General features: G+C 34.7%; 9 protein-coding genes and 1 non-coding gene across 14 annotated transcripts; 3 read left to right on the top strand and 7 right to left on the bottom strand.

Annotated features, from left to right (window-relative positions):
* Positions 1-7140: 7140 nt before the first annotated feature.
* LOC125206314 (protein FANTASTIC FOUR 4-like) lies at positions 7141-7815 on the bottom strand. The gene has a single exon (XM_048105587.1). The coding sequence runs from the start codon at positions 7813-7815 to the stop codon at positions 7141-7143; it is 675 nt and encodes a 224-aa protein (XP_047961544.1).
* A 3282-nt stretch (positions 7816-11097) lies between these two features.
* Positions 11098-13810, top strand: LOC125204535. Its single transcript, XM_048103221.1, has 5 exons — positions 11098-11237; positions 12353-12721; positions 12791-12868; positions 12955-13026; positions 13399-13810. The coding sequence occupies exons 1-5, from the start codon at positions 11181-11183 to the stop codon at positions 13615-13617; spliced, it is 795 nt and encodes a 264-aa protein (XP_047959178.1). The 5' UTR covers positions 11098-11180; the 3' UTR covers positions 13618-13810.
* Positions 13811-13969: 159 nt separating this feature from the next.
* Positions 13970-14041, bottom strand: TRNAH-GUG. The gene has a single exon. It is a non-coding gene; the product is annotated as a tRNA-His (tRNA).
* Positions 14042-15536: 1495 nt separating this feature from the next.
* Positions 15537-17536, top strand: LOC125207104 (cyclin-U4-1-like). The gene is made up of 3 exons (XM_048106319.1): positions 15537-15813; positions 16494-16945; positions 17037-17536. Exons 2-3 carry the CDS (start codon positions 16545-16547, stop codon positions 17290-17292), a joined length of 657 nt encoding a protein of 218 aa, XP_047962276.1. The 5' UTR covers positions 15537-15813; positions 16494-16544; the 3' UTR covers positions 17293-17536.
* A 107-nt stretch (positions 17537-17643) lies between these two features.
* LOC125207105 (chaperone protein DnaJ-like) lies at positions 17644-19448 on the bottom strand. 2 transcript variants are annotated; one of them, XM_048106320.1, is made up of 5 exons: positions 19246-19448; positions 19090-19167; positions 18935-19010; positions 18131-18204; positions 17644-18063 (listed from the first exon to the last, which is right to left on the bottom strand). In XM_048106320.1, exons 1-5 carry the CDS (start codon positions 19342-19344, stop codon positions 17977-17979), a joined length of 414 nt encoding a protein of 137 aa, XP_047962277.1. In that variant the 5' UTR covers positions 19345-19448; the 3' UTR covers positions 17644-17976. The 2 variants fall into 2 exon arrangements, with proteins under 2 accessions (XP_047962277.1, XP_047962278.1); XM_048106321.1 differs by having other exon boundaries at positions 17644-18048; positions 19246-19445.
* Positions 19449-20079: 631 nt separating this feature from the next.
* Positions 20080-23795, bottom strand: LOC125203428 (DAR GTPase 3, chloroplastic). The gene is made up of 9 exons (XM_048101765.1): positions 23619-23795; positions 23044-23187; positions 22811-22927; positions 22172-22315; positions 21997-22083; positions 21234-21349; positions 20778-20959; positions 20538-20595; positions 20080-20361 (listed from the first exon to the last, which is right to left on the bottom strand). The coding sequence occupies exons 1-9, from the start codon at positions 23757-23759 to the stop codon at positions 20238-20240; spliced, it is 1113 nt and encodes a 370-aa protein (XP_047957722.1). The 5' UTR covers positions 23760-23795; the 3' UTR covers positions 20080-20237.
* Positions 23796-25935: 2140 nt separating this feature from the next.
* Positions 25936-29439, top strand: LOC125204697. Of its 2 annotated transcripts, none has more exons than XM_048103405.1 (9): positions 25936-26500; positions 26575-26721; positions 26806-26895; positions 26986-27063; positions 27163-27252; positions 27355-27579; positions 28071-28549; positions 28628-28959; positions 29023-29439. In XM_048103405.1, the coding sequence occupies exons 1-9, from the start codon at positions 25975-25977 to the stop codon at positions 29291-29293; spliced, it is 2238 nt and encodes a 745-aa protein (XP_047959362.1). In that variant the 5' UTR covers positions 25936-25974; the 3' UTR covers positions 29294-29439. The 2 variants fall into 2 exon arrangements, with proteins under 2 accessions (XP_047959362.1, XP_047959363.1); XM_048103406.1 differs by having other exon boundaries at positions 28071-28542; positions 29023-29164.
* Positions 29440-29522: 83 nt separating this feature from the next.
* Positions 29523-37043, bottom strand: LOC125204698 (ARM REPEAT PROTEIN INTERACTING WITH ABF2-like). 3 transcript variants are annotated; one of them, XM_048103407.1, is made up of 19 exons: positions 36708-37043; positions 36206-36369; positions 35114-35286; positions 34920-35040; positions 34769-34843; positions 34584-34678; positions 33514-33589; positions 33278-33385; positions 32501-32629; positions 32301-32369; positions 32130-32189; positions 31669-31792; positions 31399-31538; positions 31057-31120; positions 30897-30976; positions 30316-30380; positions 30092-30209; positions 29876-30000; positions 29523-29795 (listed from the first exon to the last, which is right to left on the bottom strand). In XM_048103407.1, the coding sequence occupies exons 1-19, from the start codon at positions 37000-37002 to the stop codon at positions 29702-29704; spliced, it is 2175 nt and encodes a 724-aa protein (XP_047959364.1). In that variant the 5' UTR covers positions 37003-37043; the 3' UTR covers positions 29523-29701. The 3 variants fall into 3 exon arrangements, with proteins under 3 accessions (XP_047959364.1, XP_047959365.1, XP_047959366.1); XM_048103408.1 differs by lacking the exons at positions 29523-29795; positions 29876-30000 and adding an exon at positions 30455-30489; XM_048103409.1 differs by lacking the exons at positions 29523-29795; positions 29876-30000; positions 30092-30209 and having other exon boundaries at positions 30325-30479.
* An 11274-nt stretch (positions 37044-48317) lies between these two features.
* On the bottom strand, positions 48318-48936 carry LOC125206313. The gene is made up of 2 exons (XM_048105586.1): positions 48834-48936; positions 48318-48691 (listed from the first exon to the last, which is right to left on the bottom strand). Exons 1-2 carry the CDS (start codon positions 48934-48936, stop codon positions 48318-48320), a joined length of 477 nt encoding a protein of 158 aa, XP_047961543.1.
* LOC125204315 lies at positions 48798-50018 on the bottom strand. Its single transcript, XM_048102926.1, has 3 exons — positions 49937-50018; positions 49135-49678; positions 48798-49058 (listed from the first exon to the last, which is right to left on the bottom strand). Exons 2-3 carry the CDS (start codon positions 49602-49604, stop codon positions 49025-49027), a joined length of 504 nt encoding a protein of 167 aa, XP_047958883.1. The 5' UTR covers positions 49605-49678; positions 49937-50018; the 3' UTR covers positions 48798-49024.
* Between the last annotated feature and the right edge of the window lie 11408 nt (positions 50019-61426).

Genomic DNA, 61426 nt, shown 5'->3' with positions numbered 1-61426 from the left:
TGAAACTATCATTTTATCAAGGGCAATTATCATTTTATCAACTATCATTTTATAATATGAAACTATCATTTTATCCCATGAAACTAACATTTTATCTTCTGAAACTATCATTTTATCAAGGGCAATTATCATTTTATCAACTATGATTTTATAATCTGAAACTATCATTTTATCCCATGAAACTATCATTTTATCAAGGGCAATTATCATTTTATCAACTATCATTTTATAATCTGAAACTATCATTTTATCCCATGAAATTATCATTTTATCTTCTGAAACTATCATTTTATCAATGGCAATTATCATTTTATCTTCTGAAACTATCATTTTCTAAATTTCAATGAGTTCAAAAAAGCAGAGAGGGCATAACTTGTCACTTAAGTAGAACAAAACACTATTCACAAAGTATCATTTTATCATTTTCAGAAACTATCATTTTATGCACCCAAAGTATCATTTTATCAAGCAAAAGCACAATTTCTACATTTAAACAGATCATCCAAACACATAGCAACACACACACACAGCAAAACACACATAAACAAAGCAAAACACACACACAAACACAGAAAAACACACACCAGCAGCACACACAGCAAAATGTAAATCTAAATATATAGATTGTTCTCAATATTGTTATGCATGAATGATATTGTATAAATATAAGAAATATCTACACTAAAAAACTACAGAATCTAAAAAAATCGAGAAAATCTCCAGCAAAATGATAAATCGAGCAAAATCAAAAGTGAAATAAGTAATAAACTTCATCCAACCTTTCTTCGATGATGCTTGATCGTTTTCCTTCGACATTTTCCAGAATCGGATGATTTTTCCTTCGATTCGAAGGCTTTGAAACATGATTCAGAGGGTTTGATTGTGTGAGAAATTGATGCAGGGTTTGAGTCAAGTTTCCTTCTTTCCCACCAAATTTTAAAACAAAATGACAATTTTGCCCTTAATATGTCCGAAAATGATAGTTTTATTTGATAAAATGATAGTTTTGTTAGATTAAATCTAGACCACATATTTTAAAAATGTGTGGTGGAGATTTAGTTATAGGGTTATCACATAAATTGGGGTTATCATTATAATGCACCCCTATATATATATATATATATATATATATATATATAGAAGTGCACTATGGTGCCACATAGGATAACACCTTACCACCAATATAGTCCGTCAGATCTCATCTATGGACGACTAGGATTAAGTTTCGTGAAAAAACACGGGTTTGCAGTCTACTGTATTAGATATTGCGAGTCTATTGCATTAGATATTGCGGTCGTGGTAAAGCTGCAATATGTTGTGGTAAGACTGCAATATTCAATGAACAGCACTGCAATCTGGTAACGTAAAATTAAAAATTTTCTATTTTACCCCTCCGTGTTTTTACACGTGGCAACATGACAAGCACACGATTTTCAGATTCAGTGGCCTAAAATGGTGTTATGGTGTTAGAATAAAGAGGGTTGTTATCTTAGTACATCCCTCTATGTATATATATATATATATACGTAATATGTAAGATTTCTGGGAAAACACAACTTTGATTCGAACAATGTGTGCATCATCAAATTTGTGTAGACAGGCTATAAGCTCTAATAAACTGATAACATCTTATTGGTTCGAACTAACAAGATGTATCGACCTAAAGCACGAAGAAAAATATCATTATAGATCCATTGGTAGAACCGTTATGTTATAATCAACTGAACCTCTATAATTTACTTGCAATGAGGTGTATCTGCTATAGAATTTCAATCGAATGAACACAAATAAATTTCCTTTCTCACAATATTTAGGAATTTGTTTTTTGAATTCCTTTTATTGGAAATTTTAGGATAATATATTTGGTATGGTAGATAACTCATCTAGGAATAGAATTCTACTCTACCAAACATGCGCAACCTATAAACTAAATTGTACTCCATGTGTGATTAATAAATATAACTGGCCATGTGTGCGTGAAATCCCGATATCCTTGTCGTGAAATCTTCAGATTGAAAAAGTGCAGGATACTATACTGAAGCCAGGTCTGGGAAAGGAAATCCAACTTAGATTCGTACACACACGCGCACACTGAATCTATATTATATACATACACATGTGACATGTGAGTGTGAATATAATCATATATATATATGCCCTATTTATTTGAGCAGGATTTCGTTCTGAATATATGAGATATGCAGTCAGAAAATATTTCAATAATCATGCATGCATATTGTTGAAATGATCCAAACAACAATTTTTTGGTTAAGTGGTGAAGATACACTCGATGATAGAATTTGTGGGAGGAGATAACTGTGGGCCCTCCACCTCTAGGTTTTAATTCATTTACTTAATAAAGTTTTCAAAAAATGTGCTTGTGAAATGACTGAGAATTAATGCATAATTAGTAAAGTATAATAGGGAAAAGAATAGAAGTTAAATTAGAGTATAGTAAATACTTCCTCTATTCCATAAAGATTGTCCCACTTTGTCTGGGAACGGGTTTTAAGAAATGTAATGAAAAGTGAGTTGAAAAAGTCAGTGGAATGTGGGTCCTACTTTTATATATTAGTTTTATAATAAAATGTGAGTAGGAATGAGTTAGTGGAATATGAGGTCCACTACCAAAAATGGTAAAAAATGAAATTAGACAAACTTTGTGGGACATACTGAAATGGAAAAATGGGACAATCTTTGTGGGACGGAGGGAGTAGTGAGATCCACATTATTATTAATATTGAATGAGTTGTGATAGTGAATTATAGTGATATAAGTTATAAATAAATTAATGTATATAAATAATGAGACAGAAATGGAAAGTGCAGCATCCGAATCAGATTTAGCTAAACCAGAAAAGTCCCATATTACCATGATTCAAATTTCAAAATATGATATAACGAAACATCTTTGTATAAAATCGGTAAAGTCGATTGCGGCGTCTCAATAGTTGTGTGAATAAAATTAGTAGAACAAGTATTTTACTCCCTTCGTCCCGCTTTAGCAGTCCTAGTTACTTTTGTGCACTCGTACTCTTTTCTACATATTCTCTTTTACTTTACCAATTTTCCACTTTAACGGGTGCACAAAAATAACTGGGACTGCTAAAGCGGGACGAAGGGAGTACTAGTTATAAAATATTTTATAATTCATTCGTCCAATAAGAATAGCATATTAATGTTGGAATGATACGAATTTTAATACACAATTGGTAAAATATGAGAGAGATAGAAAAAAAATGATCGAAGTATATGAAAATGAGACACATATCACTAGTAAAAATGTTCACAAAAACAAAATATTAATTTTTGTAGGAGATACTAAAATAATAAAAAAAAAATAGTCTATGTCTATGAGATAGGAGTGAGTATGTGATAACTATTGGTATATATTTATACAAGAGAAATGTGGTTACTTCATGTTATATCAATCCATTACTATTTCATTCCACCAACATAACACACCAGATGCTATAGAATATTAGTCCACGATGAAAGATGAGATACTCGGAGTGACCATGACACAATTCACATATGGATCATCAATTAGGAAAAAGAAACGGATTAGATAGGTGACACCATAGTGGGTCATGTAAAAATTTGAATGGCTATAATCCCCAGACTTAGGAAAGGTGCAAAATGTATCCATATATATTTTATATATAGTGAGAGAGAAAGTGGTAAGTATTTGTGGAAAGCAATGAAATGCATCCAAAACCAAGTAGGAGACAAAGGTTGGAGGGTGAAGCACCACCACAAGTAATTGCTAATCCATTTCATTACCGCCGTGGCAAGATGAGTCTCACCACTCAAGATCGTCTCAAGCATCAATTCCTGTCTTTATGGGCATGACCGATGCACAAATAATACTACTAGTCAGTAGTCACTCCATTCCACGACAATTTTTTGTTGGACGCATATTTTAATAAACAATTAGTAAAACAGTAAGAGAGAAAAAATAACTATATATTATTAGTAGATAATGAGTCACACCTTATTAAAGAAAAATAGTTTTCAAAATTAGAAAGCACATACTCTTGTTATAAAATGGACTAAACAAGAAAGAGTGTCCTCTTAGGAGACCGAGGAAGTATTGATAGAGTCTACAATTCACTACTTTAAACGACTCCTAGTAATTATAAATTGAGTGAACTACAAAAATAGTCCCTGGACTATGCGTTTATCTCGCCAATGAATCCTGGACTTTAAAAATATCCCCAGACAACCCTGGACTAAGCGTTTATCTCGAAAATGGTCCTTTTTCACTGTTTCGTGACGAAAATACCCTTTTGGGGTTTGGGCAATTTGGTCTTTTTACATTTTAAATCTGATATTATTTCAATGATGTACTAAATCTGATATTATTTCAAAATTATCATTCTTCTTCCTTTTTGCCATCCTTCACTTTGTTTCTTTATTTCAATATTAGATTTAATTTTATAAAATTAAATTTTAAATTTTAATTTTTAAATATCAATAAAAAAATTTAATTATTAAAATTACTATTAAATAATATATTAATAGTTTAAATCAATATTTGATAGTGTCTAATATTTAATCAATGAGGTACGACGACACCTTAGTTTTAATCATAAATAGATCATATAACACGATTTATTCCGAAATAAATATGCATCTAATGTAAGATTAATATAATTTTCGTTTATTAATTTGAAAACAATCAAAATTAACTAGAAAATTTCAACAAAAAATCTCCTATATCAAATTTTTATTAGTATCAAATTTTTAGTCAACTTCGTAATATTTTTAGTCAAATTCTCCTATACATTTTATTTCGGAATAAATCGTGTTATATGATCTATTTATGATTAAGACTATTAAATATTGATTAAAAATTAAGGCGTCGTCGTACTTTATTGATTAAATATTAGACACTATCAAATATTGATTAAAACTATTAATTTGTTATTTAATGGTAATTTTAATAATTAAAAAAATTTACTGATATTTAAAAATTGAATTTAAAATTTAATTTTATAAAATTAAATCTAATATTGATTAAAGAAACAAAGTGAAGGATGGCAAAAGGGAAGAACAATGATAATTTTGAAATAATATCAGATTTACTACATCACTAAAATAATATCAGATTTACCAAATTGTCCAAACCCCCTAAAATCCCCCAAAAGGATATTTTCGTCACGAAACAGTGAAAAATGACCACTTTCGAGATAAACGCTTAGTGCAGGGTTGTCTGGGGATATTTTTAAAGTCCAGGGTTCATTGGCGAGATAAACGCATAGTCCAAGGACTATTTTTGCAGTTCACTATTATAAATTTAGTTTGTGAAGTATGTGGTATATTATCTAATGTGATCTTCCGTTTTTTTAAAATATCTCAGAATTATCTAACTTTTGATGTAATATTGCTGGAAATCATTTTTCACTATTTCGTGAATATTTTGCCATTCTGGTAAGAAGAACATGAAATAGTAAAAAAGTTATTTCAGCAATATTACATCAAATACTAAAGCTGAGTGAAGACCTTTTTAAAGAATGGAGACCGCGCGCATCTAATATGATCGGATGGTTAAGGGACAAATTTGTAGATTCTTAATTGGTAAAGTACAAATATGTCTCATAGGTTAAAAATACCAAGAAATAGTGGAAACTGGAAAAGGCATTACAGGACATTTAAAAAAATAGGGACCATATTTATTATTACTACATAGTTCAGAAACTAGATTTTTAGTTCTCTTTTTGAAATATTGTGTTGATTCACCTATAATGTAAAGAAAAAGAATTGGTGGTATTATAAATTTAAAAATATTACATTAAAATCAATGTGTTCACAGTAAAAGTAACTATACTCGAAAAATTTAAATGAAATTTTCGTCTTGTGCGATACAAACCTAGTGTTGCAATCATCTAGGAATATACATCTATCGTGATTCTCTTGAAAATGTTTCTATATTTTGATTTCAAATATAAAATTTAATAATTCCCATTCTATACTACCAAATTAAATCAAGGGTCTTCCTTCTTGGTTTGGTTTTTCCAAGAAAGGAAAGGGACTTTTTTCTTTCTCATTCGGAAGGCTCAGTCCCACACTCTGATGGGAACAACCTCCGCACTCCGGCGCTCCAATGAACAAGAGTTCTCCGCCTTACTCTATTTAGAATAGTGGTCGATCCCTCGGGAGGGAGTTACATTCGTAACAACATATTAAGACGTTTCCTTTTTAAGAATAATTAACTAATTCATCTCTTCTACTGCATATCTTTCTTACAATATCATCTCTTCTTCCATGGTTTTTTGATACTTTATTCTATATTTCTCATTCTTACTTTATTTTCAATAATTTAATTAATTAAGACGACTGCCTAAATTCTCATGTAAAAAATAAAAAAAACATTTCAATTAAGACGAGGAGAGGGACTGAGGGAGTACTAGATTGTGTTGTAGTACCCCCTCCTTTTCTATTGAAACATGCACACTTTTATTTTTTCATTTGTCTCCGTATTCATTTTCTAACACTATCCCACAACAAATTATAAAAGAATAGTAGTACATATTTACTCACTAAATAATAATGCCCTGAAGTGGAATTATTTTCTCCATTCACTAGACACAAACAATAGTATAGTCAATTCTTGATTCACCCATGATAGAAACATCACTAGATTTCTTAAAACTCATGTGAAAAAAATTTGTGCATGTTTTATGGGAACGAGGGAGTGTTGGATATTTCATATTTGGATGGGATTATGGTGGTGGGCATATAGTAGGCTCATATCAACAACATGTTTTTTTAGTTGGTTATACGTGTTGTCATTCTCAACTTCCAAATTCTTGTGATCATGAAAATGACGAAAAGGGAAAAAAACAAGGAAAAAGATACGAGAAAATAGATTTGACAGCCCCTAAATATAGACCTAGGCAAATTTACAATTATGGTATATGAAAATGGCTAATTTCATAAATGTACCAATTCTTTTCTTTTACTTTTACAAATTTACAACTACTATTCAATAGATACACAAAATCTGGTTGAGCGTATTATTTGCTTAACACAACAATAGTAGACTAGTAGTAGTAATAATATTATCTATTTAGTACTACTTCCAATATTTAACACTTGTAATAGGGGAACCTGAAATAAGATCTAACAATTAATTTTTTTATGTAAAGGCGACACAAAGTGGCAAACTAGTTAGGCTTTTGTTGCCACTCTCATCTCCACATTTATAATTGCGCCTAATTTTCCTTCCACTCTCTTTGTTGTTTCGTTGGTCACTACGGATGTAGTAATAATCCTTGTGCAGAAACACCCTCAGCCTCCCGTTTTCGCGCTCCACGCTGCAGGCGGATGAGGAGGCGAGGATCGTGATCACTAGCCGGCCACCTCCACGCTGAGCCTCCACTTTAACACTGGTGATAGAGGTGAGCGGTGGTGGGAAACTGCTAGTCTGTTTGGTTTTCTTGCCAATTTCCCGAGGCTTGATGTTGCTCGAATATTGTCGCTCTTGTGTGTTGTCCGAGCATATGTCGAAACTTGGATCAATGCAGCTTCCACTTTCACTCCCTAATATCTCTGTGCACATGTCCAAGCCTTTAGTGCTTAGTAAGAATATTGATGGATTTGTGGCTGTCTGTTTGAGTCCATGTGTAGTAGTAGTGTTTTTGCCATTCTGCAAGAAATCCCAGCACCCGGTGGCCTTTGTGCTGCTCATGCTGCTGTCCGGACAACCAGTGTTCTGGTTGTCCGGGTGAGCCCATGAAAACGTGGAGTATGGTTCCGGGTCCGGTTTCGACCAAGATTTTGAGATTTGGGATGTTCTCGAGATAGACGACATTTTTCGGTCGATAAAAGGAGAGTTTTGAGAAAACGGGACGAGAAGAGAGCGGGTACAGGGGAGACGCAGGGGAGATTTGCCTATTTTAAGAGGATGAAAACAGAGGATAAACAGAGATGGTGGGAAATAATTGTGGGAGGGGACGAGGGTGAATATATAGGTGCAAAAAGTGTTGGAATCTTAGTAGTAGCTTTTACTCGGCCACACATATTTTAATTAGGGGATACAACAAACAAGAAAATCCAATAAAATTATGGCCATATTTGTCGCATAAAATTCCACTAAATTGCTTGGTTTATTCTCCACAAAAATAGACATCGATACAGTCCATACCAGATTGGCTGACGAGGACAACAGTCAACAGTACAAATGAAGCCGATAATAACATATTTAGGCAGCATGTTTTTATTTAAATATTTATTTCCGTACATAACCTGAGCCCTCAAATTTTGAAAATTTATGATTGTTCCACAATATCGCATGAGGCGTTCTAAAAGTAAATGTGAAATGTAATCGTATTTATTTTATTTTTCTTTTTTCTATTTACAGCTATTTTCATTTCAATGACCAACTTTTCTTGATAGGTACTACTGACAATGGATGTCAATCGGGCCAGCCTACCGGGTTTCGGGCCAATCCTATTCGGGTTGTGGGTTAATCAGGCTGTGATTTTTTTGGGTTATAAAAGTTCAACCCTAACCCTAAAAGCTCGGGTTTCGGCTAGCCCAGTGGGCTAATCGGGTTGCTACCGATAAAATTAACGTGCGATCAATCCAATAAACAATGGTGAAAATTAGTTATATTTACAAATTGTAAAATACTTAATTATGAAAAATTTGAGATATATGCTTAAACTCAAACATAAACATGATCAAATACTAATATTTGAGATTTATGCAAAATAAAACATAAACATCAAGAATTTTTAAAGCATGTTTTAGAAATTTAAATATATTTTTAGTGAATTTGAAGTTTCTAATTTATATAGTATCTATTATTATGTTAATAAAAATTTATATATTTAATATATAAAATTAAAAATTATTTTTTTAGTAATCTATATTATAAAATAACCAATGAAGTGTTGAATTAGAGTCAATCAAATAGAACGATAGAAATTTTATCGGGTTTTCGAGCCACCCCATCGGGTTTTCGGGTCTGGCCCTAACGGGTTGCGGGTTAATCGAGTACGAGCTAATCGGACTGTGGTTTTATCGGGCTAGAACTTTTCAGCCCTAACCCTGTAAATTTGGCGGGCTATTCGGGCCGGCCCACGGATTGCGGGCTACATTGAGATCCCTACTACTGACTTATGATGGCACTGAATAGAACAGAATAGCCATCCCAATTTGATTAAGAGTGAACTACATAAATGGTATCTGATCTTTTACTTTCGCACATGAATGGTACCTGATCTTTATTTTATATCATTTTTGGTACCCAGTGACAAAAATAACCCTAGGTATCAAATATGTGATTTTTTTTTCATTGAGGATATTTTTGGAGATTTCAATTAAATGGTACCAAATATGTGATTATTTTTTCTTCCTTTCTTATTTCTCTTTTTCTTATTTAGTTCCTTATTCTTTCTTTTTTCTCATTTTCTTCTTTCTTTTTAGTATTTTATCTTCCTTTCATTTTTTCTTTTTACTCCTTAATTTATGTTTCTTCTTTCTTCTTTTTTCTCTTTTCTTCTTTTTCTTCTTTCTTTATAGTGTTTTATACATACATCTTATTGCATTATATAAATAAAAAACAAAATACCTAATTACTTTAATTATTTGAAATAATTAAATTAAATATTTTTTATTAAATTATTTTATACTCATTTTAAGGTTGAAACGCCTAACTAATAATATTCAATTTTTATATCATTGCAGTTCACAACGTTAAATTTTTATTAAGGCTATATTGATTAGTTAATAATAATAACAATAATAATAATTATTATTATTTTTATTATTACATAATATTATGTGATTCATAATTTATATAATTATACTATAATTATTTATTAATTACTATTAGTTTTTAGTATTATAATAATAATATTATAATAATAATTAAATATAATTATAACTATAATTATATTTAAGTATGTTTGAATGATATTAAAAATGAATTAATTATTAATTTATAATATCAAAATAATAATATTAATATTGATTAATAATAATAATAGTATAAAGAATTAGGAGAATGAATGAAGATGTTATAACATCACTTTTGGTGCTAATTTTATGGATGCCCAAAAAACCCTCTATGACATAAATGGGAAAATATATTTGTTTAAAGGGTATTTTGGGAATAAAATTGCATCAGGTACCAAAAATGTGATTTATAGGTACCAAAAATGATATAAAATAAAGATCAGGTACCATTTACGTGCGAAAGTGAAATGTCAGGTACTATTTATATAGTTCACTCTTTGATTAAAATAGTCGTAATAGTGGATTTTGCTACATGCTAGTACTATTCATTTATAATTTCCAAAACCAACACCAAATTTTGGTGAAAATGATTTTTTGGCAATATTGCATCAGCATTTTAAATTGAAAATTGCTTTTTTTATTATTACGGCGTTACCATAATAATAAGATTAGAATAGAAATTTTACATTACATTTAATTTTAATTAAATTTGTATTTGTACACATAGGATAATTTCATAACCAACTAGTGATACGAAATTTAAAATCTAGTTTTGTCTCAAGATCTTGGATAGGGATGACATTATTATAGAAAATATATATGGAATAAGAATCATAGCATATGTATTTAGTTTGAACATTCGAAACAAATATTCATATGTATTTATAATATTTTCAAGTAAATAATCACATATTTTTATATCAACATAATACAAATATATTGTGATATCCTAATAATATGTTATTCATGGACTTGAGAGTATTTTCGTCTAAGAAAATTTAAAAAATGAAAAGGTAGTTTAAACGATATTATATTGAAGTTAATGGGATCTGCTAGGATATTTTCAAGTGTTACTTACCAAAATTAATATATTGACAAAGTTCGTGGACCAAAATATGTTTTCGTCTATAATAATAACAGTATTAATTAGTACTTATAATTGTATAAAATTATACTCCATTAAATGAGAAATTAAAAACGATTTAAATTCGATTAGATATGATTGGATTCCAGTAATCATTCTCGTTCGAGCCAAATCGCACTGTGGGACCCCAATGGACGGCCAGGATTGAACACAGTCTTCAGTACAATTACAACGCACCGCCACTATTCGTTTATTGAGAAACTAAAACACTTGAAAAACACCAGACCTCCACCATACACAAGGGGGTGCTGTTCATTCTGCCCTAGTGTTGTGTTTCTAAGTGAAGGAGAATGGGTAGAAACAAAAAGATGGTCTCTTTCCAGTTACCTAATGATGCTGCTAAACAGGTTTAACACTTCTTTTCCCCCCTTTTCTTTCCAAACTTGTCACTTATTTTATTCTATGTTTATGCTTCATGCATCATGGTTATTAGTACTCCCTCCATTCCATAGTAATGGAGACAATTCTTTTTGGCACGCAGATTAAAAAAAATTGTGGTAGGTGAATTAAGTAAATAGAGACTATAGAGTGGAAAATGGAAAAAGGTAGAGAGATGTAGAGAGAATAAAAGTAGGTGTGGAAAAATGTGTTGACTTTTACTAAAAAGGGAAATGACTCTATTACTATGAACGTACTAAAATGGCAAAATGACTCTATTATTATAGAATGGAGGGAGTACTTGCTGAGCTATTTTTAATTGGTTAGTTCTTTTTTTTATGAACGCTGCTGTTTGTTGGTTTGAGGCTTGATGACATTCTGTCCATGTTTGGTGTTTAATTGATGGCCGAAAGTGACGGATTTGGATCCTCTGCTATGCTCAAAGCCACAGCAGGGGATGCTGTTACAAACAAGCTATTATTTTATATAAGATAAACTTATGAATAAAATATGTGTGTATTAGAGCACAACATCCCCTGCTGTGGCTTTTAGCACAGCAGGGGATCCAGATCCGAAAATGACTATTTTGTTACTTTGTGTTGGAGCATTTCTTAAGAAATAAATATTCAATGAAAGTAGAGTGAGAATAAAGTAAAACATAGAATGAAATAGGAGGGTTGTGAGAGTATATTAAATTAAGAGAGGAGTAATAAAGTAGGATAGAGTTTGAGACTAAACTAAGAGAGAGAATAAAGTAAGAGTGATGACGTGTGTTGTGTTTTTTTAAAAAATGAAATGGCCCAACTTTAATGGGACAACTATTTGATGTTTTTCATTTTTCGTTATTTCTATGTCACCATTCTTATCTCGTTGAGCGATGCAAAGTCTTTTATCAAGAAAACAAGAAATATTCAGCCAAGTAGGCACAAGAAAGCAAAAGTATGCAGTTGTTGCAAAACATGGTATTGTTGTAAATGCATGTCTGTGTGTATGAGAGAGATTGTATATCTTTGAAGTGGTGAGAGATATGGAACATTTGAAAGTTCTCAAACTAGAAGTTGAATGTATTATAATTGTATGGTAGGATAAAGCATCCAATGCTAGTTCAGAAATGAAAACCGGTGTGGAGAAACTGCATCTGCAAGCTAAGGAGGCTTTGAATGTGGAGAAGAACTCAAGGGCCGGGACTGTGGTTGTGAGACGATCAAGTCGTATTAAGAGTTTGACCCCATCTACTAATAGCCCTGAGTTGGAACATGTTCCGGAACATGTTGATCTTGTTGAAGAGGAAAAGGAACAAGAAACTGAGTTTCAGCCAGTTGGCAATCTGCTTGTTGAAGAGGAACAGGAACAAGAGGTTCAGCCAGGTAGCAATCCTCCAGAAGCGCACGGAGGAAGCCTGGAAGAGAAACTCGATTATCTTGTTGAAGCTGTAGATTATTTGAAGTTCAAGGTTGCATAAGTTTGTTTGAGCTACCAATCTCCACGAATTTCCTTTATTAATGAATCTGGTTGTTGGTAGGTTTGTAAACGAGATGCAATGGCGGTCCCTTCTCCTGATCTCAGCTACAAAAGCTTGTACCTCAGTTCACAAAAGCAGGCAATGACGGCTTATGGTTTTTTGTTTTTTGATCAATGATGATCGTATATTACTTTTGTGGAAGGCTGAATTTTCTTTTGTTGCAGATTCAGATGTTGATAGATGAACAACTTAGGCTGGTCAAGAAGCTGGAATTCGCTCGTGGAAAAATTGCAGCAGTAATCTTAAACTAAACTCTACTTTGTTTTTGTGTTTTCAAGATGTGTCTTTTGATAATATCTCATATTTATTGAAAATGTGAAACAAAATTATGAAAACAAGATCATGATTTTTTAGCTTAACTGCCTAACATCCATGGATTGTGCCTGCCATCTTTGCTATTAATATTCGATATACATGTGTTTGATGGAGGAGTCTATTTAGTTCATGTAGGAGTATTATCATCATAATATGTACAATTTGGATTTGGATTTGGATTTGGATTTATCTGTTGGTGCACTATGTCTGTTTTATCTTTAGGATTTGAATTGTTTTAGTTTGAAATAGCTTGTGAGTTGTGACTGTCTTTTTCCTTACACTGATTTTGACAGTATGAGGAGATGAAGGTTGCTGTGGGAGGTCAGAAGGAGTTTGTGCTAGTCTCCGAACTGGCAAATGCTGCAGGCGTTGCCACTGCAAGCTTATCGCCTAAAGTAGATCAAAAGAGTAGCCCATCTCCTCCGCCTGAAGCAGTTCAAAAGAGTGGCCTGCCATCTCCCAACGTTCGTAAGCAAAGTAAGCAAATTGGCCAGAAACGGGCGAGGTGTTGATGCTGCTGTTAGTCGTCGTAAGTAGGACATATCTTTGTGGTGGTGGCTTCTACCTTTATTGGGGTTAGTGTGCAAATGTTGTTTAGACTTTGTGGCTATTTTGTGGCTAGTAGAAGAGAAGAGTGACGATGAAAACTTGTAGTACTACTATAGTATTTTGCACTGTTTCCTTAAGGCTTGTTGAGTTGTTGTCCATGCCTTTCTATCCACACTATAGAGAAAATCAGAAAATGATCATTTTAGTTGGCATTAAATTAAATCACTGTCCGTTTGCTAAATTCTCTTGGCACCATTAAATAACATAAAAATGTCTGATAAAGTAGTACTTGTAATTAATTAAAAAAAATTCTAGTGTGGCTGCTGGGATTCGAGCCCAGGTCTCCACGGCCACAACGTGGAATTCTTACCACTAAACTACAGCCACTTTGTGTTCAGCGTTTCTTTATTTATCTTAATAACATTTCTAGCGGTGTACGCGTTATAATTTGTGTGATATACTCTCTAGTCCAATTCAATGAATTTTCATTTACTTTAATCGTATTGTATGGGTTACTTTGCACGATGAAATTCCAGCTATGAATTTTATATACTATTGGCTTTTATGAAATACCAAAAAACGAATATAAATATTGCACTCTGAAGACTATCTAGTCTCCTTGTCTCCTATTAATTGGTATACCATTTGATACAACACACGTTTTAAGAAATTTACTATTTCTTCCATCCCACTATAAGTGACGTGTTTCAATTTAGACGTTGTTTTACAAAAATGATAATAATAAATACTTAGAATGCATATAAAGTAAAGTAAACGAGAGAATAATGTATGTGCAACTCTCTTCTATATTATTCCCTCTCTTACTTTCTTTCACTCCACTCTATTTATTTATTATCATCTTTGTAAAATAATGATAAAAAAGAAACACATCACATATAGTAGGTCAGAGAGAGTACAAAGTGGGTGAAATAGTTAGTAAAATGCGGCTCCTACTTTTATATACCGTTAATTTTGTAATAAAATGTGAGTGAAATAAATTAGTGGAACACGAGTTACATTACCAAAAATAGTAAAAAGTAACCGTGTCAATTAATTGAGAACGAAATGAAAATTATTTTTTTGATGCTATCTAGTATGGACTCACTTCCGAAATTAATTCGTGACATTCAACCAAAAACTTAATGTCTTTAAAACAGTAATTACCCCTAAATTTATGCAGTCAAACACTAAACTACATTTTTTCATGGACAGTCTGTTATTACTCAATTATTTATTGCAGTTTCCCTGATAAACTACCATAAAGTGGCAGCTGCCGCGTAATTAACAGACCTAATTATTTTTTAAGTATTTGATTGTATTGGCATTTACTACCAAGGCATTGCCACCTCACATGATTTATCATCCCATCGACAGAAGAAGAAACCTGAAAAATTATTCTTCGATAGACAAAATATAATCAATCTCCCTTTGAGATTGTCAGAACAATTAAAATGAAGTGGAAATTTTATTTATTTATTTCATGATTTGTGTTTTAGTTAGATCATAGCTGTCCTTTTTAGAGAAGGTTAAGGAGTTAGACACACAAATCTTATTTTAATTAGTCCATTTGACGTTTGACCTCAATGTTTACTAACTAGGGTAAGCAAGTAGTCTTACTTTGTTAGTGGCTTCAACTCCTACTAATTAACTTCAGTTTTTTTAATCCAAAATGAAAAAAGTTCACCGCAAATTTAAACGCATAACATAAAAAATAGCCCAAGTGTGTAGCAAAAGAAGCCCTAAATTGGAAAAGAAAAGGATTTACCCATATACGAAAAGGGAAGGGAAAATAAATAAATAAATAAAAAAAGGAAAAGAAAGTATATAATGCGGGTCCCATGCCGCACCGCAAGCAGATAATATTTCTACCGACAATCCATAATGAATCCCACCAGGCTTCTTCTCTCTCCTCTGTCCTCTCCCGCACAAGCACACACACATCCATCAACCATGTCAATTGAGTGAGAGAAACGGAAGTTGGGGGATTTATTTCTCATGTGGAGTGAGTTGAAAGATTGCCAAAATTAGAGGTGGATATCGCATATTTCTTGCTTCTTCATTGAATGAATCTCCCTTTTTCTGTTGGATAAGCAACTGCTGCATCTGATGTTAGTGAGAAGTAGCTCTGATGACGCAATTCACACCACAACCATTTGGGGGTAAGTTTCCTTCTTTTTCATTAGGATACAACCCACATTCTTCTTCTTTCTTGTTGTAATTTGTGGGTTCCTGATTTGTTATGATTTAATTTTCGACTCAAGCACAGCTTTTGATTCTGAGTTACTATTATTTATGGAAAGGTTAGAATTTTAAAAAAGACTGCAACTTTGTGTTGGGTTTTTCTTGAATCTTGCGTTGTTGTGATTCTGAGCTGGATCTACTAATGGGATATTGGGATTCTTGCAAAATTTGATACTAGAAACTAGGTTTAGTAATGCTTAGTCCATGCATGGTAAAATCTAGTAGTATTTCGGTTTAATTGCAGAAATTGACTGTAACAAAAATGGAAAGTAGAAAATTTGAGACTAAATCTCTGTGCATATGCAGAATTTTCTTCCATTACTAAAAAAAACATAAGTTTGACTTATCTTTTGATTCATAAGAATCCGCATGTAAGATCTTGCATTCTCTTCCTGTCTTGAAATTCCATTTTGATTCACTTGAACTGGAACTAGATAGAAGCTCGACCTTTTCCTTGTTCGATTTGTTGCTACTGTATCACTTCTTTGGTTAGTGTTCTTTATTTGCTAGAAGAAATCTTTGTGTTGTGTCGTTGTAATTTGTGAAGGAAATTATATAAGTTGTTTAGTGCTTGATGTTAGTATATCACCTCTTGCAGCATTGCTTGCAAATCTTTGACATTTAAAACCGAGCATTGCTATAACTGAGGATGGGAGGTTTGTCGTTTGAACCAACAATCTTCTGCCCGCTTGATTATGTGACTCTAGGGCTCAAGGACCCCATCAAGGACTACCTGGGAAAGCCCCGGATCCTTTCACTTCTTTCAGTCATTCTGGATAAAACTGTCGACGAAAATGAGAAGATGCTTGTGACATCAGAAGCCAAAGATGTCATAACTGTTTTCCATGGTACAAGAGCGCCTTCTCTGAGCATTCAGCAATACATTGATCGCATTTTTAGGTATTCCAACTGCAGTCCTTCCTGCTTCGTTATCGCACATATATACTTGGACAGATTCATTCAACGGACAAACTTATGCCTGAATTCCCTCAACATCCACCGCCTTCTTATCACTAGTGTAATGGTGGCAGCAAAGTTCATTGATGACGCGTAAGTTCATTACACTCACTCAAGCTTGAGAAACTGTTTGACCTTTTAAGTTAAATCATTATGTAAAGTAAATGTAAAATGACTTCCACAGATTCTTCAACAACGCATATTATGCTAGAGTCGGAGGCGTCTCCACTAGAGAATTGAACAAGCTAGAGATGAAGTTTCTCTTTGGAGTGGATTTCCAGCTTCATGTTAGCGTGCAGACATTTAAGAAATATTGCTCGATCCTGAAACAGGAAGCCTCATGTGGACTCATTGAACGCTCCATCCCCATATGTGGAACGGAAGACAGCTGCACAAGCAGCAATGATGATGGCGCCCTCTGTTCTGCTTCAGTCTCTTGATGAGAAACTTGTACATGCTGATGCACATTCAGCATCGAGGAGACGAGGCTCATTCCACCTGTTAATTGCAGCCTACTGTATCTGATAAAAATGAGGGCTTGATAGTAGTTTTTGTTGGCACATAGATTTTTTCTGGGCTTCCCTTCTTTTTTTTCGTGTTGTTTGGTGGTCCCATGTATTGTATTCTTCAGTCTTGAAAGTAAAACTGGAACTACGATTCTTTAATTGATAATGTCATTTGATAGATGTTTTTAATTTTGCACATGTGAATACCTCAAGGTTAAGATAAAGAAGTCCTACTTCCAAATATCACCAGACAATGGCCAATATGATCGAGGTCGAAGATAACAATTAACAACAATCGAAGGCCGAGGTCGAAGATAACAATTAACAACAATCGAAGGCCGTAACCATTGTTCGTCATTTCATCTAGAGATAGATATGGCAAAAGGCACATGTCCTGTACTAACTACACTAAGCACTAACAAATTCCACAACTTCATCAAAAAACATATCACATGATGCCTATTTGAGGTTTCTACTCTACTCTACGCCACGCCATGGGTTGTTAAAATTGCATAAATCTGCATTCTGATCCAACCTCGTGCTTCCAGTTATGGAAAAAAAGCCTGCTGCATTCAAGAGGATCCCGGAGTCTAGCCACTGGGGAGAACAAATGTAAAATCACCACATCGAGCATTTCATACCAAGGCCGTTGCACGTGAGAATGAGGCCCTTGTAGCGATTAAGATAATCCTGCATTCCCCAAAACTAGTAATGAATGAGCATCATAAAATTCTTGAGGATTTACTATAACAAATGGATGCTGAGAGGTCACCGCTATGTTGCTGTCAAGCGTATGGAGCATGCCCATGTTGTCATATTCATGTCGCTTTACAGGATCACTCAACACTGCTCCACAAGGTTAACAAAAAAGATGTGAGATTTCAAGAACATACAGGTAGCTTTTAATAATGAAAATCAAGTCAGGTTTTAGCATATACTCCATATCTATTCTGGCTGCACAGAAAGGAACGATGCGCTCACTAGAGGTCACCACATGTCCACATTACCACATGTACACAGAATTCAGTTGCTTAGAAAACTTTATCACACTCTAAGCCATCAAGAGAATGACTACCGGTGATTGGTGAAAGTATCCACAACGGTGAAATTTTTTCCTATTGGAGCCTTTTCCAACTACTGCCAACACTGGTTATTCTTCTTCAACAGTTGTTGAAATAACCATATTTTCTTATCCAAAAAGAGTTGGAATCTACATAATGAGGAGCTTATGTGCATTGACATATTCCTAATATCGCCATTCAACTCCCAGAGTTAGTTTTGGGTCAATATTAAGTCAAGTGTTTGGTTTGTATAAACTGAGAGATTAATCAATCATGCACTTCAATAGTATAGATAAGCTCTGAAGCATGAACCCTAATTTTTGTGGTTTTCAACAAAAACTAAAGCCAACTACAAATTTGCATATTATGAAGTTCTCGCCAACCCACAAATAAAAGCTTGAGATCGAGATAGATACTACCAAAATCAGAATCCCAAATTTCCAAATACTACTACTAATAATAATGATGGTATAACTAAATTTCATTAAAATAAATAAACACATATTTGCAATTACCCTGATAAGCTTCACTGATTTCTTGAAATTTTGAAGTGGCAGTCTCCTCGCTCTTCTTTTTATCGGGATGCCATCTCTGGGAAATAAAAAAGTAAAAAGTTAATAAAATAGTACTAAAATTTACTGAAATAAGAAGAATGTAGAAAGTGAGGTACCAAGGCAAGACGGATGTAGTTGGATCGAATAGCTTCGTCGGAAGCATCATAATCCACTTCCAAAATCTTGTAATAGTCCTGCAAGGCGGGATTGCGAATTTACAAAACATTGCTTGCAAAAATCTATAGTTTGATGTAGAAGGGGGAAATTTAAACCTTTGGTTTCGAGACAAGGGAGCAGAAATCGAAATTGAAGTGAGAATTATCTTCAGGTTCTTCCTTGTGGTTAAAATCGTACGACTCTTCACACATCATTTTTCCACAAAGCACTACAAAATTGAGTTATTTCAGTTCTATCTGCGCCTGCGCCTTTTTTACAGCCGAAAACAAGGCGAAAGGAAACGGATAAAATTATGAGATGAATGAATGCGCTTTATATACATGATAAAATAAATTTAAATAAAGATAAACATTGATAAATTATACTCCTCCATAATATCCCAATATTTTAAATTAAATCAGATGAATTTACATAAATCAATTTTATTAGTAGTAGGAATATTAATTATTAATGCTCTTATTAAACTGCTTTTATTATATTTTAAAAGATTTAAAAAAATAAAAGATTATGATACATTAGCACATGATTTCCAATTTATAAATCAATTTGATCTGGATATAATCACACAAATATCTAATGAGAAAGTAATTTTTTTTTATAAATTTGGAGACATTTAATCTAAAAAAGGTTAATATTTACCTAATTATTGCTGAATAATAATATGTATCAGTTCGAATAAATTATATTCAGAAATCGAGTTTAAATATAAAAACCTAAAATTCAATTATATTGCTGCTTTAAGGATGACATGAAGATTCGATATATATTCTGATTCAAATAATCAAGTCAAGTTTAAATAGATTCCATACTTTGTTTCAATAAAACCTAAATATCGAATAACCGAAATCCGTGCCAACTGACTAACCTGAAACGGATATAGATAGGATATTAAAACAAGGATGTTGTATGTCAGCCGAATCCAGAATCCAGAATCCAAAAAATAAAATACACTACTCGATTTAAGCGAAGACAATACACCCCGAAAATGAAATTTCCACAAAATTTTAGTACAAGCTATAAATATGTTATATATACAGAAACTTCTACTCCAATCATGCTCCAAGATTACTTTTAAAAATATAATCATCTACCTTGGAGGCCTCTCCAAAGCTACCCAACCAAATTTTCCTTTCCGGAAATCCGACAAGATGCGGAATGATGCTTGGTTAGTATCCCCATTGAACAGTCGAAGAGCAAGCTTCTGTACAAAACTGCAATCAAGTCATAGGAAATCCATCAAAATACGAAGTTGCAGCAATCAATAACTACTTCTGACATAAACTATGGCAAAGGCTCTGAAAGATTGCGTGTTTTCTGCAGAAATGGCAAAGAAGCTTCCAATAACACAGAATGTGATAAGCACTAGATATCATGCAAAGCAACTTACATTCTACCAGCTCGACCATCTGTCTCCAACTTGTAGCGGTCTTGAAGAGCTTTGTTTCCTGTTTCAAACGAATAAGATGAGCAAACAGCAGATACTTCTCTTTTTTTTTAATCTAATTATGTCTGATCAAAAAAATCTTCAAGTTAATAGGTCATATTTGATGAAGAGTGATGTGAAAACGTCTCTTTCATCTAGAATCTCAGCATGTCTGTTTATGAGAAATAATTATACACGACATACCAACTTCAGGCAGCCGAGACAAAGTCTGTACAAGGATGGCTGCGACTTCAGAAACATCATAAGACCTCTCTCCAATGTCATCACATATGGCAAGTTTAACCGCAGCTGACTGATCGTCGATCCTCATTGGGATTATGCCAGGAGAATCCAGCAATTCCAAATCGTTCCCAAACCGAACCCACCTTTTATACCAAAATTAATATTAGAATCTATGTTACATATGAGGAAAAGACTGGCATTGTGCGTGTTCTATTAACTTGAAACTATTTGTACTTTATATACGATTGTGGTGATGATAGCTACCCTATTTTCTATATTAAGGAGCAGCAAATGGAGCCTGATCCTGGAATTTCATTATAGCCGTCAGGATTCTGAAACTTTACAAAAGCACATGTACTCTTTTTAATCTTTCCACAGTCTAGTTTATATAGATAACACCACAAGGATAGAACATACTTGAGCTCTCTTGTAACACCTGGTCTTGGGGCGGCAGGACACATCCGACGCTTGAGCAACCGGTTTATCAGAGATGATTTTCCAACATTTGGATAGCCCACTATTCCAGCTCGAACCTGTAAAAGAAATGCATGAACCTCGGATAGTAGTAGTAATTAATAATACATGCGTAACAGATACTATAAAAATTAAGAGTTAGAACCTTGTTTACTTATGTCTTCTTGTAACTGAATTAAATACTAGATCACATCCAACATACTAGTTAAGGAAATAGGTGAAAAGAGATGTAGTCCCTTTGCCCCAAAAATTTAGTCTGTGTTCCCTTTTCATGCATATTACAGTATTTATTAAGAAAAAAATGTAACTAATGTACTTGAAAAAGTAAATATAAAAATTAATCGTATATCCTTATTCACTCATCAAAAATAGAAATATTGTAAATTTCAAATGTTAAGGATGGTAGTTATTATGAGATGAAAGGAGCACTACAATTGAATACCTAATAATGAGCACATTATGTTCAATCATTGCCAGAGATATTACAACTAATAGGCATCAATTTCAGTGACCAATCTCAACGAGTTCATAGTTCATACACATTTACAGTTATATAATTGACTCAAACACAAGGCCAATGTAAACTCAACTCAAGACAAATTTGTCAACGAAACAAATCTAGTAATGATAGCTTGTACATTTGCTACAAGAAATTTTTTTAACAGAATGATAGCAATAGAAAATAGAATAATTATAAAAAACTCACAGGACGAGGAAGCAGTCCTCTGGATTTGCGCTTGATGTTAACTCCAACTGCCAATTCCTTTGCTAACCTAGTCAGCTTCAAGGTACCCTGATGTTCCCAAATTAAGAGTAATCATTAAAAAATGAGTTGTTGAAGTGGTATAGGTAAGCTATTTAGGTGGATGATTCAATAATACCGATCCAAACTGTCCGTTTGAGAAGACAACTTTTGTCCCCTGCCTTGCATAGTAACTAGCCCAAGCATCTCGGTCGGCTTTAGAAATCATGTCTTCTCGATTCAAAACAACAATCCTCTTCCTATTCCCCAACCATGTATCCATCTATTCACCAAAGTCTAACAAAAATGAATACCTAGCATAGAAACACAGGAAAGATACAGCAAGGCTCGAAAATCAGCCTTGAGAAGGTTTGCATTATTAATAATATTGAGGTTGTAAGTTGCTGTAATTTTATAATTTAGAGCATCCAGACAAGCTTCATTATGTTCACAATATTTTATGACCTTACATTCATCAAGTTTCTGTAAGATTAGAATGTCTTTCTTCATAAACTAAGAGACCAAATGCCACAAAAAATCATGGTACTTGGTCGTGCAAAAATGGTACAGTCATACATCTTTCATCTTCGTCTGTCATAACCATAAACATTTCCTACATTATGATTCCATTCATATTATAAGTAAACATGTAGTGGTGTGAAGACCTAACAGCAAAGACGGATAAATTTCTTCACATAGGTCTGCAAGGTTAAGAATCAGCAGAAAATATATGAAGTAGCCTGGATTCCAAGACACAATAAATCACGGAGATCTTAACCTGCGGATGGCTGGTGGAAATTGGAATCCTAGCATCTCGGACTTCTATCACAACATCCATCAATTTCAGCTGGACCTTGAGTTCTTTTTCTGTTTTCGCAATGTGACCAGGATACCACTATGATTTCCAACAGTATTACGAACACAAAAAAATAAATTTCAGCCTCAGTAGATGCCACGAGAATCAAGCATAGTTGCCAAAGATTGGTTGTTAAGACCACACCTTATTCCTACCTGAACTGGACGTAACACTTTTGTCCAGTGATAAAGGTCTCGTTCTAATTCTGCCCAGTTAAATTCTTCAGAATCAACATCCAAAGTGCTACTGAGCTTTGAGCTGTCCATTCCATTCCAGCCCAAATTTCTTCCACCAACAATCTGCAGGCATCTTCTGCTCTAAGTGATATATATTTCAACAAAATAGATCCATATAACATTTTAAAGGACAATCCATTCGTCAATTGCATATTGCTAAGTTATATGACAGTTGAGGGGGAAAATACTAAGTTGAGATGGAAAATCCCTAAAACCTAACAGTTCAGACGACATAAACGACTGAGAGAGAGAAAAAAAAATGAATGCATGTACATATTATTGAACAGTTTAGTAATTTAACTTACTGCGTAGCATATCGCAGCTACACGATTTTATTCAATAAAATCAACAGTGAAAAAAGGCTCCGAATTTACTATTAAAAGATTCGAGAGATAATTCAGATAGAACACTGGCCAAATCAATGCATACGCAATCAAAATCAGAAATGAACTGACGAGAAAAATAGGTTAACAAGACTGAGCAATGTGTCGTGCCTGGATTGTGGGCGAAAAAGTAGAAGGGTGAACGGCGGAGACCACCGCCAACGGAGAACGGCTAAACCGGCGGTGGAGTAACTCGCCGGTGAGCGAGGCGGCGGAGCTGTTAAGCCAGACGCCGGAGAGCTGAGCGGCCATCAATGATTATCTGCGAAAGGATAATTTTTAGGCGGTCATTGTTCATATCTTTGATTGTGGGGAAGAAACGCGTTCAGCTTAATGTCTTAATAAAATCGCACTTTGAATTCTCAACGCGATTTTGATCGTCTAAGAGTTTCGAGCCGTGGCCATCAATTATGTAGAAAAGGCCTATATTGATTTGGGCTAGCTTTAACACATTAATTAAGTCGTTGATATATCAATGTTTTAAGAAAAATAGGCCCATCTATTTTCCTTTTCAAATTAAGAAATTAGGGTAAATATCTATTTCAAATTATTTTCTTTAAAATTAATGAAAGAATCCAAACTAAAGTTGATTACTTTCTCTTTTTCTCATACGTCGAATGTCTCACGGCAACAAAGATTCAAGAATATTGAGGTCTTTAGTCCTATTGAGTATTGAACACAAAATAGAGCAAATTCTAGTTTGTTTATGGTATTATCCCTCTCTTTTTAAGCATAAAGGTCATAAACAGAGTTAAAGTGGTATTCATTATCAACTTTATTTTAAACTTAATTTGACCCATTTAATCCGTTATGCGTGATTCATGTTTTCGGGGATTATATTCACTAATTTGGCAAAGTTTTAAAAAATAATTAATAATTTGAGGTAGAAAATGATCTTGATGTAACGATGTGTGAATGGAGTGATGAGAAATGGGGAATATTTACATGAGTATTTATTTTTAAAAATAGATATTATTAACTTTCAGAACGGAAAATAGACTCTCACCGTTTCTCTGTAGTAGAGACATTTCTTTTAGATACGAGATTTAAGGAAATTGTATTAATAAAAGAGAAAAAATAAACCAGAACATAGAATAAAGTAGAGAGATGGAGAGAAAAAGTGTACTGTTCTTTGCTAAAAAATAAATGACTCAATTATAGTAAGATAGCCCAAAAGAAACACAACTCAACTACAAGGGGCAGATGAAGTATTAAAAAGGAAAATCAAAATTCTACTAGCTTATAAAAAGTAATAGCGGGAAGTTCAAAGACACACATTATCTCGGAGCACACATACAAATGAGTGGTGCTACGGGGAGTGTCGCTAGCCCATTGAGCAGGCCCATTTTTATTTTTTGTATACGCTACAATAATGTTTATCTCATATCGATTTGTATATTTCATATGTTTCATATAAATATGCACTCTTTTCATTTTTGTTGTAGGCAGATTTTTTCTTTGTAATGAGGACTCTATGCTTCTCTAATATTCCAATCACTTTTTTATTGCTACTTTTTTCCTATTTTACCAATTATGCATTCATCATCCAAAAAAATATCAAATTTTATGAGAGGGAGAAAGTGTTTCTACTGAAACCAAATAGTAAACGCTTCTTTGTATAGAATGTGATTCAAGTTCCCACATTTGAGCATAAGTTGCAAGTCTACAATCATTACGCATTAGTGTTTTTAGTTCTATACTATTCATCTACTTCACATTTCTTATTATTTATTCGTAACTTCCAATTAAATTATTTTATAAATAAAGGGCAAATACTAACATTTTATTAAATATACATAGTAATAAAAACTAAATAGCACATAATTGAAATTAGAAATACAGCGAGTGTCCCAATTTGGGGTCGAGCATGGCCACAAATCGGCAATGCTCCGCGTCCTACTCGAACAATCCGTTGTCATTGGATTGTCGCATTTGTGGCACCATTCCCGTGTCTAGGATGGAAGATGCGACCTTTTGACCCAGCAGAAGAAGGCTTTTGGTCTTAGTCGCATCATCACTTGGACCGCCTATTCTTCCCGAGCACTTCTCGTACTCAAGTTCTTCTGTTGATAGATCTTTTCCTCTTTAATTTATATGCCTCCTAATTCCATTTGAATCTTTATTTGTTGCCGCGACAAAAGATATACTACTACTAATGTCATGTTACACTAAATATAATTATACTATAAATCAAGTGAAAAAGAATATTTATACAGCGACTGCTATATAATGTAACATACACATCAGTACTTTACTGAATGGCGTGTTTGAGTGATTAATAGTAGTACAAGATAGAATATTAGATAGGTGTAAAATGATACATATGGGCCAGACCATATATTCTGATTTCGGAGACTGAGAAAGCACATGTATATAAACTGAGACTCCATCTCCATGCCACCACCAAATTAAAAACAATCAATATCTATTAGTATAAGCAAATAAGCATTGAGAGAGAGAGAGAGAGATGAGGCCAGCAATGGAGTACTCCAGGCAACAAGATGATGAGTTGGAGAAGGTGAAGAAGGAGCTGCTGCACTATGCCATGAGACGCGACTGGTGGCAGGTGCTCCATACCTACAAACTTAACAACCAAGCTCCCACTGCCAAGATCACCCGCTCCGGCGACACCGTCCTCCACATGGCCATCTCCGACTCCGACTACCACTCCCTCACCGTCAGACGCCTCCTCGAGTTCGCCACCAAAGACGCCCTCCGCATGGCCAACGATCACGGTAACACGCCCCTCCACGTGGCCGCCTACCTCGGCAACGCCAGGGTGTGCCGCTGGATCGCCAGCGCGCGCCCCCACCTCATCGGTGAACGCAACAAACACGGCGAGACGCCTATCTTCCTCGCCGTCGCCCACGGCCGCAAACACGCCTTCCTCTGCATGCACACAATCATGAGGCGGCACGGCCTTGGCTTGGGCTTTTGCGGCAAGGACGACGGCAGGACCATCCTCCACTCCGCCATTTCCGGAGGGCATTCCGGTCATCTTTTTCATAAACCAAAATAAGTCTTTGTACTACTGCTACTACTACTACTAATAATTTGTGAATGGCAGAATTGGCATTTCAAATAATCCATATGTATCCGAAGCTAAACCGGAACGATGCAAATGGAATCACTCCGCTTCATCTTCTGGCTACCAAGCCATCCGCCTTTAAAAGTGGGACCCGCATGGGAATTCTTCGAACTATTGTCTATCACTGTAAGTTTCATAACTATCAAAATCTATTTTCATATATTTGTCATATCTGACCACAACACAACCAAATCTACTTATATTTCAAAGGTTTATACATTAGAAAGCTTCAGTTTCATAAGGACGAAGACGATCTACAGCAACCTCTGACCTTTTGCGCCCACATTCGTTCATGGCTCTGTAAGTATTAAACACATTTTTCAGCTAGATATATCATGTTAATTATAGGAATGGATAATCCAATATGGAGTATTTTCATTTCTTTTACAGATTCGAGCCAAGAAAAGGATACAGAGAATCCAAACAATGATCGCCAACGACCACCCCTGGAATTTGATAGTAAAGGAGGTGAACTACTTCAATTAATTAAGTTTTTATTAATTTCATTCTTCACTGGGAGAATATCCATTCATTTGAAAATTAATGGTCATACTACTATGTATCCAGGCTTGGACTCCGACTACGTCTCCTTCTGCGCACCCATTGGCGAATGTCTATCACTTATATTTCACAAATTTGTAACATGCTTAACCTTAGGTAACCCCCATTTTAATCCAAATCAACCCATAAAATAGCCAAAGAAAGCATTAAACATTAATATCGCCTCGTATTTTCATTTAATGTTGTATTGATGGTTAGGGATGAACAACCAAATACGAATGGTTATAGAGGAAAAGAGACAGCATAAATGGACGGTCCAGATCATGAAAGAATTGGTTAACAGAATGTCTTCTTACGATTTCGAAATAGAAGTGAGATCGCCTCCTCCATCGATCAAGAGAGATGGAGATGGTGGAGTGTTTGATATTAGTGAAGTCAAATTGCAAGATCTTGAGCATCAAAAGTCCAACATTGTCCAAAAAGGTAAATTAACCATATTCATCGATCTAACTCTCATTAAGTAGGAATCTTGTACTAGTAATTTTCCTATACGTGGGATCTCTCCACACTTTTGGTGTCTGTCTCTATTTTTTCAATGGACAAATTATCAAATAAATCACGAAAGATGGTCGAATTCTAATCTGCCCCACACTTTTCAAAGTCTGAAAAATAAATCACGAAGTTTGAGATCTGATCAATTATCTCATCCTTCCCTCTAGCGGTGAATTACACGTTGATGTGGCAATCGGTTTAAAACACATTGACAAAACGACGTTTTAAATTTAATTAGCTAATGTCGGTTTGCCCAATCTCTTCTGAGTGTTTTAAAGTGGTTGACAAATCAGCATGCAATTCCTCAGAAAAGGGAAGGATGACTAGGATTTGACCATCTTTCGTGATTTATTTAACAGTTTTATCATTTTTTATGTATCCGGCCGTAACTACTTATTAGCTATACATAATATCGTACGCAGATGGAGATGACAAGAAAAGAAACGGAAGAGAGGAGATGTCATTTTCAGCTGCATCGCAGCAAGAAGTGACAATAATGGTGGAAAAAACAAATGGAAATTTCGGAATAACTATTCGAGACAATGAGGATAAGAAAGGAAATAAGACATTGAAGCAAAACCCTAAAAAGGAAACCCCTCTGCTCTTTGCAACGAAGCATGGGATAATAGAAATGGTGAAATACATACTTGGGAAATACCCTTTGGCCGTTCACAACGAGAACGTTGATGGGAAGAACATAGTTTTGCTGGCTGTGGAATCTAGGCAACCACATATCTACAACTTCTTACTCAAACAAAAAATACTAACTCAAACCATTTTCTACAAGACGGACAACGACGGTAATAGCGCCCTGCATCTCGCCGCCATGCTCGCTAACCGGAGGAACTGGCTCATCCCGGGCCCCGCCTTGCAGATGCAGTGGGAGGTCAAGTGGTATGAGGTAATTAAGCCCATCTTGCAAATGAACTTAGCCAGTAATATAATGTGAAATTATATGAAATTGAATAATCTGTTGCAGTTTGTGGAGAAATCAATGCCTGCGAAATTCTTTGTGCCATGCAACCAAGAGGGGGAAACACCCTGGGAAATGTTCACCGAAAACCACAAAGAGCTGGCCAAGGAAGCTAGCGAGTGGCTGTACAAGACGTCTGAGTCGTGCTCCGTCGTGGCTGTGCTCATCGCCACTGTGGCCTTCACTGCCTCCAGCACTGTGCCCGGAGGCATCGAGTCCAATGGCACACCCGTGCTTAAGAAACAGCCCGCATTCAATGTTTTCGCCATTGCTTCACTGGTTGCGCTCTGCTTCTCCATAGCCTCGGTTGTCATGTTCATGGCTTTCTTCACCTCAAGGTATACAAATTGTCCTACTTATTATTTCTTTTTCATATTTTTATTCAGTTTTTTTCTTGGCAGGCATCGAGAGAAAGATTATGGGACGAATCTGCCGGCAAAGCTGCTGGTAGAGTTGACGTCGCTGCTAGTATCAATAGCGGCAGTGCTGGTATCGTTCTGCGCAGCACATTTTTTCGTGATAAAGGACACCTTCAAATACACGGCCTTCTCGCTCTATGCTGCAACGCTTTTTCCGGTGGCACTCTACGCCTTCTGGCAGATTCCGATGTACTATGAGCTCGTTAAAGCCACTGCCAGGTCCACGCCTCAGAGAGTATACGAACACGACTAGTTTCCTTCTTTCCATTTTTACCCTACCCATTTGCCATGTTTTTGTTTGGGAATAAAGACTACCTCTGTAACTGCATTCCATTATGTGTGCACACCATATTACGAAATACTTTATGCTCACCTATCTCTACAGGTTGTCCTCGTTAATTCCTCTTCATTTTTGAATTTTTTTTTTGAAGCACCACAAAGTACTACAAGAAAATTGTGCGAGATTCAAGTTCCAGAAGAAGTTGAACACAAAATAAACCATAATTATATGGCGTTTCCATTAACGGTGCTTTCACACCAAGACAACAAATGGAGACTCCACAACTACTCAAATGAGTAATTAATCAAATTTTTTCTGTACATTCATTCTCACCGTCGTTAATGGGTCAATGATCAGTCTCAAAAATTGCTACCACAAAACTCATCGTCTTAATTCAGCATGGTTAGGTCTGGTCATCACTCTCACAAAGTAACTTCTCGTCTCTGGCAGAATGCGAGGGATCAGCTGGGAGTACCTGCGTTCGTTCATTCACAGATAAGGTAAAGCACAGAGAAAATAGTAACCAATGAACCAGAGGTTGAAGGCCAAACATACCAGGGCATCACAGACAATTTGTCGTAGTTATCCAGAATGTATAGAATGCAAGCATGTCTTAAAGATAAGGCGTTGAATGCGTCTGACAACTCAAACATGAGGGATACATTTTCAACTGAAATGTCCTAGAGAGAGAAAGAGAGGGAGGCAAATGAGATATCATCACAAACTGAAGAAAATCCATTTAAAATCAGTAAATTTCTCATGCGAACTTACCTGTGCAATGGCATATTCGCACAGACGCTTTAGACCCTCCAATAAATACTGATCAGCCGCCCGTAGAAGTTCCTGTGCTATTTCTAAGTTGACGTCTACAGAGCCCGTGTATATGTATCTAAATCCAATAACAGACCAGTTTCAGGATCTATCTATAGAATGATATAATTGATTCATAACTTACAATGACCGGACTTTGTCAGGGTACAACCCAAAGTATTTACCTCATCATCAACTCAAAGACATCCCATCTGATATTTGGGATCTCTATGTCTTTGGCATCCCTCTCCTGCAACATTATGTCAAGTTTTTAGAGTATTAACAAACCAACTGGACAAGGACTTACCTGCTATTCAGTCTCACATGTCCATAATATTTACACCGAGGCCTGAGCACAGCTTTGCATTTGAAGTTTGTTTCAAATAGATGCTTAAGGGCTATGGGCAAACAGAGATGAAAGAGATAGACACATAAATGAAGTTCAATAGGTGGAGATCTAATGGAAGTGGAGATTCTAATTTCAGTGAGGTTTCCTAATTGATGGGTAAACAATAAACACTAAACAGTGGCTGTAAACAGCTCAATTTACTAGTACAATCGTATAACAGCTATCACAAAAGGGAATCATACTCCTCTACAATAAGATATGTGCACTACTAAGCAGGGCGAAATAGCAGTTATGAAAGACCTTAAACGTAGTGTCCAGCACAAAAGTCTCTTCTTCCATCATGGAGAGTGAGGCCATAAAGGGGAGCAACCAAGCACACAGAAAAAAATAGTAACAGGAATCAAATAGCATGCTCACCCGATAGCCACCATCAAACATAGCTCGAAATGCATCGGAAGAAGCAAGCAAACAAATTCTGTGTGCATAGAACCGTCTTCCTGGTAATCCAAAATGGAAAGGAGAATATTAGCAGCGATACATATTTATGGAAATTTCAAGATCTGACAAAAATCACTACCTTCAACCAGAAATGTTACATCAGATAGTGTGGGATTATTTACATACTGTTCACCCAGATATACCTGCAGTAATATTCCATATTTAGTACGCGCAAACAATACTACTCACACATTCAGTGCATCTGTGACTTCAAAAGAAAAGTAATTGAATTCTGTTTTTCCACTTAATTTCCTACTCTGTGGCCAAATGATTACACAGAAAATACCCACACTTTCGAACCCCCAGAAGCCAAAACTGAATCCTTATAAACGCCTTTTCTTGTTTAGTTCAAAATAATTGTTTGATGACAATTTATCAGTTGATTGACTGATACAACAGCAATAACACAAATAACAGTCACCTGAGGTATTGGGGAAGGAGGAGCAGCATCGACTGGAGAAAGTGAGTTTGCTTTATTAGCCAACCTGCATAATGCCATAGAACTATCTCTTTGATGCTTTGAGTTAGTTGATTCCAGAAGTTCCAAAAGCAAAGCAAGTCCTACAAATACACAAGAGTGAGGCAGGAAAGTGAAAGCTGTCGTCAAGATTATCTGCCATGTCGCTGCAGAAAATCTTGATTTAGGTAGATGTTAAACTAACTTTATAAAGTAGTTTCGAAAATCAGGTACCATTGTTATCAATGAAAATGGTTCTTTGGTCATCTGAAGAACAAAGATGAGCAAGAGCCAAAGCCACGCGTCTCTGAACATTTCTTTCTCCCGCACGCATCAAGTATGTTAAATGACTTAATACCTGTACAAAAAAAACTATTAACCAAGTTGCATATCCATATTAAAATGGCACCTAGAGCAGGCCACATCAAGAACTAAAAGTGTGCAGTGTGTCATTCTACCTAAAGCACATAAACATTTTCAAATTATTCATGCTTAAATATTCTGCATACTACCATCATCTGCTTCTTCAAACTCAATGCTGATGAAATCTAGTCTTTTGAGTGTCATGCTTAAATATTCTGCATACTACCATCATCTGCTTCTTTAAACTCAATGCTGATGAAATCTAGTCTTTTGAGTGAAGCATTAGAGGAATCAGTTTTCTCACATCCTACAAACAACTAAAAGTAGCTTACCCGCCCATGAATCTTCTCTTCAAGTCTTTTTAGTGTCTTGGCTACACAATCTCTAGTAGGCTGCAGAATTAACAAACCGGACATATATCTCTGATTGAAAAAAAGTAACATTTGTCCAACCCAATTACAAATATTCCATAACAGAAATTTCAGTCAGGCATAGGATTGTACTTGGACAATAAATTCACCATCTTGAAGTTTCTGAACACCCCCCACCCTAATAAGATCTGCAACATTATCCTACAACAACAAGAATGCCAAACATAAGAGTAAGAAACAATGTGATTATGTTACCAAATAAGAATGAACTTATAAAAAAGGCCAAAGCTTTACGAGCACAACCACTAGATAACTCAGTGATTTTGCTATACCTCATTATCTGCAAGCCCATAAAGAGCAAATGCAGCATTATGCTGCAAAGATCCATTTTTTGATTCAAGAAGCTTCAGTAACGGCATTATTCCACCGCTGTGGGCAATACCAGCTTGATTATGAGGATCCTGCAAGAGGAACAATTAATGTTAAGCACCAAAGACACAAATAATTTACATTGCACCACACACACACACACATACATACATACATATATACATAGGGCGGCTAAAATAAAAACTACTTTTAAAAGATAACTACGAGCCATGAATTGAGCATGTATGAAATCACTGGAAAATTTTATGAATTCAAACATAAAAAACTTTGTTAACTTTGATATTTGAACCTAGGATCATGAAGTAATTCAACAAGGAGATGAATCCACCATAGATCTTCATGGTCTAAGGGTTGAAAATGGGTCCTAGTTTATAGCCTAAGAGTGCTTTGCAGAACAACCCCTCCCTACACACACACACACATACACATATATAGGGTTGCATTATAATTATAACTAATTCCAATACAGAATGCATAACTATTTCAAGTCCGTATATTGAAATTATCAACACAAAATCATAACTTTATCATCTACATTGTGTTGATATTCAAATTTACATGTTATGTTTATAAAGTTATGTCTTTGTGTTGATAATTTTAAATACAAAATTGAAAGTTATGCGTTCTGTACTGGAAATTAATTATTATTTGATCACAACCCCCCTATATATATAAAGATTGTCTTTAGGCTAGTGTTGGTGGTGTAAGAAAAACGTTACCTGAGCTAACCTCCCTAGGGCAAATGCTGACATTTCCCTCAATTGAGCATCTGGTGACTGGAGCATCTCTATAAGTGGAGGAACAGCACCTCTTTGAACAATGTGGACCTGCAGAGGTATCACACCGGATTTTTTTAGCAATACATAAATTAGGGACTATACTATAGAGAAAGATTTTTTGTGAAATTTCATAAATAAAGTTACAGGTGAAACGGAAAGATAAGTTATCTGTCAACCTTACAGTCTGAATCTGTTGCAGCAAATTGCCCAAGAAGGAGAGCAGCTTCTCTTTGACTCTCTGAACAGCAGGAGCTGTTATTCATGGATGTCAACCAAATCAAAAGTTCAAAAAATTAAATCCATTTTCTACTTTATGGAGACCTTGTACATATATACTAGATCAGAACTGGACAAAATAATTAGCATAAACCATGCAGAATATAGTAGGAGCACAGACATCTAACAAAAACCGGATTTCAAAAAAGAAATAGGCAGAGTTACTCCAGCATGTTTAGCCAAAGGAATCAGCCAAATTGATTGATTACACCACATCTATGTAAAAATTATATTTCGTCCCTCATAATAATAGCAACAACAACACCAACAAAAACAACAATAAAAATAACAATGACAATAATAAATTAATAATAAAAAAAAAAAACACAAAGCGGTAATGCAAGTATGCAACAATCAATTTTGGAACAGTGTATTCCACAAAGTGGCTAAGTTCTTATATGAGAACCATATTCAATAGCCATTACATTCCTTTAGTGTATTTACCTGGTCTAAATACCTCTTATAACCCAATAGCATCTTATAAATCCATCCAGGGCTCAAATCTGTTTAGCTAACTAATAAATTCACACAAGGAAGAGCTATAACAAGTCAAATACCAACTACCAACCAAAAAAGAACACTTGATATTTTAGTTATATCTAACCCCCCCCCCCCCCAAAAAAAAAAAATCTCTTTTTTTAAAAAATTGAACTCAAATGGGAAAATGTTTCTGAAGAAAGAAAAACCGAAGCAGAAACGACACTCAATTTGGTAAATGTCTAGTATTCCCTTCACAAAGGAGGGGGGCATAATGAGAGTGTTTGTCAGGGATGAACATCTATGAGCACATCTAAACATGATGATGCAATTTCCACTCATGATTTATTTTTCCACTTAGAAAATACCTGATGTTATGTAGCTTTTTGATTCTCATAGTAAAGTTAACAAATAAAGTTACGAGAAGACAAAAAGGCTTCTGCAAATAAGTATTGAGTTGATAACAGCATTTCTAAAATTCATTTGGTCATACCGAAGTAAACCGATAACAGGCTGCAAAGCTCCAGCAACAAGAACTTCCTTCTTAATATTTGGTGACGAGTGGACCAGATTACCAATAACACCAACCTGACAATTTGCAGTGACTATAAGCATGAGTACACATGATACTTACTTTTAAATATAACCATATAACTGAAACATAAGATAGGAGCGAACCGCTTCATAATGTATAGCAGTGTCCTCGGACCGCAACATTAGAATAAGTGTAGGTAGAGCATTGCATTCCACAATCTAAAATTAGCAAACAACTAGTAAAGACTTCATAGCGCATGAATTGAGAGAGGGAAAGAAAGAAGAAGACAAATACCTGATTCTTGTTCTCGTCATTCTTAAAGGCAAGAGTACGAAGAGCTCCTGCGGCTGCTCTCTGCACCTTCGAGTCAGAAAACTCAAGCATTTCAACAAGAGGAGGGATACCACCTTCAATCCTGAAATCATGATTTCAGATTTTAGAAGACAGAAATTTTTATACTCCACCACAAAGCCCACAAGAGTACCAACCTAACGCGTATTTTAATGCTGCTATTCTCGTGAGCAAGGTTAGTAATTGCATCAGCCGCTCTCCTGATGACACCACTTACCACCCGAGAGTTCGGACTATCATTATGCCTCTTCAAGAGATCCACGAGATGGGGTAGGGCCCCCGCATCAACAATTAGTTGCTGATGCTCTGGCTGTCAAACAGAAGGGATAGATTGACAAATTATTAGTATAAGTTAGTATATGTCATGAAGATTGGATTCATCTAATGATAAATAAATGCCACGAGATCTTTCTGATTCTGTCATCCTTCCATGAAACACAATTACGAAAAACTTTCCCATATCAGGAGAACAAACCTTCTGTTAAAATCCCAACATTAGTTTCCCAAGCCATTCCATAACCATTTCTATACTCACTGTCTACTCTTATCAATAAGCTGTCTTCTCAATGAAATGAAAGTTTACAACACTTATTTGCTTAAGTAATAAATTTCCAATATTTATTCCATACACTTTTTTATACTACTGTTTTCTGAAAGTTATACACAAACCTACTTCTATGCAAATGAACGTATAGCGTGTTGCAGATATCAGAAGCATGGCGCTAACATCACCAAATTCAATAGTTAACAAGCTAACAATGATTTGTCATGATCGTGCGCATCACTTCAGAAAATAAGCCAAAAACAGAAAAAAGCTGAAATAGCAAAAGGCCAGTTCATTCCTTAAACAGTCGAGCATTCCTCTATGGATCATTCACTTGCAGGCACCTATCAGGTTAGCACCATGATCATTTGTCATTTGTTGGGGAGCTACTATCCTTTTAAATGCAGAAATAAGGACAGGATATTTTGCCATAAAAGAAATTAAACTAATTCACTTAATACAGAAAAGTGAAATCATCAAACTCATTGAATCAAAGTAATCAATATCTTTGGCATATTACCTAATAAGGAATGTCCCAATTTCAGCCAAATGTCTTTATATCAAGACTAAATTCATAAGCAATTGGCAAACGACAACTTAGACAGCAATTAAAGTTGCTTGATTCAGAGAGGAAAATAACCAAACAAAACATATAGACTCAGAGCTATGCAGTGCTGGAGTTTACTTTAATGGCTAGGAGTCCCAGAGTGAACGCACTTCCTTTCTCCACTTCATGCTCATATGAGCTCAAACCACCTTCCCCGTCCCTCCCCAGAGGAGGCGGAGCCTGAAGATGCTTTACCAATACAGGAACCGCCGCACAGTCAACTATCAAATTCACCATATCCTCTGCAACCAAGCACACATAATTACATCACGGATCATAGAATTAAACTCAAAATCCAGCACAGGCACCCTAGAAATGCAAAAGGACAAAACTGAGACGCGCCCAAGCAAACTTCGTCGAATGATTATCTCAATAAACGGAACATAAATATAATCTCCACTCATCTCTATCACCTACAACCACCACACGGATCATTTCACCACAGATCTAAGCCCTAAGCTCAAAATCCAGCACATGCACACTCAATTAAAACACCATATCGCACAAAAAAGCTAATTATACAAATTAGAATAAGAAAGATAAGCAAGCTTTTACTAATTGTTTTTTTCATTTCCAGTACCGTTCTTCGCGAGCTCCGACAGGACATGGATGGCGTGTTTGGCAGACGCGCGATCCTCCTCGGCGGCTGAGAAAACAGCATCAAGGATCTCAACTTGCGCTTTTATATCTCGGATGAGATCTTGTTGCGAAGCTGCGGGCGATTCGCCACCGACACTTGCACGATCTTCACCGCCGACACTTACACGATCTTCACCGTACTCCTCTTCGAGCTTCCTCTTCAGGCTACGTCGCGAGGACGGCGAGGCTGATTGCTCGCGGAGGCGCCGCCCGGAGTTCTGGCTCTGGTTCTCCATCAGTGGAAAAGAAGAAAAAGAATGGATTTGATGAGAGAGAAAATTGAAATTAAGTGAAAGAAATAGTTTTAATTTTATCTACTTGATGATGTGGGGTGCTCGTGGGGGTATTTTTGGAATTACAGTCTTTTTAATCTAAGAACTCGTTCTATGATTATACAGCAAACCCAACTAATTTAGATGATTTAAACGTTGTCTCCCGCGTTTCAAAACTAGGCAAAAATATTACTACTCCTCCATTTCTGATATGTTTACATATTTATATCGTGGATTGGATATAACATGATAATTAACTTGGGATTAAATTTTCGGGCCATAAGTTGGATAACATCTGGATATGATTTTTGGATATGATTTTTGTGATGTTGTTTTATAGACTAGATAATGCTCGGGGTTATTAGCAACAGAGAAGAATCGAAAAAAAAATCAGAATCATCCCTGATTAATTTCTGATTTTATGGAGTGGAAAATAAACAAGCTTGACTTTTACACATTAGAAAAGGCAAAGTGATGCTTCACAAATTTTCAAACGGGCACCACTTTCGCAACTCTCGGAGATCTTAGAAGAAATCATCACTGCCACAATTTGTGTAAAATTTCCAGTAGCAACAATGAATCCATAGAACAGGAAGCTCAGCTCCAGAACAAATCATCTATCAATATCGGTGCCTAAATGATAATTGAAAAAATCTATTGAAGCAATTGACAGAAAATCGAAGCTCAGATTTGGAACATCAACAGTCCAACCTCATCACCGCCTCACATTTGCCAAAATTGAAGAAGACGACGGATGTGTCAGTGGCTATGCCCAGTAACCAAAATTGAAGAAGACCATTTTTTGGGCGGAAAGAAGAGAAACGCATCGACTTCAATCGATAGAGAGAGAGATAGAGATTGACGGAGAGTGTCGGCGGCCGATTGGAGAGAGACCACGACCACTGAACCACACAGCCGTCGCCGGCCAAAGCATCGTACGGAGAGAGGCAAGTGTAATTGATAGAGAGAGAGTGAATGAGAAGGTAGAAGATGGAAATCCATTTCAAACAGTGTATAAACCCACACATTTTTTATGGATAATAGTAAAGGCTCAACAGTGTAAAATGCTGATGTGGACACGGGCCTGGATAGGCTTTCTAAAGCCCGACGGGCTTTGGAAGTTTTTATCCAGTCTATAAAACGATGGATATATATAGGATTAAAGTCCTAAACCTACTTTATCCCTGCTATAAAACGGGTCCTTACATTCTAAAATCTTGAAATATTTTGAATCGATAATTGAATTTTGAAAAATAGCCCAAATTCAGTTCTGCTAATAATGACTTATTTTACTCCCTCCATTCCCTCATAGTTGAGGCGGAACTTTTCGGCACGGAATTTAAGAAATGAATGTTGAGTGTGTTAAATAAATAGATAAAAAAATAAGAAAGAGAATAAAGTAAAAAAGTGAATAAAGTAGAGAGAATAAAGTAAGAGAGAGTAAAGTAAGAAAGAGAAAAAAGTTACTATATATGGAAATGACTCAACCATGAAGGAACTTCTCGAAATGGAAAAATGACTCAACTATTAAGGAACGAAAGGAGTATTAATGTAAGAAATTATTTTTTGAGGTGTGATTGACAAGACAAAGGTATCTTGGACTCGGCTCCCTTTATAGCAAACTCAATTTTTTTTCCATGTGATGAAGCAATGTGTGAATGTGGCACGTGACAATAATAACTCTATCACTGTACAATCTAATTGGAAGTATTATTTGCTGCATAATTAGTTGGAATATCGGTACTTCATTCATTCTTATTAATTAATCTTATAATTTTAATTTGATACTGAGCTTAATTCATGATTGGAATAATTAAATTAGTGGTAGACTATTGAGAGGTAGTAATTAATAAGGATTCAAAAACTCTCAACTGAAGCACGGGCCAGCATATAATTTGAAGTTTGAACCAACTTCTACAAGAATTTCAATCATTATGCATATATCCTTGATTCAATTTGGTTTTCATTGCATCTTTGTTTTATAATTCGTGCAATGATGTGATAACGAGAGGTTAAGAATTTAAATATTATCAATAATTTTTATTTCAAAGTACTTTATTACTCGTCCACTATAATAGTTACTTCCTTCATCTCTAAAGAGTGAACATTTTGTTTATCACGATTTTTAATGCATAATTGAAAAAATAAAAGAGAGATATAAATAAAAAATTTTTAAAGTATTATTAGTGAAGAATATATTATATAATCTAGATATATAACTACTCAAAATTGTTCAATATTGTACTTCTAAAAGGTCGTCCAAATTAATCACACTCTTTGTTTCTAGACTATACATTTCTAACTTTTTTATGGAGAGATGTGAGATGTCACATTTATTGATGCCCATCGAATATAAATCCGAGTGCTATAATTGAATGTTTGATAGAGTTGAGGTGGAAGTTCTGAAACCATACTCTAAAAATGAGTTTTGGTGTGAAAATCTTTTCTAATCATACACCAAACTCAAATATATTTTTAATGTTTTTTTTTGAAACAACACTAAATATGGTATTACTGCAAAATATTTGTGAGATAAAAACTTAAAAATAGTGTAAATTTTGAATTTGATGTAAACGATTGGAGTATAACTACTTTTTAGTACGACATATACTTGAAAATGAATTTAAATTTAGTGTAATAGTTGGAGATGTCTATTACAACTAGATTTATCCTTTATTTTTACGTGTGTCTCGAGATCACTATTAAAGCTCAACTAAATTTTATCTAAAGGTGACTGAATGAGATCACTGTTATATTTCAACTTATCACGTCAATCTTTACGTAACAATATATCAAAAAGTTTGTTTCAAATAAAGTTGTCTTCTAAGTTAACATTGAAATCATTATTGCATATACAAAAAATTGAAATCATTCTACCTACTACAAAGCACCAATCATTTTTAAAGATTTTTCTTTGTGATTTTCTCACATATTGTTATTAGTGTAATTTGTTAATTAATTTTATTTAACTGCTAAAGCAGTTGCTATATATGGTTATGATGTGGCAATTGCTATTCATAAACTACGAATTTTTTTACTACTTCGGCAAAACCAATTTTCGGTGGCTAAAAAAAGACAACATGTGATCATTTGCCTTGTTTAATGGAGTAGTAGTTTCGTGCTAGATTATTGGGACGTTCGTCATATATTGTGGATGCTCATAAGTCTTAAATAGTAGTTTCTCAATATGACAACTACCGACTCAATACAGTCTAATTTTATCAAAACTAAATTATTTAACGAGTTTTCTTTGATCTAACCACCAAATATAGTCAAACTCGACTTGATTTATTTAGCTGACAACTTTCAACTGAACTGAACTCAAACGAGATCTATAAAACCAAAAATCTAAATAATTCACGAATAACTTATTCATTTAAAATTTATTATATCCCATGGCACCAAGCCACCAACAATATCAATCATCAACCAAGTTACTCCCCATTTTAGTATAATACAAAACCATTAAACCAAAAAATGAGTTAAACCATTTCGTCACACCAAAAAATAATTTTTATTTCAATTATTTATATTAAATATAATTTTTTTTTACCATTTTTGAGCATACGTCTCACAAAATTTTTACAGTACACCCATATTTGATGTTATACCCAAAAAAAATACAAGAATGAATTTGAATTTGCTATATAATTGAAAAAACTTTCTACAACTAAAAATGAAATTTGATGTATGATTGGAGATGATCTAAGAATTATAATTGCTCTATCTGAGCTTGTACTAAACAAGATAATGAGATCGTTATCTGTCAGTAATTGAATGGCCTCACATATTGGGGCATTTATTTAGGGCCAGTTTTTTAGGCCTGATGGGAATAAGTTGGTTAGGATATGGGCCTGGACTATTTGCATTGGCAAGGCTGTTTAGTGATCCAATAAACTTATATTTTGTAACTTGGACAAAATTGTTCTTTTTCCAGTCCATTGCTTTATACGGCTTGACTCCAGTTGGCTTCCATGTAACTGACTAATATGCCGAGAAAATACCATATGCTCATGGAAGCTGAATCAGCTAGATTTCCTGCTAATATCTCTCAGTCTATATATACGACGACGCATCTCCTCCCGCCATAAGCCCTAGAACTCCCACGAAAACAAGTCAAGCTTCATCGGATGCGATTAACGCAGGTAATTCATCTCCGCGAATCGTCGATCAGTTTCTGAGTTTGTTCTGAGTTTGTGAACTAAATTTTTGTGTTTTATTCATGTAGATGTCAGCCTCCATGCGTACCAATGACAGTCAGTAAGCTCCTTCTGGAAGCAAAGGTTGTTGTGCATGACATATGACGAATTTGGTTTTAATTTTACATATGAATGAGTACTTATCTATAATAGATGTAACTGGATGCAGATAGGACGCATCGTGTGTGGAGCGACAAAGAGGAAATCTTCTTGCTGGGAGTAATGAAAGAGTTGGTAGCTACTGGCTGGAAGTCCGATAACGACTTCAGATCTGGGTATCAAATGAAAGCGGAAGAGGCAATGCACCGAGAGTTTTCGGGGACTGATTTGAAAGCGAACCCTCACATCCAATCGAGAATTTACACCTGGAAGAATAGCTTCTATGCTCTGTCAAAGATACTAGATCGAAGTGTGTTGGATTCAATGTTAACGGTGACTATAAGATCGACGTAAGCGACAATCAATGGAGCGAAATTGTTAAGGTACTTGTTGACTCCATACATTTCTTTTGAACTATATACTATCAAGACTTTCGCAGGTGCTCTTTTGTAACTAGCATCATTAATACAGAGATGGGGGTGTTCGTTCGCTACGTAATAAGTCATGGCCATATTACGAGGACTAGAAGATCATCTTCGGTAAGGACAGGGCGAATAAAGATGGAGCTGAAGAGATGCTTGATGCTTATAACGATCTCAAACCGATTGAGCATGTGGCAACTATTGGACCTGGGCTTGATTTCGACTTTGGTCTCCACGACTTCCTTGGAGGTGATGCAGGGCTTCACAGGGACTCCCCTACTGTGATGAGTGAGAGTGGATTCTCTCGTGCGCATGAGACACCTCCTATGACGAGTGATAGTGGATTCTCTCGTGCGCGTGAGACACCAACTACTGAAACCTCAAGCAAGAAGCGCAAAACGTGCGATTCTGGATTGGAGGGACTTGTGGATGTGATTGGAAAAATGCATGAAGCCACTAACACTCACCTTGAATATCTCGGGTCCAGAATTGGGTATGAATTCGACCTCACAAAGGCACGTAAAGATGTTTTCGAGCTTGTTGCTAAGGTGAATGGAATCAACCTTGCCGAAGTCTTTGATGCTTCTAACTTCATTTTGGAAAAAGTTGAGCGCATGGACTTCTTCATGAGTCTACCCGAGGTGGCCAGGCATGAGTCTGTCTTTCCCGCATTGAAGAAGTATTCTGCTAAGTGATGGGGAATTTGTGTGTGGGGTGGATGGCAGTGTAGCTACTGTTGCCATTGGTTATTAGGATCACTCTGCTTTTTGCTATGTAAATATTGAAGGAACTGGCAGCAGAAACGTGCGTCGTATTATCATAATTTAATAATTATTAATCGAGCAAATAAATCACATAATAGTCAGATCTATTTAGCTGATTATTTAGACAAAATCTATTCGCATAATTCTCACATGTATCATGTTCATAACTTGAATTAATCATGCTTTAAGAATATTGAAACCTAAAACATGCTTTTCTACGGAGCAGAAATAATACCTAATTAATTCTCCAAAGAATTGATGATGGCTAGCGACTTCTCCACGTGACGCTTTGAATACTAGACCACGGATCTTCTCTCTGGTTCCCTGACTGTACTCCAATATCAGTGTGGGCTGATCTCACCGGAATACTAGGACTTAAATAAAAAAGACAGAAGAAATCCCTTTCCAATTTGGAGAGAATTTCGAACTCCTCTTAGTAGAAGGGGACGAAATTTTGTGCTAAAATAATTGTGTTTTATGTCTATTTATATTAAGTTCCTTTTGGGCCCAGACATGGATCTATGGAAGGTTTTGGATATGAGCTCATCCAATTTACTTTTTACTAATTAAATTGAACCCACAATTTAATATAAGCTTTAATTGGAATATTACGAGTAGCCACTACAGGAGTAATATTGAACTCTCCCCATCCAAATCCGAAATTATAAGTAATCCGGGTTTCGTTTTAACTTTCATTTCTCGCACTTAAGATAAAAATGTCCATTAATTACTTAATGTCTGCTAAGGACTTAATTAATTAACTTCTTATTAATTCCAAGAGTGGACTTAGCATGAAACGCTTATTTATTATTCATAGAGTAATCAAACTCCAACTAGCTAGGTTCCGAATATTAAAACCTTGTTTCACGCTCCTCTTGAGGAGATTATCAAACGAGACTCACCTTGCGCACGATTCAATATAATAGCAATCCTAGCACCGCTAGATATTAATCACCACTACCCAATATATTAGGATTATTGGGTTACGAAAAATCCGCACCATTTGATAAACCAAAGTAATGCATAATCAATACCGTATGCTCAATGCTAACCTACATTGATTAAGAAACAAATATTTATCAAGACCTCGCCTTCAGTAGATAGCCCAAGGACAAGTCTTGCTATTAGATCCGTTCAGCGTTTTACCACACCAATGTCATCTTATTTCAGTAAGGCTTAGAAATATGCGGACTGACATTGCAACCTTTCACGATGGATAGTCTAATTCCATCTAGGTCGTGAAATTATTCTTTTTCTTTGTTTAGGACTGTCCGTGTTACCTTAAAGTGGATGTCGCCCACAACCGGTCCACTAAAACAAAGACTTAGACTTTGTTAAGTTAACTAATACATTTAAACATGCAATTAACATCCATTAAATATAAAACATAACAATATTATGACAAAAATAATCTGTTTTATTCCTTGGAAAATAAAATAAGAGTTTTACAGTATTCAATCACTCAAAAGGTGATTTCTAGTATACAAATTCTAACAAATATAAGTACTAGGACGTAGCTCTAAGTTGGTATGGTTTGCCTGTTGGTATAGTTGGCTAAGGTAGTATCTATTTTGCTAATGTAAAAAGATGCATAAGTATGAACCAGTATGACTAGGTTGTTTGTATGGTTGACTAGGTTGATGGTTATTTTGTCATCTATAAATGCGAATGGAAGTAATGAAGTAAATGCTAGTTTGCTATTGAAGCAAAGTGTTTTACCATCATCAAGTCCATCCATAAAAAAACATAGAGAAAACTTGCCAATAACTGAGTGGCTTGATTACATAAAGAGGACGAAGAACGTGACGTGCGTGTAGCTGTGTAAATTTGAACTTCCCAGACCACTAGACACTGGGTCTAGGAACTCAGAGAATCCTCGAGTTGCCTGTCGTTAGGCACACAATCACTTCCTTCCCTTTTCAAAACCCTCAACCCGCTATGCTAAAAGATTAGTACAGGGAAGCAGGGATCGAATCCACAGAGACGGATGCGTAAGTAAACATGTTAAAAGACCTGGAAACTATTTTTGGCTGCTGCCACGCAATTTTCTCGGGGTTGAGATTTAATTCCTAGACTCGGGAAATGAACTGCTCTTTCCTAACAGCTAGATCTAGGCAGAGATAACAGAAAATGCATAACAATAATCCAACAAGTTGAAATGACTGCTAGACCTAGTAAACGGCTTCCTAAAACTAACCTAGACAGAGGAACAAACAGAATGTGGGGACCATTTCCCAAAACAACATGGTACGACAGAAAAGCTGCAGATTAACTACATAAAGGTTTTAACTAATAACGACATCATCTTCTTTAAAATTAGATCACAAAACGCAAAGGAAAAACAGAGTAAAGCAAAGATCAAAACAGGGTAAACCAAATTAAACCGATTAATGCGATCAACTACAGAAACTAAAACAGATCTACTATTACTAGACGAGGTAAACAGGAAAACAGAAATTAAACACTACAACCATGCAGACGTGAACAGATCTCAACACTGGATGCTTCATCCACTCCGGATCCAAGCCATCCACAACAAACCAACAAAAATTCCATCTCAGATCTCACAGATTTAACCGAATTCAGCTGATCAACTACAAACCTCCATGCAATTTAAACTCAAAATTCAGATCAATAACCAATATCCATCAAAAGTAAACATGAGAGGCAACTATAACATAAACGAAACCAAAGCAACAGATTCCATAGCAAAGTAGAACAATATCCAACGGAAATGTAACAAAATACGACCGAGCTTCGAACAGCGAAGACTCGGAAAAACCAGAAACGTAAACAGAAAGCAGTAAAAGATGATTGTATCTTCTCCTCCCGTGGAGACGGTGTTACACAACGACTGATTTTACCAGGGAGCTTGCATAGATGTGGCAGGGATGTGAGCATTCCAGAAATTAAGTGGCAGTTCCTAAAAAAAAATTCTCATGATGAGTACCAGGGAAGCCTTTGCGACAAATAGAACATGGTGTGAAATTGGAATACTCACGAAGCATCCATATTTCTTTTTGTCAGTACCACATTGAAAGTGGGGTGTTCGCCACAGTGTTGTTAGGGTCGCGGGTCGGCCTGGGGCGATGAAGCTGGACCTCAGGTCGCGGGGCGATGGGGCACCGGGGCGAGGGACCCACGAATCGGGGCGCAAAATTATTTATTATTTATATATTAGCAATAATATTGATTAAAGAGAATTTTCACTAATATATAAATACTTGTACTTGCATAATATACTCTGTTATGAAAATATATTTAAAGTTCAACCTTGACATTTGGGTAGAAAAGAAAAATTGAAGGAGTTATAGTCAATTATTTATTTTGATAGTTATTAATGAATTTTATAATTGAGTATTTTGGGGAAAGATGAAAGGTTGGTAGAAATAGTAAATTAATTAGTATAGAAAAGTGGAAAAGTAAAAAGTTGCCTTCATATTAAAATACTAATAAAAAGGAGAAAAAAAAACAGTTTTCTTCTTCCTTAACAACAAAACGGAATAGTCGCCCCAACCGCCGCTCCAGTCGCCCCAACCGCCCCTATTGCACCCCGACGGCGCCCCACGTATCTCGCTCGGCTCACCCATGTTGGGGCGAAGCCGACCTCGACCTTGGCGACCCGCGCCCCGAGCGCGCCCCTTTTAACAACACTGGTTCGCCTTCGGCCGACAACATCAGCTCTTCTTCGTGTTCATCCTCAGCCTCTGTATCAGACTCAGTTTCAGACGGAGAGTAATCGTCAGATGATTGTATATCAGGAGAGTAGTAGTCTTTATCGCTTGGATTCTCTCCAAGAGCTTCACATAAAGAAGGGTAAAAACTTTGCATCTTTGCCTACTACTACATGAGTGGAGTGAGTAATATGAATATAACTTGTAGGCAAGCACTACCAAAATCAAACCGTTTCACATGGAACGTGCCTCCCCCAAGCCAGGTGAAGATCAGCAAGTCCAAATTCATGATGTCGTTAGCCTGAACGAAGTTTCTCCATCCAACCCTGAAGAATAAGCCATTTGCAACTCTCAACAAGCTTACACCCCATACTCTCCTATAGGGCATCATAAGAACACATTGATGTGGTAAGGATACCCCATGTCGACCAACAAATTCAGGTGGGAAGCGTTGTAGATGGTTAAAAATAATAGAGTCGTTTATGTTCAAGTATTGACACCAGAATCTAACATATATGAAATAATAGAGCTGATACTTGCTATTCCGTTGCTGTGGAGACTCTCGGAGAAGCACTTGAAGAAACTTGGGAGCCTCGCATATTCACCGTCATTCATATTGGGAGCAACCACTGTGTGGTGAGTACTACACCACATGCAGAGCTATTTATTGATGTGGGATTGTAGGAGAAAGAGGAGAGGGGTCATCACCTAACTACAATAAATTGCCAACTTACCCAAATATAGTGGGAGCAAACTGTAAAGTGGACTCCGAAAATGGTGCACATTGCACACCTACTCTGCAGAATAGTAGATTGGGTTGGCTGGGGTAGTTCGATGTCAATCCACTCTGAGATAATGAATGAAGTGAGGAGATATTATGCAGGTTTATCACATCTTCAATTAAAGCTAAGCATTAATAACTGAGTTGGGAGTGGGTAGTTGTGTGAAGTAATCACCTACACCTTTCACAAAGATGACCATTATAAAAAGATTAGGCTCTTCAGTTTTTCAGTAAACATCTTTCTACTACATATATCTATAACTTTCGGTCATGGCTATGAATCAACCTCTGCAAGTGATTGTTATTTCCGACTCCAGTGAGGAGGAAGATGATGCATCCACGGTGATTGTGGTTTTCGACTCGAGTGACAAGGAAGAAGATGTTCCCACAGTGATTGTTATTTCGGACGCGAGTCCCACTGGTGGAAACCTGATCCCAATCAAATATGCATCGTCGTCGGAAGATGAAGATGAGGCAAACTCTCGTGCTTTTGGAGCTACACATAAAGTCCGACATAAGCTATTTATCGTTGATGAAAGTGAGAGTGGTTGTCAATCGTCGACTGTGAAGGACCACTGTCATGTGGTTCCACTTATGGTAGCCGGACTCAAGACTGGAACGAAAAATAATCTACCACGTCCCCCTCAAGAGACTGCCCACGCGTATTGAATGCCTCCCCTTTTGCGAGTTCATGTGCCTCGTGTAGCCCTCTCCCAACAAGCCGACGTACAGCTCCATAGTAAGATGACCAAATTATGCATAATAGTCACCGATGGCGCTTTGTTTATATTATGATAAGCTTTGTTGATATTATGTTAGATATGAACCAACATGTCTCCCCTTTTATGTTTTTAATGTCCTCTTTTAGGCTTTTGTGGATCGAAGGTGTAAAGTGGTGCGTATGGGGATATGACTTTTGTACAAAAGAAATGGTGTATTTTGGTGCGTGTTAGCTATATGAAGTAACACTAAATCAGCAATATTTTGGTGCATGTTATGAACTAACACTAAATCAACAATATTTTGACTGAAAATATAACCTCATTACACAAACTCAATTGCTCATTATAGAGTTGCAGTAACATAGAGTGCTCATAATTCATAATCCATGTTCATACATTCAAATTACAACCTGTAAATAGATCAAGTGTCATTACCATAATTTAAAACAAATCCACTTCAACTACAACATGACTGCAAAGGTGAAGATTCAACTCAGCTTCGTTGGCCTGCATCATTGTGGAGCTCCGGTGTACTGGAAAGTTGCAAGTTTCGTTACAATTACCTTATAAAGCAACCAAACTGACCACAAAACATATGATCAAGTGTTCACAAATTTGTCATAAACTTATTTTGCATCTCGATGAGTAATTCCACTCTGTTGTAGGCTCTACGGTATCAACAAACTCATTTTCAACAGCCTCAGCTTCTAAATCATGCTCAATATGGCCTCCATCCTTTGCCAGTTCGATTGGATCGGTTTCCATTGCACCTCGCACATAGTTGTGAAGCAGAAAACAAGCCATAATAAGTCGGACTTGCACCTTCACCGGGTAAAAGGCCGCATTCCTCGAGATTCCCCAATGCATTTTAAGTACTGCGAATGCACGTTCAATGACATTTCGTGCACGCGTGTGTCTCATATTGAAAATTTCGCGTGGACTTTGAGGGGCCTCAGTAGCGGGCCCCCATTCTTGTAGATGATAGCGGACACCTTTGTAGGGAGTTAGGAAATCATCATTGATTGCATAACCATTATAGCATAGATAGTAATTACTTGCAATTACACAATCGATTTCTCAATTAATAGTAATAGACTACAAAACAATCAAGTATAAACGGTTTTCTCATGCCACCTCGAGGAACCTTCAATCCATTGGGGTGATTCACAGCATCGCGGAGGACCTGAGCATCTCCTGCAGAGCCCTCCCACCCCGGCAGCACATATACGAACTTCATCTTCCGGTCACACACGGCTATGGTGTTTGTGCAAATTTGACCTTTTCGTGAACGATACCGAGGCTTATCAGCCTGGGGCACTTGTAAGCTAATATAAGTCCCATCTATAGCCCAAGGCACCCCTACATCCATAACAAATTTGTCAAAAAAGCATTGAACTACATTATAATGAACTTTTTGAGATGTACAAGAACAAACCGGAAACACTTCCATCGGTTGTTAGTAGATTCATCTGTTACCGGTTCAGGAGTAGCTAATAGAGAAGCTTGCAACCTAATCACAGCTCGTAGGATACGATGAACATAGTATGAAACTGTGTATCCAGAACGTGCGGAATCAAATTTGACAACTTTGATCTTCTTGTGGTGTGCCAAGATAGGTAGAAACAACGCAACCCGTTCCTCAACCATCACAAACTTGTTGTCTTTTAGATCACCATTCTGTCTGAATATGCGACATAACCTTCCGAAAGCGTTCCGATTCATGCGCAAGTTTTCTACACATGCCACATCGGATACATGGACCAAGCGATTAATATGCTTGACTTGGTCTGGTATCCTACGCAGACGACTATAAATAGCTCGTAAAGATCTTTGGTTCAGCCCCCTTCGGTTGCGTTGTAGATAGATGAGAATCATTGCAATAACATCAAGTTGATTGTTGTGCATAACCTCCTACATCAATTGAATTACAAGGGCCGTCGTCGACACTGGAGGTGCCATTATCCAAGAACAGGACAAATCTACAAAAATAGCCAGAGTTTATTTTGCATTTCAGATCCAATCGATCCAAGATTGTCAAACTCACTTACAAAAATCTACCTAAAATGTAGGAGCATAATTTCACCAGTAAATCATTCAAATACACAAAGGAAAAACGGCGAAACAAGCGAGACACAAGATTCGTTCAAAACTGATCGATTTCGAACTCTCCAAAGAAAAAAATGTAGATTCTTACTCAAATATATCAAAATCATGCGTTTCTATTGTATAAGAATTACCTCCACAAAATGAAGTTCTTGGTTGCAAAATTTGGAGTGTTGTAATGAGATGTCGAGGGTAGATGAGTAAGATGAATTATAGGCCTCTCACACTGCCACAAATTGGAAAATAAACCCATAAATTTTTTAGGATTGTTTAGCGATGAAATTCTACCTCAAACAGTAAAAAAGGACGGATCAAAGGGAAAAACGATCAAGGGCACAAAACAATGAGAAAAAGGTGGACAACTTTCATTTTCCTCTATTATCAAGGGTAAAAAATTGTCCCTTATGGTTCGAGCCTAACTAAGGATTGGGTCTCAACTGGACTCTGGTATTGAGCAATGCCTTTTTATTTGAAACCATTATTCTTATACTACAAAATTAATATTGATGTTTTACAACAAAAACATTAAAATTAATTAATGTTAAATAAACGAAAATACACCTTAAAACTATTAAGTGTTAGACTATCTCCAATGGTACATTAAAACCTAAAATGGGGTAGACAATTAGTTGTACTCCAAAACTAATCCTATTTTTAGGTTTACTTTAAAATAAAATTAAAATCTTTTTCAAATTTTATGAGTAAAAAAAAACATAAGATAAATAATATTCGTAGGTTTGAATTAAATGTAAATAGTAGTAGCAAGATCATGTTTGATATGACATTTATTTAATATGAGTTTGAGTTTAATATAAAAGTTTAACCTATATTTTTATATGCAAAATGTTAATATAACTTGGTATGTATAATCAATAATATTTTGACAATTGGATCCATGTAGAATTACCTACATAAAAATGAGTGTGTGAGTTGGCCAAGCGGTTGAGAGGGTATTAATAATTTTACCCTTAGGTTCGAGACCTCTTTGGCGCGACCTTTAAATTTATGTTTTTAACCATAAATATAAAAAAAAAAAGAATTACCTACATCAAAATTAATGAATGTAAATCTAAATATATTCCTTATTGGTAACTATGGAAACTTTCCCCAAATTATATGGTCCTCGCATATATATTATTTGTATGAATGAATTATTTGTGTGTACGATAGGGATTGGGGATTTCATGACATGCTTTAAACTTTTTTGTTTATATTCACATGCATAAATAACAAAAAATTCTACACTAACTTAAATTTATTATCATATCAAAGATTCAAAAAAAAATGTTAAAAATGTCGTACTTCAGTACTCCCTTCATGGTTCAAATTCTTTCTGAGCTAAATATAGTCTAAGTTTTTTATTTATTTATTTATTTTGTTAGTAGCCATATCTGATGATCTTGTGACGGGAAAGTGGTTATTTTCCATGGTCACCGGATCAACCAGTTCACCCGTTGACACTCTGTCCACACGTACCCTATTCCGAATAAGAACTCTCTCCTTATTTGGACCCGAATTCGATTAATAATTTTAAACTTAGCACCTTCATTATAACTCAAACAAATATGCATCATTACTTAAAACAAATGATTTTATTGCAAGACAGCAATATTTGCATAAATAAATACCATCTAAAAAATATATCACATATTTATCTACATTAAAAGTTCGCCTCTAAACCTTCCAACTTTGATATAGTATTTCCTGTTTGGGATATAATTTCTTTACGCTCACATTTATTAGAGAAAGTAATACCCTTCTCGTCCTATTCAAGATATCCACATTTTTCAATGACATGAAATTTTATGACATGAAATTTTAGGTATTAATTGGATACGATAAAGTAGAGTGAAAAAGGTAATTGAATATTTATTTACAAATATGAAAATGAACATATTAAATGGGATAAACTAAAAAGAAAAGTGAATATTTTGATTGAAACGGAGAGAGTAATAAGCTATTTTGCTTCAAAACATAAGCAAAAGTGGATGACATGCAGCTAGGCTATGCATCCTATCTCTTTTTGTTCTATACATGACAGTAGCTCTTTTGCTTCATTTAAATCATGAAATTTAATTATTCGAAATTAATTAAATAAATCAAAGAATTTAATTAAATCCAATTAAGCAAACTTATTAGTTTAAATTAATTCAAGAAAACTGAAGTCCCAGCAATTATTTTAATCTGACCTTAATAATTAATTAATTTTTGGCCCAATAGGAATATTCAAAAGCAGATTTCGGCTTAGCAAATCAAATTTCTTAAATTGGCCCAAGCATAAATAAGAGGCCCAACTTTTATTAATCCAATATAAATAAAAGAAGCCCGTTACTCCAGTTCAATTTTGTGTATTTGTAGGCTGTAGCTCAATTTTTACTATTTTCACCTCGCACAATGTAGATTTATCTAAGTACAGATTGTGAAAGTAATGTGATGATTCTGAATCTTGATGAAACAGAAGTACTACATTTTCAGTATTATTCAAGTCCATTTTTAAAACAAAAGCAGAGTACTGGTATCTATGAAGTAGAACAAACAATAAAAAGAAGCCAAAAAAACATCAAATTCCTTGATCTATTCATACACGAAAAACCTCAAGCATTAGTGGATGGGTTGACAATCTAGATTCAACTCGATCTCCTTCGTTGTGGAGGCACAAGCCCCAACCAAAATATTTTTTTTGTTGGTAATATACTTACATATTTTCTTTGAGTATAAGTAAAATTGAGAAACAATATGATTTAAATATTTAATTCGATTTCTCATTTATGTTTGACGGGCGTTGATCAGATTGTTGAATCCACTATTATCGTGATCCACTCGTATTCTGACCCATTGCGGGACCTACCCAGTACAATTGCTCTGTAGAAGAAAGTTATGAAATCTTCTATAAATCTTTACACATTCTCTCGAGTGTGACTTTATTATATAATCGTTTCGATTCTCTCTTTACACTTATACGTAATAAGTAGTATAATAAAAATTTTATTTTATTTGCCAACACCGTCAAAAGAGATGCATGTCATTTTTTTTCCTACAAACCATCGTCACTCAATCCAATAGAATGATTAGGAAGCCTGATGAATCCATCAAACTTAGTAGTTCAACTGCTTTGTTTTAGTTCATGTGTCCGTCAAGTTCTAATGCCATTCCACTTGTCATCAATTTGCTCAGAAATAAAGGAAAAATTGGATATTACTTATTAGCCTCTAATCCAAGTGTAAGTTACCCGAAAAAAAAACTTAATCTCGTACATATGTTGATATAAATTAAAACATATAGTACTTGCATTTACATTAGATATATAATTATAGGGGAGTGTTATATTGCTAACTCAATGCTTAATTGCTAACTACAACTCAATAATAGCCATTAGATATTCAAATTAAAGGCCTAGATCATTAACCACAAAATATCAATACGATCAACAAAAAACGTCAATAAGGCTATAGGATTAATTCCAATAAAAATCAATAGGGGTATTAATGTCAAGTTAGTTATAACTAACTTTTAAAAGAAATCCCAAAACTTTAAATTCATATAACATATATCAAATTAAAGATAGTTTTATAAGGATTCCAACGATATACTACATGCATATGTTCCGACGTCAAAATTTGAAAAAAAAATCTAGAATTTTCGTATTTTTCGTACACAGGCTAATGTCAATACAGCTAAGATAATATGTCAATATAAAGCATATACAATGTCAATCCTAAATTTGTGTTGACATTCTCAAAGCATTGTGTTGATATTTTCGAAACACTATATTGACATTTTCATCCAAAACCCTAATTTGGCGTTTTTTTTTAAATTTTTTTCGATTTAATTAATAAAAATTAAAATTACACGTGCCAAATTGTAGACCACACATTTTTCAAAAATCATGTAGCCTTAAATTAATTGTAGTTAGCGATTAAATGATGAGTTATCAATTGATCACTCCCCTATAATTATATATCTGCACATTAATAATAATAGTACTATTGTATTTAATTGGCAGTCGTTAGGTATGGTCGAATATTAATTTGAGGAGGGGGGTGTAGATTTATTGGATGTCTGTTAATTCCAGACCTAACATTTCTGGTACCTAGGTACGTCAATAATAAAGGAACATTATAGATTTGGACTACCACATTCGAGTGAAATTTCAGACTATATTTTAAATACTGAAATCAATGAATGTCGTAGTTGTGTGTGTGTCTGCCTAGCTAGTAATAGTAAAAACAAATAAATATATGATCATTAATTTTTATTATAAATTGGGTGGGTGGATAATAAAATTAATGTCCGGATCGGATATCTTCAATGAATTCGTGTTTTAATTAATGGAGTATATGTTAATGCGATCCTATCCTACCCCTCCTTATTTTCACTTAATTTTATTTATTGATAGATTGAAGTTTGATTTTATATTTAAGAGTCTTGAAAATTTCATAAAAGAAATATTTTATGTGAAAATATTAATAGCGATAATGCCATAATAAATAATTGCCTATTATATTTCAAAATAGTTTATACATTGAGTTGTTTGGATGAAATATATGGTAACAAAACTAATACAAATAAAAAAACATTGAGTAAATGTTAAAAATTATAGAATGTATAGTTGGTAAAATGGATTTGGTGACCACAAAATTAATTTGAGAAAATTATCGAGATACCTTTTTTTATGAGTACATAGTAAGGACCAAATAATTTCTGATTGAGTTTTTTTTTTCTCTGTCTCGAACCAATTTTGTTTCCCTCCTTTGTTCAATCGCTAATTAAATCCATCAATAGTGTATCTAGGTTGTTAGTGGATAGACAAATAATTTTATCGACTTGAAGCTTCAAAATCTAATCTCTACTCTGTGTGTGTGTGTCTCAAATATATATAAGAGAATTCTAAATAAAAATAGAACTTGTTTGAGAGTATAACTTGATAAAAACATTAAGAGTGTTTTTTGACATCTTATCTAATTTAATATAAGTTAGGTGTTACTGTAAGTGTTTATTACACTGAGCTCCATTATATACTACTATAACATTGGGGAATATATTAACGTCATGGAAATATTTCACATGCGATTGTGATATATTTTCATACAAGTAATTATTCAGAAAATTATCGAGGCGTGATAAATGCAGTGTTCCATATTGTATTCATGCCCTATCGATATCTATGAAATCACTGAATATATTTTATATTGACTGGTACGAGAGTGACAAAAAGGTGAATGAGACTTATAACACAAAACCTATGCAATGATGAGTACTATATATATAATAATACTATGACATGTTTTTACTGATATTTTGAATTACAGCACTATTTTGAATATTGACACAAAATTATGATGATTATGACTACTGTGGTTTATAATATTGGTCTATTTTCTGTCATGTTATATAGTTGATATATATGATTATTCAAATTAAATTTAAAACAGAGTACTTAATAAATAGTCAAGTGGAGAAGTTGTAATGTAACATAAGAATTAGTTGAGATTAGCCCACATAATACCTTCTTGACAGACACTTTATTAATCCACTATTAATTGTTACTTAGTACCTTAATGTACTGTAACAATAAGTTACTAAGTAACAATAAATTCACATACACATGCACTGTACAAGTAAATAGTACTTGTAAGTTAAAAATAACTGTCATAGCATATAAAACTATTCATTTTGGGGCAATGTCCTCGTATACCATCAAATTGAAATAATATTCCCTGCAAATTGAGGTACAACAAATGGGTAAGATATCAAATCAAATCAATATTGTTGTTAGTATCCTATTAAATAATTTTCCCTGCATGCAAATAGAGTTTTTTTTGTCCTCACCTTTCAAAGTCCTAATAAAATCATTTGATTAAACAATTCAGATCGGCATATCAAAATAAAAATAATAATAAAAAATCAATAAAAAGCTGGAGTTGTCAACAATTGATGTACCTGAGACAGAAAACACACACAAATTCATGGGCATAATTGACTAGATTTGGTATGTCGTGATTTAATTTTTGATCAATATATTTTGTTGAAAGACTGAGCTGATAGGATCGACTGATTCGTCGTTATTATGGGGACAATATCTTATCACAATCTATCACCCTATAATAAACATTAATTACTTAAATGCATGTCGTATTTCCGTATTTATACGGTGCGACAATTAATACAATTCACACGTACTGTAACTAAATACATGTCGTGAATCTGCGAAGTTGTGTAAAAATATGAAGGAGTGATTTATCAAATTCCTTCTCGATGTCTAATTTTGGTTTGCAGGTCAACAAATTATGGAGGATACAAAGGAGACTTGCATGGAGGAATATTGTCCCACTAAGAGCACAACTTTAAGTATGATTTATTCTTCAGATTAGAAGTAGCTAGAATTGAGGATTATAGATGTATTTTTTTACGAAGATTCAAAATGTCTTCTTAAAGATTCAAAGACATGTCTGCTTTCATGGATGGTACTCCATTCAAAATATTTGATGTTTGTTGACTTTCATGTTTTATGTCGTTGTGTGTAGAGTGATAGAAATCCATATGGGGTTCCATCCTAAAACCAATCGATGGTAGGAGGAGGGGCCTATGAGGCTATGAGAATAATATAGTGATTTCAGTTCTATTTGTACACCAATATGTGATAGTTATATTATATTTTTTAGTTTCAATTACAAAGTCTATTTTCTGGATTTGTCATTGGTTGTGTGGACGATTTGTGATATTAGAAATAAAATGGCATTCCAAGATTTCAAATCTAACTGAGAGTTTGAGAAGAAGCAACTTTTGTGGTGCCTTGGAACTATGGATAAATCTAAACACTCAAGCCTCCTTGTAGTTCTAATTTATCTAACTCCAAAACCTGTATTAATTTATCTAAACACTCAAACTCTCGTTTGTTGTAGTTCTAATTTATCCAACTCCAAAACTTGTACAATCGGTTAAGTCTTCACTATCAAATTCTAGGTCTCTCGACTCTATACAATGTTGTATTAATTGCTTTCGTTCTCACACAACTACTCAAACTCTCGTCTATTGTAGAAATATGTAAATCATTCCCAAGTTGACCAATCATGTGATTGTTAATAGACAAAGCAATCAAATCAATTAATTGGGAGACATAAGAATAATCTAACAATCAATCTAAAAAACACATTATCTACCCAATAGAATCCTTAAAAAGCTTAGCTAGTTCTCTCTGTTCACTGATGTGCAAAATTGTTATAAGTATTTTATTTCTTTTCCGACGCCCTTCAAACCCTCCAAGATAAACCTTGGAGGGGTTGGAATTTTTATAGATCAGGTTGGACTGGTCATCTATCAAATTGGCCCAAATTTAAAACGCACATATAGTATTGGGTCTGTCATTTTTTTTTTAATTCCGGTCTAGATATATTGTTGAGTCAGTTAAATTTGACCCCACAATTGTTGACCTGCTCAACTCTAATACCAATATAAAATCCATAAGGTTCCCTCCTAAAATAATTGGCCATAGAAGTGGTATATGAGACTTCAGTTCTCTATTTACACTGATGTGAAATATCGGGTTTGTCATTTTTTCGATTTTAGTCTAGATATATTGTTAGGTCAATCAAATTTGCCCCACAATCATGGATCCGCTCTAACTCTAATAGCATGATAGAAATCTATAAGATTTCCTCCTAAAGTCAATTGGTAATAAGAGGTGACCCGTAAGACTTCTAGTTCCTCTCTACACGTTATGAAACATTATTATAATTATTTTTATTTCATTTGCCAAAATGTTAATCCCACATTGATAAACAAACATTCATTTATCGTGTATTTAACAGATTGTTGAACATTTGTTCTACGTGAAAAATATTTGAAGAGTTCGTGTTTTATACTCCCTCTGTTCTACGTTACTTGAGTCATTTCGTTTTTGCACTCGTTTTGAAAAAATAATAATAAATAGTTAAAGTGGAGAGAAAGAAAAGCAAGAGAGAGAATAATGTAGAGAAGAGTCTTAACTATAGTATTATCTTTTTTACTTTATTTTCTCTCCACTTAACTATTTATTATTATTTTTTCAAAACGAGTGCAAAAAAGAAGTGATTTCAAGTAACATGGGACGGAGGGAGTATATCTTTATTCTAATTACAATTACGTTTATGATAACGAATGTCAGAGAATAATCTATACAATATATAAAAGGGGAGTTTTGGGGGTATTTAAGAAAATAAGGGGAATTTTGGGTGTATTTAAGAAAATGCTCTTTTAAAATAGATATTATTATTTAAATATAAATATGAAAGGCTATTTAAATATTTGATTAAAAGAGTGAGTGAGAGGTTTTAATTAAGTGGAGTGAGTGGGAGGTTAGCAAATGTTAAGCTCGAATGATTTTAAATCAAATGAGTTCAATTGTATGTGCCTCAACGACATGACCAACTTTTGGAGAAACATGCCGTTTTCTTCAGTTGATTATGAATATTCTAATGATTCAGTGCAGTAATGAATATAACCAATTCATACATAATCAATCTGGGATTCATGTCGAATTTCTTCACGGTTCTTCCGTTTTAGAGATTACAAATTAATCGAGTTCCTTTATATCTAGCTTGACGGTTTCTTTTGTGATATTCATCATCTGAAGTTTCTAAGTTTCTTATGCAGGTATATAAACTATTGTCGGACTGAATACCGTCCTCGCCTCTCAGAGTCTGCACCATCCAGATTGCAGGACAGCTACGTAAAAACCAGACAAGTAGGTGGCATACTAGACTTCAATCTTAATGCTGCAAATATATTCCTATTATTAGCCATTGTAATAATATTATTTAGGAAATAGGAAGAGTACGAATAATATATGTACTTTAATAGGTACACAACTTTAATAAACTATACGGAGTAGTATATTGGATATTAAGTTTGATACCATGCTGATCCCAACCTACTCATACAAGTTTGAGATGTGGCCTTAGTTGAATTAAGTCTATGATGGTCGGAAACCATTAACTTCTTGGTGTTTGTTGCAAAACCATAAACATGTCTAGACATATACAATAAATTATTCACAAATTTAAAATACATATTCAAAATATGATCAAATAATATACGGTATATATAATTAAATAAATATATAAGAAAAATATTCTTAAGATTGGCCAACCTTACAATTTTCTATGTGATCTTTCAAATCCAAAATTTATATAGTAGATTGAGAGTGTAATTAATGTTTTTAAATTTATGACTGTTTTAATTAGTTTTGTAATGTTAATGGCAGTTTGAAATTCGTGAATGAGTTCATTCCTGTTGAAGTTGCTCCAACATGCCCTCTGAATTTCGATATGATGATGCCTGAGGTTGGTTTTCTCTCAAGTTAGTTATGATTTTTCATTTCTGTAAATAACATTGGATTTGCTTACCATAATCGATTATGATACCCAGGATAATCGAGGCAATGATGGTGGTGATCAGCCCATGGAATCAGGAGAAGACGCTACTAATGTATCTGTAGAGGAGAATGAAAAGCTCTATGCCGAGGAAGGGATGCTAAATACAAAGATGAGAAAAGCAGATAAGAAAAGGCAGGAAAAGGAAAACCAGACGAGTACAATGAAACACGATGAGTACGAGTTCAAGGTCGGCTACATGAAGAAATCCTCCGCCATGGAAACTGGCGACGAGGTGGGCTAGACTTGGATAATGAATAGCTAAAAAAGAAGACAAAATTTGAAGCACAATTTTGAAGGCATTTGTAGGAGAGTTTTCATGTTTTTATGTTTTGTATAAACATACGTGAATTTTTTGCCAATGTCACAACCAAAGAAAAATGGGTCGGGATACTCTTTATATGATTGCTGAAATTTTGATCTCATGATGATAAACTAGCTCCAAATTGACAAATAGTCCTAATTGGCAAGTATTCAATTGTTGTTCACTTGATTGTTTGGTCTGCTATAAATGGTTGTCTTCAAAATTTGTAAGTATTTTGCCTTTTTTCAAAAGCTTGCATTTGTAGTCTTCTCTTTCCTATGCAGGAGGAATCTGAAAATGTAAATATGTATTAGTACAAGAAGTGTACTATAATTCATGAGAATGTTAAGAGCCATGGAGTACATAATTTTGAAATCATGTGAAATTAATTATGTATGCAAAAAGTGAAAGACCTTATTAAGTATACTAATATTCCCGTAACTGTTTTTACTGTAAACAAAAATAGAAACCCAATTAAATACAATAATTTTTCCTACAATCAATTGAGTTTTTAGTATCGATATATGTAATCTAATTTATATTTTGGTAATTAAATTGAAGATGCAGTATTACATATGCTTCAGATCTTACTCTAAGTGAATATGCATTTTAAGTATGCTCTGAGAAAAGGAGTAGAGGATAATGTAATGTTATGACGTATAGTGATTTATATGCATCCATTAGGGTGATATATAAGACCTAAATCTTTATATCGATTTTGTTTGATATGCAGAGAAAGCATTTGATACATTTTTCTGTTATATGTTGCTGAAGTAGAGTAGATCTTAGCCACCCACGCATTATTTGATTATATAGTTTTTATTGGTATAATGAATTGTTATTGTATTTATTTTTGGGTTTAGAACTTGATGTAACGATTTTGTTTCTCACGTCTTAAATATGAATTCACAATTTTGAATAAGTGCAAATAGAAAATTAGTTGGCCGTGCATAGCACGGGGGAGATACTAGTTTCTATTAACGCAAAAGAAAAAGAAATGACATTATTATAATATGAATACGAACTTCTTATGTAATAGTAGTATTATTTTATCATAAAAAGTGGTGGTGCAATGTGTTGTTTGAAAAGCTTAAACTTAAATTTTTTAAACCGCACTTCTGCCTCTGATAATATAAAATATTATTAACATTATGTTTTATTATTTGTTTCCAAACATGCACACATTAACATAACGATAGTAGAAACGCCAAATATGATAACTATGGAGTGGCCAGTCAGATTAAATAATTTCAAAAAACTTAGTACTATTATTATTTACTTTTACACGTCTCAACCAAACAAACTGAAACATTACTAATTTGTGAACCATACATGAGTCGTCCCACTAGCACAAAAAAAACATTCTCAAATCTCAACCAATCTACGTCATAGAAACAAAATACTAATCTCGTTTATGGAGGATTAATTAATATAATAATTTTATATATCCTGAGACTCCTTTGTTTGTTATATTGTTGGTTATTGTGAAGACAATAATAGTATTAAATGGGACTAATGATTTGCAAAGCAAAAAGGCTATGCGAAACGCTTTAGTTTGTTTGGTAGGAATGATGAATTCTTGATATAATCAATTACTTTAATTTGGTCTTAATCAAGTTGTTCATTATGTTTGTTTGTTTATTGTCCATGTCCTAGAGAATGTTTTTGCTAATCTGTCGGTTATATTGTAATCTTGTTTGGTAAGCACAAATAAGGCTTGTTTGTGCTATTATCCTTCTATTTTAGAAATAATTAGCCCCGCATCAAGGTGACAACTGACAACTGACAAGTCTAATTCTATTAACCCGAAATATTAAACTTAATTAGGTATGTTGGAATTCAAATATAAATTCATAATTAAGGTGATATCTTTAATATTCTATGTCGAATATTCAAGGTTTTTTTATATA

The sequence above is a fragment of the Salvia hispanica genome, chromosome 2 (assembly GCF_023119035.1).
Source record: "Salvia hispanica cultivar TCC Black 2014 chromosome 2, UniMelb_Shisp_WGS_1.0, whole genome shotgun sequence".
Lineage (NCBI taxonomy): Eukaryota > Viridiplantae > Streptophyta > Magnoliopsida > Lamiales > Lamiaceae > Salvia > Salvia hispanica.
Note: the sequence above shows the minus strand (reverse complement) of the source record. Positions and strands in the feature narration are given on the sequence as shown.

Bases quoted from the DNA above. Each gene is read 5' to 3' on its own strand.
- LOC125204698 (XM_048103407.1), bottom strand. From the start codon at position 37,002: ATGGAGAACCAGAGCCAGAACTCCGGGCGGCGCCTCCGCGAGCAATCA. The intron at 36,370-36,707 runs GTACTGGAAATG...GCTTGGTTGCAG, and splicing joins GTCGGAGCTCGCGAAGAACG to AGGATATGGTGAATTTGATA. The intron at 33,386-33,513 runs GTTGACAGATAA...ATACCTCTGCAG, and splicing joins CAACAGATTCAGACTGTAAG to GTCCACATTGTTCAAAGAGG.
- LOC125206313 (XM_048105586.1), bottom strand. From the start codon at position 48,936: ATGAAGTTCGTATATGTGCTGCCGGGGTGGGAGGGCTCTGCAGGAGAT. The intron at 48,692-48,833 runs GTGGCATGAGAA...CTCCCTACAAAG, and splicing joins TGGATTGAAGGTTCCTCGAG to GTGTCCGCTATCATCTACAA.
- LOC125206314 (XM_048105587.1), bottom strand. From the start codon at position 7,815: ATGTCGTCTATCTCGAGAACATCCCAAATCTCAAAATCTTGGTCGAAA.
- LOC125204697 (XM_048103405.1), top strand. From the start codon at position 25,975: ATGAGGCCAGCAATGGAGTACTCCAGGCAACAAGATGATGAGTTGGAG. The intron at 26,722-26,805 runs GTAAGTTTCATA...TATATTTCAAAG, and splicing joins TCGAACTATTGTCTATCACT to GTTTATACATTAGAAAGCTT. The intron at 27,580-28,070 runs GTAAATTAACCA...TATCGTACGCAG, and splicing joins GTCCAACATTGTCCAAAAAG to ATGGAGATGACAAGAAAAGA.
- LOC125204535 (XM_048103221.1), top strand. From the start codon at position 11,181: ATGGGTAGAAACAAAAAGATGGTCTCTTTCCAGTTACCTAATGATGCT. The intron at 12,869-12,954 runs GCAATGACGGCT...CTTTTGTTGCAG, and splicing joins ACCTCAGTTCACAAAAGCAG to ATTCAGATGTTGATAGATGA. The intron at 13,027-13,398 runs GTAATCTTAAAC...TGATTTTGACAG, and splicing joins CTCGTGGAAAAATTGCAGCA to TATGAGGAGATGAAGGTTGC.
- LOC125204315 (XM_048102926.1), bottom strand. From the start codon at position 49,604: ATGCACAACAATCAACTTGATGTTATTGCAATGATTCTCATCTATCTA. The intron at 49,059-49,134 runs GTTTGTTCTTGT...TTATGGATGTAG, and splicing joins AACCGATGGAAGTGTTTCCG to GGGTGCCTTGGGCTATAGAT.
- LOC125203428 (XM_048101765.1), bottom strand. From the start codon at position 23,759: ATGGCCGCTCAGCTCTCCGGCGTCTGGCTTAACAGCTCCGCCGCCTCG. The intron at 23,188-23,618 runs GCACGACACATT...AGATGCCTGCAG, and splicing joins CTTTTTCGCCCACAATCCAG to ATTGTTGGTGGAAGAAATTT. The intron at 20,960-21,233 runs GTATGTTCTATC...TTGGTATAAAAG, and splicing joins GGTGTTACAAGAGAGCTCAA to GTGGGTTCGGTTTGGGAACG.
- LOC125207104 (XM_048106319.1), top strand. From the start codon at position 16,545: ATGGGAGGTTTGTCGTTTGAACCAACAATCTTCTGCCCGCTTGATTAT. The intron at 16,946-17,036 runs GTAAGTTCATTA...TGACTTCCACAG, and splicing joins GCAAAGTTCATTGATGACGC to ATTCTTCAACAACGCATATT.
- LOC125207105 (XM_048106320.1), bottom strand. From the start codon at position 19,344: ATGATGTGTGAAGAGTCGTACGATTTTAACCACAAGGAAGAACCTGAA. The intron at 18,205-18,934 runs GTAATTGCAAAT...CTTGTGGAGCAG, and splicing joins AATCAGTGAAGCTTATCAGG to TGTTGAGTGATCCTGTAAAG. The intron at 18,064-18,130 runs GTGACCTCTCAG...ATTCATTACTAG, and splicing joins CGCTTGACAGCAACATAGCG to TTTTGGGGAATGCAGGATTA.